This window comes from Phyllostomus hastatus, unplaced genomic scaffold, assembly GCF_019186645.2.
Source record: "Phyllostomus hastatus isolate PE091 unplaced genomic scaffold, TTU_PhHast_1.1 phas_contig_113, whole genome shotgun sequence".
NCBI lineage: Eukaryota > Metazoa > Chordata > Mammalia > Chiroptera > Phyllostomidae > Phyllostomus > Phyllostomus hastatus.
This window is the reverse complement of record NW_025333530.1, coordinates 9,680,122-9,752,210: the sequence shown is the minus strand read 5'-3', so window position 1 is coordinate 9,752,210 and position 72,089 is coordinate 9,680,122. Positions and strand designations below refer to the sequence as shown.

At 38.8% G+C, this 72,089-nt stretch overlaps 2 protein-coding genes and 1 pseudogene across 2 annotated transcripts; 2 read left to right on the top strand and 1 right to left on the bottom strand.

Moving 5' to 3' along the window:
* LOC123820033 overlaps window positions 1–226 on the top strand; it is a 1,055-nt pseudogene extending 829 nt beyond the window's left edge.
* A 28,063-nt stretch (window positions 227–28,289) lies between these two features.
* CLDN25 (claudin 25) lies at window positions 28,290–28,946 on the bottom strand. Its single transcript, XM_045840462.1, has one exon. The coding sequence runs from the start codon at window positions 28,944–28,946 to the stop codon at window positions 28,290–28,292; it is 657 nt and encodes a 218-aa protein (XP_045696418.1).
* Window positions 28,947–33,322: 4,376 nt separating this feature from the next.
* On the top strand, window positions 33,323–67,545 carry ZW10 (zw10 kinetochore protein). The gene is made up of 16 exons (XM_045840469.1): window positions 33,323–33,509; window positions 35,292–35,426; window positions 40,245–40,346; window positions 40,536–40,613; window positions 40,763–40,922; window positions 42,216–42,368; window positions 43,014–43,205; window positions 51,110–51,273; window positions 51,837–52,019; window positions 55,232–55,470; window positions 57,817–57,888; window positions 61,708–61,877; window positions 62,701–62,831; window positions 63,347–63,478; window positions 64,248–64,450; window positions 66,969–67,545. The coding sequence occupies exons 1-16, from the start codon at window positions 33,405–33,407 to the stop codon at window positions 67,087–67,089; spliced, it is 2,340 nt and encodes a 779-aa protein (XP_045696425.1). The 5' UTR covers window positions 33,323–33,404; the 3' UTR covers window positions 67,090–67,545.
* Window positions 67,546–72,089: the final 4,544 nt, after the last annotated feature.

Sequence of the window (72,089 nt, the reverse complement as noted above, 5' to 3'; positions counted from 1 at the left end):
CAGAGAGGAGATGTAGATGAGCTCAAGAAGCTTTGAATAGACAAGGGGGGACAAAGGGATTTTCTTTGTTCCTTATGGAAATGAATATGCTGATCTTCCAGAATATTTCAAGTGACTGACCAGTGAGATTTCCACGAGGGGCAGTAGATCAGCAGGGATGGTGAGAGAATGTCAGCTAAATGGCTTGTGTGCAGCACACTGTGAAATGAGAGACCACAGTACTTGAGAGCACTGCAGAAGTTACTACCATTAGACCAAGCTCTAAGGCCCTACCATGGACAGTGTTTACCAGTCAATTTGTAAGAACCCAACACAACTCTTGGGAAGAACCAAAACTCAGAAGTTGAAGGTTGGAGCTATGCAGAGTTGGGGAATGGGGATGTTCCAACTTAATTTTTCGTGCCAGACAGTTCTTGATCTTACGTGGCTTGTTCCAGTTCAAGAATACCCAAGTGACGACGGGACCCAGATGAAGCTCCTGACCCCCCAGGCTGGACATGCCTGTGTTTCAGCAGCTGAGAAAGCTGCTGCTCTGCATGAAGAACCTGGGATGCAGATGCCATGGAACTACCATGGCCCTTGTTACAATTTTGTACCCTATACTTGGTTTTTCACTTAATTGCTTTTTAAAAACAAGACTTGAAGCTCTAGTTTTCTAGATCTTTTACAGTGGACAGTATTTTACATACATGAGCTGTACTAAAAGCTTGTTTAAAATAAAAAGAATAAACAACGAAGTGCTTTCCCTCAGGAGCAGCTCCCTCAAAGTGTTGTGCAGTGCTCCAGCCTCTCCCCTCAGTGAGCACTGTGTGCAGCTCTGTTCCCATACACATGTGTGCCTGTGGGGCTGGTCATGCATGTTCAAATACATGACTGTGTAAAATCACACAGCTTGATTTGACCATTTTAGTGGGGTTTTTCCCCCTACAATCGCAGATGCAGTCAAGCATCAGGGATATTTGCATGCATTCTGGAATCATTCACTGGCTGAATTTAAAAAAAGTTGTGTTTTGTTTATATAGACACCTTATTTCGGGTTCTGAAATGAGTATGAGGATGTGGTGAAACAAAATGTGGTCACATATGTAACACCACAGCCAGCAGGTCTCTAGGAAAGTGTTATGAATCCAGAGTTAAGAGCACGGTGATCTGGTGGCAGCCAGCATGACCTCATTGGTGCCTGGAATAGGGGTGACCCCATCTCTCCAATAATGCTCTTCTTGCTGTCTCTCTTTATGGAGGGTTTGGAGAGAGTTAGCAATGATACAATCTGTCCTGCTGGGTCAAAGTACTCCAGGTAGGAGCAGTCAAATATACTGACAGTGGTTTTGAAAAAAGTACATCCTGCCAAATACACGGTGTACCCTACAAATTACTCAAATGAAGATACTGTGGAAATTACAGCTTTCAGTTGATTCAGAATTAATAGTTGTAGTTCTTTAATGCTTCTTCACATGTAACAGAAAACTGAAAAGGCAAAGCCATATTCTTTTCATTTACATGTGGAAAATCATGTAGCAATCAGTCTTGTTACAAGCACAGATTGAAAGACTCATTTAAAAGCCAGTGCAAGTGCCCTGACAGGGGTGGCTCCATTGGTTGGGCATCATCCCACAAAGCGAAAAGTTCTCAGGTTAGATTCCTGGTCAGGGCACGTGCCTGAGTTGTGCATTCTGTCCGGTCAGGGCATATACGAGAGGCAACCAATCGATGTTTCTCTTCCTCTCTTTTTCCCTCCCCTCTCTCTCTCTAAAAATAAATAAAATCTTAAAAAACAAAAAAGCCAAGTGCAAGTGCAGCCATTGCCAGGCTCATCAGGTCTCAGTCAAGGCTGAACAGACAGTAGCTGAAATCTTGAGTCAGCCTTGTGTCAGGGCCTTACAGACTTTATATGTTAACCCAGCAAGCACCTGCCCAGCTGGCCGCTTTCCCACTTGGTTGCATTAACTGCTCTTCTAGGGCTGGTAAGTTGAAATAACTGCTGATTCCCGGCAGCTGTCATGTGACAGTTGGTTTGGAATATTCTGGGTTCTAAGACAGTTTGAGAGCCAAACAGACAATTGATCACTGCTCATAAGAAGGGCTCAAGGCCAAAGATCCAACCCTGAATGCGTGTGTGTGAGGAAGCTAGGGATGGGGAGCAGGACTGGGGGTGCCTGAGCGCTTGTTTTTCCCAAGGGACCTCAGGCATTGGTTGGGGAAAATGAGCAGGACGCTGGTCAGCTTTTAGAATCTTTTCCTGACTCCCATTGCCTGCATTTCTTTTCCAAATATTAGGCTGATGGCCTTGATTGCCCCAAGGAAGGCTAAACCAGTGACAAAGACAACAGATTATTGGCTCTTCTGTGGAGAAAGGTCAACTTCATGAGAGTATATGTGAGCATGGTTTTATATACACGGACCAAAGATGCCCAGATTATTGTCCCTGTGTTTTACTGCACTGCAGGCTGGACCACTTGTTCAAAAACTACCTGACCCAACTCCAATTCTCACCCATGCAACAGTTTAAATTAGAGCTGAAGTACATTTTAGCCATTTAAAGTCTGCCTGCATTGTGTAGTGTGATATGTGTACCACCACCTTCTGGCCATGGTGAAGACAGATCCTGGTGGCGGGGTGGGGGTATGAACAAGCTCAACCCACTGTAGCCCTCTGGCTTCTCTGACCCAGAGCCCCCTCACCATGATGCTGAGAAAAGTCACTAGACACTTCAGGTCCCCAACTGTGCCCATTCTCCCCCTAGAGCTACCTGCTCTTTCCCCTTCTGGATCAGGACCCCATCCTGTTATCTCTGGAAGGGCCTCATGCTGGGTGGGACTCCCTCTGCATGCAAACCTGTCAAAGTGCTCCCAAAATAAAGTGTATTGTGTGTTACTGCCTCCTTGTGGTGGACATATGTTTTCGCTTGCTCAGCATGAAATCCCTGAACTGAATACACAGCAGAGTTGGAGCCAACAATCAGGTGCTGCATAGTGTGGAGGGCAGTGATGGGAGGGGTTTCCACCTGCTCCTCATCCACTTAGGCTGAGTGCTGAGTGGTTCCAGGTGAAGAGTGTGTGGCCAAACTTCGTTATCAATGTGCAGTCCAGTGGGTATGATGTCAGGTCTTTCTCCTAGAGCTTCAGAAGAAAGCATGTGGGACAGGTGGGAGGGGCCAACTTCATGGACATGCAAATTGTGCATTTGTACATTAATTTTTATCTTTGAACTTCTGCTTTGCATTGAAATATGGTGGGATATAGATCACGTGAATGAGCAGAGGAGATATCCAGGTAGCTGTCTGTATACCTGTGGGCTCAGGCATGAGGCTCAGTGGGCAGAGAGAGCATCATGCAGCGGAGGGTTTGGTCTGCAGACCTGGACATTTCAGAGACCACAGGTCCCTAGCAAGTGTCTAGGCTTGGGACCCAGAATAAAATTGTTTGTGATAATGCTAGCAGTGGAAGACTGAGTAAGTTATATAATGTCTAACAACTGGGGTGTATAACTGAAACTAGTATAATATTACATGTCAACTATAATTGAAAAATAAACCATGATTTATTTGTTTAAAAACAAATTTTAACTGTATTTTTCCTGTTACCATTTAGTCAGTCTTCTTATACTCCCCTCCCCATACCACAGTCATTACACTGTTGTCCATGTTCATGAGTCCTTTTTCCTTTTTGCTCAATCCCTCCACACACCAAACCCCCTTAGCTGTCATGCTGCTCTCTATGAGTCTGTCTCTGTTTTGCCTATCAGTACAGTTTGTTCATTAGAGTCTGTAGGGGACTGGTTTGCTTTAGTCTGGCAAATGTCTCAGCTCTGTATGGAAAAGCTACAGAAATGAAGTGGTAGGCAGAAGCCAGACCTTCAAACTGATTTTTCCCGTGGGAATCAGGCCTAGGAAATGCATACTCACTGTTATGGCTTGCTCTTGCTAAAACTCCATCACCCTGGTCTAAAACAACAAATGTGTACTGTCTATCTTCAAGGTAATTTTCAAAGCCTGTGTGAATTCTCCCACTGACAGAGCTAATCAGCTCACTGCCTTTACCCTCTGCATGTTAGTTTCATTTCCTTGAATGTACCTAAAATGTAGACAATAATATTCTATGTAATAGATAATAAATCCTTCTTTGATGTAAGACCTGGGAAAAACAATAAAAGCCTGTCTAGGCAAGGGTCAGGTATCTCTCCTCTTGAGGGAGTGACCGAGGTATTCGTAGTCACTTTCCCCTTGAGAGAGTAGCTGCGCCATCCCCATTTTCTCCACAGGACTGCTGTCTCCTGTGCATTTATTTTCTCTTTCAGTCTCAACAGGTGGACTCTACTGGCCAGAGTCTGCCACAAGAGTCCACATATGAGTGAAATTATACAGTGTTTGTCTTTTTCTGACTGGCTTATTTCACTTAGCATAATGTTCTCCTGGTCCATCCACACTGTCAGAAAGGGTAAAATTTTTTTTCTTTTTATGGCAGAGTAGTATTCCATTGTGTAAATGTCCCATAGTTGTTTTATGCATTCATGTACTGATGGATATTTGGTTTGCTCCATACCTTGGCAATTGTAAATAATGCTGCAGTGAACATAGGGGTGTCTATGTTCTTTTGAATTAGTGTCTTGGGTTCCTTTGAATATATTCCCAGAAGTGGGATTGGTGGGTCAAAAGTCAGATCCATCTTTAATTTTTTGAGGTATCTCCACACTGCTTTCCACAGTGGCTGCACAAATCTGCATTCCAACCAACAGAACAAAAGGGTTCTCCTTTCTCTACCATCCTCACTGGCAGTTGTTTGTTGATTTATTGGTGATAGCTATTCTGACAGGCATGAGGTGGTTTTAACTTGCATTTCTCTGATTATTAGTGATGTTGAGGATCTTTAATATGTCTATTGGTCTTCTGTATTTCCTTTTTGGAGAAGTGTCTATTCAGGTCCTTTGCCCATTTTTTAAATTGGATTGTTTTTAAATTTTTTTGATGTTGAGTTTTGCAAATATTTATAAATTTTGGATATTAACCCCTTATTGAATTATCATTGAATATGTTCTTCTGTTTCTGTGGATTGTCTTTTTATTTTGTTGATGTTTTCTTTTGCTGTGCAAAAACATTTTAGCTTGATGTAGTCCCATTTGTTTTTCTTTTGTTTCCCTTGTCTGTGGAGTATATCCAATCAAATATTGCTATGAATGGATCAAAAAACTATGGCACATGTACACGATGGACTTCTATGCAGCAGAAAGAAAGAAGGAGCTCCTACCCTTTGTGACAGCATGGATGGAACTGGAGAGCATTATGCTAAGTGAAATAAGCCAGGTGGTAAAAGACAAATACCATAGATCTCACCTATAAGTGGCACCTAATCAACAAACAAACAAGCAAGCAAAATATAACCAGAGACAGTGAAATTAAGAACAAACATATAGTAACCAGAGGGGAGGTGGGAGGGGATAATGGTGGGGGAAAAGGGGAAGGATTTTCAGGAACATCTATAAAGGACACATGGACAAAACCAAAGAGGGGTAGGATCGAGGGCGGGAGGTGGAGATGGCTGGGGTGGGGGGAGTGGTGGTGGGGAAAATGGAGGCAACTGTACTTAGACAATAAAAAATAAAATTTAAAAAAGTTCCTTCCTGCATTTTTTTATCAAAAAGTTTTTCTGTTGAAACACTCTTTGTTTTTCATTTACTGGATCAAAGGATGAAGGTATAGAAATAATGAACTTAATTTGATTTGAATCATAGTTGTAAATATAAAACTTCAAACTATAATGGTTTTAGGAAAATTATAAAATAACATTTTTTAGTCTAAGAACTGTGGACATTTAGTCACTGGCACCAAGTTCACGCCTGACCAGCATCATGCCAGGGCCAGTAGAGCACAGACAGAGTGGGCCATGACAGGGCAGCAGTCAAGGCCTGGGCCTGCTATTGGCCACAGGGGTGAGGGTGAGAGGGGTTAGCTACAGGCCCTCCAGAGGAGCCAGTGTGGTCACAATCAGGAGCTCATGAGGAGCCAGCATGCCTCACCCTTCCCAGCACCTGGCATCATCAGGTGGTAGGCACAGGGAGCAACCTTGGTCAAGTGCTTATGTCTGCCCAGAGAAGGGCAAGGCCAGTCTGCAGTCAACAGTGGGTGTGTGCATGGCAGCATCACTAGCACATGCTGGGCTCCTGGTGCTCAGCACAAGGAGGGGGTAGGGTGCTGCTGCTGTCTGTCATGCTTTGTTTCAGGCTTGGGACACAGACCACAGTGGAAGGTCCAGCGGGGCCAAGCTGGCATCTATTCTGCTCTCTGGATCTATCACTGCCTTTTCAGACCAGACCCCCTCTTCCCAGGCACCTAACCTGAGTCCACTGGGTGGAGTGAAAAGAGGACAGGCTCCAAGAGGGCCTCGAGCCCAGCAAAGTGCACAGTGACCAAGCGATGATGACAGCCTTGTTTTTCCAACTTAACACAGACTGGATGTGCAGGGTGATGACTTGGGGTGCCAATGGCTCTTGCTAGAAGGGGCTCTGTATCCTGAAGTCCCTTATAAAGGCTTCTGGAGAATGGGAAGAACTCTGGATGCAGCTGGTACCCCTGCCCATGCCCAAGGGGCAGTCTAGAGGGGAATCTCAAGCTGAGAGAGACTCCAAGTGATGACTCCAGTGACGACTCCAAGTGATGACTCCAATGATGACTCCAAGGCTCTGGCATGGGCTGGCTGGTGCCATATATATCTCCATCAGGTGCTGTGTGGAGTCCTAAGGAGGGAGGAGGAAGAAGGAGGGAGAGCGGGCCTAGGGTCTAGTGTGGGCTAGTTGAGAGAGACCCAGGATGCAGGCTGCTATTCAACTTCAGGACTGCTTCAGAAGGCCAGGGCACCTAAGGCTTAGTGCATGAGGCTGTTGGTGGTGTGGTCCATGAACAGGCATTAGACCATGAGCATGACACAGAGTTGCCCATGCCATCATCACCACCACAATCTCCTGTATGCTAGCCAGCTCTGGTGCGGCCAGAGGAAGAAGACAGCAGATCAGTAGTGTGAGCTCCTTGTACAGCAACAGCAGCTGCAGGCACAGGCAGTGGTGAATGCTACCTTCCACATCTTGCAGCAGGTAGTCGTGGCAGGAGGCACTGAGTAGCATGGGAAGTGCGTGTGAGCAGCTATGCACCAAGGATCACATGTGGTGCACCTCATCAGCTACAGGCAAGCAGTGTGCAGCTGGGTGGCTGGCGCCTGAAGCCTTGCAGGGCTGTAGAAGCATAGGCGCCACAGCCTGCCTTCTGCCTGGGGGAACTGAGGCAGCAACTTCGGAACCTTAGTTGGTAGGAACCTTAGGGCATGTAGACCAACACTACCAGCTGGAGGTAGAGGGTGGAGGGCAGTGGAGAGGTGGGTGGGGGGCGGGTGGCCAGCAGCAGCAGCAGCAGCAGCAGCGGCAGCGGAGAGGCCTGTATCTAGTGGCTGGGCCTGGCCAGGCACACAGAGCAAAGGGTCACGTGGGGCACCACCGCAGCCCGGACCCTAAAATAACATCTTGTCCCTGAAATATACAAAGTCTTCTCAGACAGGACACAAAAATTTCTAAATAAAACATAAAAAAATTTAGACTACCTCAAAATTTTAAAACTTGCTTGGCAGAAGAGAGATATCAGCTAGTTAATGGAGTAGTAGGCCCTCCACTCCTGTCACCACTCAGCAACATCAATGTGACAGCAGTCCTCAGACAAAAGTGTGTTTGTGGGAGCTTTGGGGTCCAGGTAGGAGACTGCAAAAGTCCTGTAGAACCTAAGACTGAGGGGGGATGGTTTGAGAAGGCAGGAAAGTGCTCAGGGGTCAGGTTACCAACTGTGGTCCTGACTACAGACCCAAGAACAACCCTGTCCCTGTGAAAATGGCTACAGAGATTTTGGATTTCCTCTTGACACCTGCATCATCTGCCAAGGCACCCAGGTAGAAGACGTGATGAAGCAGTTCTGGCTGTGGACCCTGAAGCAGTGTGTGACCCAATTCTAGTCCCTCTTAGCCACAGTCCAGGAGCAGCACTGCCTGTCCAGGGACCAGATGAGAGGCATGCCCATAAGTATCCTTGGAACCAACTCTAACAACTTCTGTCTGACTGTGGATCTTGAAACAGCCCTGTGCAGAGTGGCTGTGGGCACCTCTGCCTGCCATGGAACCATCTGAAGACATGCCCTCCAACCCAAGAGGCAGAACTTCAGAACTCTGTACTGGCTGTAGAACCTAAAGCAGCCCTCTGTCTCAGTCTGGTCCATCTTCTGTGTGGTCAGGGGCAAATCCTGTCCACCTGAGGAGCTGAACTGTGACCTCCTGGAAACCATACTCCTCTCCACACGTGGTAATAGGCTAGCTCTCTGTAGACCAGACTGTGGGCCCTGAAACAGGCTCTTCTTCCAGAGCTAGCCCTACTGACACAGCTCCTGGAGGCAGCCGTGTCCATGCAGGAAGACATGAAAAACACTCACCTGAGCTCCTGGTTACAGGCCTGCCAGCCAGGGACTCAAAAGAAAAGACCCAAATGCAGTTATATGATGGGACACAGACCCTGCCTGACCATGATCATAGAGGCAATACCATTAGCCTATGGGAGTAGATAGAAGAATGGCGTGCTGAATCCAGCTCATAAAGTCTGTGGAGGTGACTGGCTGCTCCTTCAAAGGCATAAACACCCATGCAAGACCACAAGGATCTTGAAGAATAAACAAATATGGCAGCAGCAAAGAAATCTAATAAAGATTCATTAAGTGACCACAAAAAACCGGAGATCTATGAATGTTCTGACAAACAATTCAAAGTAATCATCTTGAAGATCAAAGTGATACAAAAGAACACAGATAAGTAAACAATATCAGGAGAAGAGAAAATGAGAACTTTAATTTTAAAAACAGGACCCCTGCCGCCCTGAGCCCCCCTAGAGATGAAGAATACAATGACATTTAGGTGCTAAATACAGGGTCTATATGACAGAGTTTATGTTTCCAGATATTTCAGGGTCACCTGATGTTTGAGTCTGCTTACACCAGGTGCCTGGTGTCATGGCCAGTTTGCAGCCTAAAACAAGTAAAGGCCCATAGTCCCCCAGGGAAGACTGTTGCTTCGTTCATACTTGATGAAAAGTCTATGTGACCATCCTTAGATTTTGACTAATTTTGTTGTTGCAAGAGTCTGCTTTTATATTCCATCATCCTTATTGTACAGGGCCTGGAATCTGATGCCTGTATTTGCCATGAGGGCAATACATGAGGATAAAATATTCTGTTTATGTTTTCTACTCTATGTTTTCATTTATCCTTTACATTTAACAAAGAAATTCATGACTTTTTTCTTGTGCCTTCATGGTATACATGTGGTTAACTTTTCTGTAATTAGTCTAATTTTATAATAGTTCTCAGTATGAGGATTGCCTTAAATAAACCATTATTATATGACAGACTTTCCTCTTCTTACAATTTCTTCTTCTATTTCTAAAATAAAGGCACCCCAGGATCTGGTGTCCCACCCATTATTGGTCTGTGATAATGTTTATTTGGAAAATGCCCCACGGTTTGACAGTAAGAAAACACCAGAACTTTCTAGACTTTTTTCTTTATTATTGGGTTTTCTATGATAGTAAGCATTGGGTTCATTGGTTCCATGCTCTAAAGTCCTGAGATACATCAACACATCTTCACCAAAGACTCAGAGGACAATCAAAGAGAGAAAAGAGTGATAACATCTGGGACTAAAGCTTACAGGGCTCATCTTAAGCAATTAAATCTGTAACTACCCTATTTCCAAATAAGGTCACATCCTGAGGTATTGAATGTTTAGGATATCATTACATGAATGACTGGGGACACAATTAAGCCCATAAATATGAATGCCCATGGTTTATTTAGATATCCTGAGTTTTTACATGATGTCCTTTTCTTTCTGTTCTACGATCCCACCCAGGATATTTAATTACATTTATTGGTCACGTCTCTTAGGCTTCTTGTAAGGTGGCAGTGTCTCAGACTCTCCTTGTCTCAGATATCTTTGTCCACACTTAGTAAGTGAGAGTTATGCCTGACATTTTTTAGGGTCACATATTTACACATATGACTTGAAATTCTTCTGCAGGGCAAGGGTGTCTTCTTGATTTCTTGATTTATTTACTTGTTTAATAGTGTGGATCATGAACATTTATTTTATGATTCGAATTATAACCCAATACTATTACGTTTATTTGGTAGTTCAAATCATTCCAGTGCTGTTAGACATACTGTCAGTGTGTGTGTGTGTGTGTGTGTGTGTGAGAGAGAGAGCACAGGCATGTGCACAGATGTTTGTGTTTGTTTAAATGATTCTTTAATTTCTGGGACTGCCAGATGTTCCATGCTCATCTTGTATAATACCTGATGTTAGAATTAAACATTTCTTTGAAGAAGATCATATGATTTTATTTCAGAATAACATAAAAGACAATACCTGGCAAAAGGCAAACTCATCACTATGGGGCACCATCACTTACAATTCCACTCAGACAACAGGACAGTGAAATATATACATGCATAAACTAATGCAGGAATGTAGGAGACTGTTCTGCATGGCATGGGCCCAGCTCCCACTTGGAAATGCATAGGACCCATGCCCATGGATAGGTTCTCCCATGGAGAATCAGGCCTGCAATGTGCCTAGGCTGCTTTGAGACTTGCTTTTGCTAAAACTCCCTCACCCTGAATTGAGACAGCAAGTGCTTACTGTAATTTCCTAAAATCCATGCTAAACCTTCCAAGGAGGAGTTTAACAGGTTCAACTACTTTTCCCTTTTCATTTGCAAATATCCTTCTTCTGTGATATAATTAGTGACTTGGGTTCCTTTGTTTTTTGTAAAAGGTAACCACCTAAAGCAAACCTGTGCTTAGTAAACGAGGACCTTCATGTAATGTGCCCAGAGAAGAAATAAAGGTCTGTCATGGTGGAGGCCTGGCTTTTTGCTCCCCTTGAGAGAAAAGCCATGCTCGCCCTTTTCCTCCACAGACCTCAGCAGTTTGTATGAATGTCTCGTGTCTCATGCACAATGTGGTGGACCCCACGAGCTGGAGTCTGCTGGAGTCTGCATTAAAGGAATATGCACATTTGTAAATGTGTCTATATGCAACATTCTGTCACTCTGAAACTAAACATGGGTTCATAGCACTATCTCCAACTGTAATGTATTACTTCAGGGATCAGTCAAGCTCTCTCCTTTTGGTTAGAAAAGTCAATTTTCATTCCTAAAGTGGGAAATCTGTCTCCCAGCAGTGTCTATCCATTCACTTAGTTGTGAAATTCTAATACGCAGCACAGCCACACCGACATTATTAACCTGTACCCCTGAAACAGGGTGCAGCCAAGAAGGGGGCCCCAAATAGGGATTTGGAATGGGGTCCAGAACTCAAGGTGTCTAGGAAATATTAGGATGCCCTGAGGGGCATCACACACACAGGTGTGAGCTAGGGGAAGGGACAAATGGAGCAGGGCCATTGAGAGCTGTTTTGCATAGTAACAGCTTTGTAGCTAAACTCTGGTATGGTCATTTAACATATCTATAACTTTTAACTGGTTACATAGATATGTTAAATAGCTGTGGCCATGCTCTGAGCCAGGGGAATGGAAGTAACTTCCCCCCAAGACATAACTGGGGGTCAGGTCCCCCGAGTTACAGCCCCTGCGTGGGACCTTGGAGAAGATTGGCTCCATGACATGGGGCCACACCTGCCCAGACTCACAGTGGCAGCCCAGTAAAGCTGGAAGGATATGAGTGCTGGCAGGTGTAACTGATTGTGGGAGGAGTTGGAAATGGGGCTGCAAAGGAAGATTGGCACAGGGATTTAAACCCAGATGCGGCAGCCATTGGGGAGAGAACCATTTGGTCTTTAGCAGAGTGGGGACTCCTGTGGCCCTGTGAGAGAGAATCACCATGCGGCTTTAGCAGAGAACCGCCACTTGGCTTTGGCAGAGTGGCGACCCCCGTCCTTGCAGCCATTGAGTGGGGAGAATCACGAGGCTGTGGACATGTAGGGGAGAACCACACGGTTTTGGCTGAGTGGAGACTCCTGCAGCCATTGTGCAGGGAGGACCACGTGGCTGGGGCAGTGGAGAGAGAACCTCTCAGCTTTGCCAGAGTGGGGACCCCCACAGCTTTAGAAGGGGGAACCACCACTCGGCTCTAGGATAGACCCTGGCAACATAGCTGATGGTGCTGGGAACCAAGGGAGGCCTACCAGCCGAGACGGATTACTGGGAAGAACCAGGGGCTGCCTGAGCCACAGACTTCTATTTCTTTTCCTGAGATATGGTACCTCAGACTGGGCAAGGGGGAAGGAAGCACTGTGTGTGTTTGTGGGTATTTTAAGGGACTTTGGGATTTTGATGAAGACATTAGGTCACTACTTTAAGTCTGTATAGCATTGAGTAAACATTTCCTTTCCTTTTCACAAATCTCTGGCATTGAGAGACCTCTTTCCTCTAGTGGTGGACATAACAAACCTGGGGGGCTTCCTTTCGGGTGATAGTATATTGTCCCAGGCCCCCCTTTTGTTCTGTAACACCCCAAGGGAAACCACTTTATCAACAGAAGCACAGTTCTTACATACAGTTTCTTTTGCTTTCAGTTTTACAGGCTCCATCAAGGGTACTCAGGTCAGTAGCCTTTTCCCCCACCCCATCAATGAGGCAGCTAAGACTTTCATATAGCAGATAGATGGGTTCTTGCCACATTCTGCATTCCATCGTGGGATCCTCTACTTCCTAAATAACATTTAATGTGCATACATTAAGATTTTGTCATTGTGCCATAAAATTTTCAATGAATTTGACAAAACCATAGTGTCATTTAACTGCCATTAGTATAATATAGAAAAATTCCATTACTCCCAAAGAAATAATTTGTATTTACATAATCAGCTATTCTTCTTCTACTAAAAAACTGTGCTCAACAGATGTTCATACTCTAAATAGAGTTTTCCCTCTTCTGAAATGTGAGGTAATTAGAATAATACACTGAATAACACTGCCTTTTAAAAATGGGCCCCTCATTGGAGGACATCACAGGTACTTGCAGTGCGGGGTGCTGACACAGACAGCTGTAACAGATGCCCCCTCACAGACTTTCACTTGCTCTCAGTTTAGGGAGATTATTGATGAAGCTACTATAGACTTTCACATGTAGGTTTTTCTGTGGACAGAAGTTTTGGATTTATATTTATAATTTTATTTTATTTATATAATTTTTATTGAGGTGTAATTGACATACAACATTATATTGGTTTCAAGTGTATAACATAGTGGCTCTATATTGGTATATATTGGAAAATCATCACTAGAATAAGTCCAGTTGACATCTGTTGCTAACATAGTTATAATTTTTACTATTTCTTGTGCTGAGAATGTTTAAGATCTATGGTTTTAGCACGGTGCAAACACACAGTATCACAGCATCCGCTACCACATCACCATCCTGTCCACCCCCAGACCACGTATTTCATAACTGTGAGTCTGTCCCCTCTTACACCCTTGCCCATCTAGGCCACCCCCTGCATCCCCCACCTCTGGTACCACCAATCTGTTATACCTTTATACTTGTAAATTGCCATATTTTGTACTAAAACTCAGAAAACCAAACAAGACTGTCAATGCTGGCTGAAGTGAAGTAAATCATTATATGAGGTGCAAACGGGGCTGACTTATCCTTCAAGCACAGGACAAATAGTGCTGAGGACCCATGATTGGATCAGGGGTCCAAGACAATGTTTTATTTATTTTAACACCACAAGAAAAAAATGAATACAAAACAGGATGTAAGTAAACTGTCCCCAGCTGGTGGGCAGAGGGACTTTCAGTTTGTTTAGGACCCTTAGTCTGGGAAAGTGCTGCTGTGTGTGACTCTGAAGACAGGGAGAGGAGAATCCTTCAGTCCCAGGCAGTGTTACTGGATGAACCGGTGCCCAAAAGACCTGCAAGAGAACAAGCAGAAGTCACAGGTCACAAGCTGAGCCTGAGCAGGCAGCTGTTCACCTACAGTGTTCACCTACCTCACAGATGAGAGAGGGGTTCTGTCTCACTTCCCCACTGGCCTGGAAGACTGTGAGCTCTGGGATTGTCGTCACAGGTCTGGCAGTAATAATCAGTCTCATCCTCAGCCTGGAGCCCACTGATGGTCAGAGAGCCCAAGTTGCCAGACTTGGAGCCAGAGAATTGATTAGGGATCCCTGAGGGTTGATTGGTATTTCTACGGTTGAGGAGTTTGGGAGCTACTCCTGGAAGTTTTTGGTGTCAATGCACATAACTACTCCTAATGTTGGTGCTGCTTCCAGTGCGGGAGATGGTGACTCTCTGGCCCGGAACTGCAAATGCTGAGGGTGGCTGGGTCACCACAGATAAAGCCCAGGATCCTGGGAGAGGGAGAGACACTGAGATGGTGATTCTGGATCTAGAGACAAGAAGAAGAAGCAAGGTCTCACCATCTTCCCAGGGTCCCTTCTCCAGTCCCTGTAACCCAGTCACCTGTGCAGTGAGCAATGATGGTGAGGAGAGGAGAGCAGGCCAGGGCGGAGGTCATCACTGAGTTCTGCCTTCAGTGGCCGCACTCTGAAGCAGAGTTTCCCCGGATCTCTCTTCCTTCCCCTGTTCATGTTCTGAGACAAGGATCAATTCATGCAAATGAGACTCGCCACCCCCGCATCTATTTGATCTCTCCCCGGGCCCTGGTCAGCAATCTCTGCCCGAGGATGGCCATGAGTATTGGCAGGGGTGGGGCTGTGTGGGGCCTAAGTTTGAAGAAGTCACAGCTGTGAGCCCTGCGAAGATGGTCCTAGGCACTGCCAGGTGGCTGGTTCCAGCTGTGGTCACCTCAGAACCTTCAAGAACAAGCCCCAAGCGCCTTCTAGTGTCTGGGCTTAGACACAACACTGTGTGGCCAGAACCCATCAGAGACAACCTCTGCCTTCCCACTGGTCTGTGTACTGCCTGCTGCCTTTGGCGCTGGCCATGTGTTTCCTCTTGTGGCCCCCCCATCACCTCATTTTTGTACTCTACTCAGGACACTTAGGGTGAGTCTGTCCACAGCTCCCTTGACTGTTCAGTGGTCAGGACTGAAGTGGTATTTCTTACACAAATTCTTAGACCTGTGTCAAGTCCAGAGCAGTGCCTGGCCCCATGGAGGCATGTCCCCTTTTGTACAGGACATGAATTCTTTCCTTGTATGTGATCCATCCCTGGTGGTTGGAGGTCTTTCCTGTGAGTCCCCAGCAGAAATGAGGAGAAAGGGGGCCCTTTTCTCTAGGGGAGGGGAGGCTATGGGGAGAAAGTCTTCATGCCCATACCTAGTGGATGATAATGTGTAAATCTTTATTGTATGTAAATATTCCCACCTGCAATAAACCAAAGTTCTCAACATACTGTGAGCAGTGATTCCCTCCAAGGAGTCTATTCTCAAGCCCACATTCAAAAGTTGCCAGAAACCCTTGATAAATGATAATTGTTGTGGCATTTGTCCGAGAGCAAAATGGGCAAACATGCAGAAAGTTCTAGGAAAAAAATGAGTTAAACTTTTAAATAGCTGTGGTAGGATTTTATTAAAAGGGTTTATATGTTAGTCACCACTTATCCAAATTAAAATGTGTGATTATATATAAAAGTCACCTCAATAAGGATTTTAAACTTAAATGATGATGAATATTGATGGAAATTGTGGTTAAAAATATCGATAGAAAAGCATTGGAGATGCCTTCTGTCTTTTGTTTTTAATTCTCACCTGAGGATATATTCATTGATTTTAGAGAGAGGAGAAGGGGTGTGGGAGAGACTGAGAGAGGGAAAGAGAGAGAGAGAGAGATGGAGAGATGGAGACCACTGTGAGAGAGAAACTCTGACTGGTTGTGTCCGGTATGCACCTCAACCAGGGACTGAACCTGCAACCTAGACATGTGCCCTGACTGAGAATTGAACCTGCAACCTTTTGGTGTAGTGGATGACCCTTCAAACAGCCATCCAGCCTGGGCAAATGTTTTCTGTTCTTGATTGAATAGGTGTATATAAATGTTTTTCTAAAATCATTTTATTTTTTAGTCATGAATTTATGAGTTGTATATTATGGTCTGATCCTATAGATCTGAAAGCCTGAGTTGGTGCCCAGTAAAACCCCATGAGGGGGTTTTTTTTTTTTCTGAACTTCAGAGCCATAGACAGAGCTTCCAGGACAGAGTAGTGTTGGTTTCAGACATGTCTGTGGGGCGGGTGCAGCTACAGTCTCTGCCACTTGTGTCCAGCATTTTTAAGACAGAGAAATTGTTCACTCAGCCACCCAATGACAGCCACCCAAGGCCAGTTGGTCCCAGAAGTTTCTGCCTATGATCCATGTCTGAGTCATGAAAAGGTAGGGAGACAAGGGAATTGTGTCCCTTATGTCAGAAACCCTATGGCCCTGGGTCAAGACATAAAACTTTCCAGCAGAAGTTCAGCCTGGCTGGCAGTGTCACAGTGGTGACTGACTGAGTGATAGCCCAGCCCTGAGAGAAGAGGGGAGGTTGTGTTTCATGCTGCCATGTACCGTGAGTACTGTGGGAGCCGCACCAAGGCTGCTGTCCCATAATAAATATAACGATCAGCCAGCCTTCTATCCTGACTGGAGCTCAGAGATGATCAGGAGGGCTGAGCTGCCAGCAGAGAGCAGACTCACCCTGGGATTCTGAGGATCAAACTCATCCCACTGGAGCAGGTGTTCAGGGCATTTCTTGGATGACCTGGTAAAAGAACCCCAATTACGCCCATGCCATTAGTGATTCCTGCTGAGAGAGGTTCTGCCTCTTGGAGATTCTGACACTGAGGAGGGGGAGAGAAGCCTGGAAACTCATTGTTTAGACCAATGCATACTCAGAGAGAGGAGTGAGCTGCGTGTCTGTGTAAATATGTGTTTTTATTAATTTATATGTATGTATATACTTATACATCTAATAACTTTCTTTTAAATATATTTCTCTCAAAGAGAGGAGGAAAGGAGGGAGGGAGGGAGAGAGGTGGGGGGGAGAGAGAGAGAGAGAGAGAGAGAGAGAGAGAAAGAGAGATTGAGAGATTCTGCCACACATGTAAGGTCAGGAAGCCTATCCCTCAGAATCCAAGCATGAGCACCAGTCACCTTCTGTCCCTGCTCTATCCTCTCTGTCCCCTGAGGGTGGCTCTTCATACAAACTGATCCTTAGGGTTTGTTCTCTGTAAGTCCCTCCAGGGTCCTGAAGCCCTCAACTAAATAAGGCCATGTCTGGAAAATCACTCCCCTTGGTCCAGGATGAGTTTTAGACAGGAAGGAAGAATTTGGTCCAGGTGAGGTCGATGATAATTCCACTTAATAAGTCAGGTCTGTGGAGTGAGAGAAATCCGTCCAGGGCCTGAGAATCTAGGGGGGACACCTGAGGGCTGACCACTGCTGCACAGGTGAGGCATTTGGTGCACTTCCTGTTGCAACTGGCAACAGGACTCATCCTGAGCCCAATGTTGATGCTGCTTCCAGTGCAGCAGGTGGTGCCCACCTACCCCACACTCTCAGTGTCTGCACACTACAGGGTCAGTACAACTGGGCCCAGGACCCTGAAGGTCAGGAGAGTTACACAGAGGAAGAGAGAGGGTCAGAGGACAAGGACACACTCAGCACTGGCACCGGTTTCCTGTTTCTGCAGGAAGGTCAGTCTTCACACCAGAGTCCGGTATCTGAGGGCGCTTACAGGGAGAATGTTTGCCCAGAGCAGAAGGTCATACCCAAGGGACCAGGAGGTATGTGCTTCATCAGGACAGGAAGAGGGCCATCAGGCTGGGGCTGGGAGCAGACAGGGAAAAGTACTCATAGCTTTGGGTTCTTAAAGACCTGAGATCAGATTATATGGTTCTCTCTTGGTCAGATTCTGGTAGGTTCTTAACCTCTGAGCTGAGTACCTTGGCATCAACCTCCCACCAACCTTTTCATAGATTATCTAGAATGAATCTGTATCCTCAAGATAAAGTCTCTGCCTATGTAGAAATAACCAGGCTAAGAGCATGCAGTTAGAAATATTTTAGCCATCTTTAAAGCCATGGTCCCTTGGAAAGCGTTCAGATCCTCAGGGGGTGGTAACAAATTTAGCAGGGGGTTTATCCTTGATGTGAATGAAGTTAGGTGTAGGAAGTGACCACAGAGTTGTAGGATCACAGAGAAAGGGGAAGAGGATTGTGTCTTCATTCTTAACAGATCTGAAATGCATTGTTGAGATTACCCTATGTCTGGTTCTAATGATCAGCCTCTTTTTGGGACAGGGTCTCAGAGACCCATGGGAAGCATTCCTTGCCAGACCTGAAACCAGAGGTTCTATCTTGGATGGCTGAGATAGACCACCCAGGTCTACAGTTCTAGGGCTGCTGCTGGATGCTTTTGTTGCCAGGCTATACCGACCATTTCTATGGTGCTGCTCCTTCTGCTGTAGATGACCTTGTTCCCATATTGTGGATGGATGTGTTGGCACAGCTTGGATAGGCATCTAAAAGATAGAAAAATAGAGCTGAGCTTTGGGGGTTCCCTGCTTACTTCTTTCCACAGCTTTATTCATTTGAGGAGTCATAGCACAAGTTTGGGGATTTCCAAAGAGGTTGGGAAGTGTGGCAAGTGAAGGAGGAATTTCAGAACAAGATCATATCACCGAGTGTGAGGGCTCCCATATCTAAATACAAACAAAGAAGAAAGTCCTGACCCTCCTTGTGCAAGAAGGAAGTGGAAGACTGTAAAAAGATGAGCTCAAACTCATTTCTCATGTCTTTGCTTAATAAAATAATACAACATTCTGAAAATAATAATAATTATTATTATTATTAGCCAGGTTGAATATAATAAAATTCAACCTATAATTAGCACTACTGTGGTAGCTCAGGAAGTTAACTCACATTTCCCCTGGGCCTGGTGCTCAAGAAGAGGAAGGGGGCCTTGGGTTGTGCTGCTCCGTGATGCTCAGCTTCATTATCGAGCTGTGATCAGTAGCTTCTGCTATAGGTGACACGAAGATTAAAAAAAAAAAAAAGAACCAACATTCCCAGAGGATATGGTTGTGTCAGTGGGTTCAGAGTTTTGAGAACGTATCAGCAGTGCTGATGTGTAAAATTACGCCCTTCTATCTTCCTGGGACTCTGACCTTCGAGCCCACACTATGGATTTGGGATTTGCCAGTGTCTCCAATCATGTGAAACAATTTCTTAAAATTAATCCCTTGCTAGAGAGATACAACCAGGAATCCTGAAATTACATGTATCTTCTTCTGTTTAGAGCCTCTGGGTTGTAATTCTCACTCAGCAGGTGGCAGATAATATAGTCTTGTTTGGGGTAGCATGAGGATTACAAACATGTCACCCCAGGTGCACACTGTAGGTGACAGTACAGACTCAGCACCCAGCGGCACCCAGCCCAGGCCCTCTGCACCCACACTCTGTCCCTCTATCCCTGCCTCACCTTGATGTGGTTCCTGTAACTTCACATCCACTCCCTTTACCTCTCCTTCCCCAGGTGCAGCAAGTCTTACAGAAGTAGAGAGAATTATTCCAGAGTATTGTTTCATTCACTGTATTTTGCCATGTTTAATGTGCACTTCTTTTGCCCAAATTTTTGAGGGAAAAATAAGGATGTGCATTATACATGGGTATAATGATTACATATCATGGGCATAGTAATAGATACAATAATCCCGTGTATAATGGGCACAAAAGCATGGGTGGGCATTATACACGGTAAAATATGGGTATGTCTTTTCTTAGAGTTTCCATTTCTTTGCTAAAATTTCCTGACTCATCCTTCATTGAAAGTATATTTTTCTGAAGAACTCAGATAATTTTTCTGAGTTAATTTTTCTCTGTTAATTTTTCATTTACTTTGGGAAAAGCTGTTAACCACAATGGGTATTTTGAACCACAAATTGGGATATCTATTTAACTTTAATATTCTTGCAATGGTTTGTACCTTTTACTGTACAAGACTTTATTTTTTCTCAGATTTATCCTTAAGTATTTAATATTGGTGTTGTTTCAAATGGTGTTGTTATTATTTAAAATTGGATAGTTTACTGCTAGTATCAAATTTATTTCTGCAAGTGGTTGGTATCATAAAGTTCAGATTGAAGAGCTCAGACCAGAAGTATATATTAGTTAGTCCTCAACGCTGATAAAATAAAGTCTAAAAAACTATAAAAGATCAATGATAAGTAAAGATAAACAATACTGATAAACCTTTAACCAGACTCACCATAAATAAATAAATTTAAAAAGAGAGGACCCAAAAGAATAAAGTCAGAATTGAAATAGAAGTGACAACTGACACACAGAAATACAAAGGATTGTAAGAAAGTACTATGAACAATTATATGCCAATAAATTGGACAATCTGGCAGAAATAGATGAATTCCTAGAAACATATTGTACAATATTCCAAGACAGAATCAAGAAAAAACAGAAAATCTGAATACACTGATTACTACCAATGAAATCAATGTAGTATTTAAGAAAAATTCTCCCAAACCAAATGTCCTAGACTAGAGGGCTTCAAAGGTGAATTTTGGTAAATATTCAAAGAAGAATGAACACCTATCCTTCTTAAACTATTCCAAAAAATTAAGAGGAAGGAGAGCTCCTAAGCTCATTTTATGAGGCCAGCATTACCCTGATTTCAAAACCAGACAAAGACGTTACCAAAAGAAAATTATAGGCTACTATTCCTGATGAACATACATGTAAAAATCCTCAACAAAATATTAGCAAACTGAATTTGGCAATACATTAAAGAGATCACACACCATAAAAAAGTGGAATTTATCCCTGGAATGCAAGCTTGGTTCAATATCCACAAAACAATTAATATGATACACCACATAAACAAATGAAGAATAAAAATGATATGATCATATCCATAGATATGGAAAGGCACTTGACAAAATCCAGCATCCATTTTTGATAAAAACTCAGCAAAGTGGGAATTGATGGAACATATATCAACATGAAAAAGGCCATATATGACCAATCCACACCTAACATCATGCTCAATGGAGATAAGCTAAAAACCTTTTCCTTAAGATAAGAAACAAGAGAAGAATGTCCATTTTCACAACTTTTTTCAACATAGTACTGGAAGTCCTAGCCATGTCAATCAGACAATAAAGAGAAATAGACATCTAAATTGGAAAGGAAGAAGTAAAACTGTTATTATTTGCAAATGACATGATAGTATATAGGGAGAACTGTAAAGACTCCACCAACAAACTATTAGAACTGATAAATGAATTCAGTCAAGTAGCAGGACACAAAATTAGTATTCAGAAATCAGTTGCATTTTTGTACCAATAACGAAATATTAGAAAGAGAAATTTTTAAAAAGTCCCATTTACAAATGTATCAAAAACATAAAATACCTAGGAATAAATTTAACCAAAGAAGTAATAAAAAGCCTTGTGCACAGAAAATTATAAGACCTCAAAGAAAGAAATTGAGGAATATACAATAAATGGAAGCAGGTACCATGTTCATGAATAGCAAGAATTAACATTATTAAAATGTCCATGCTACCCAAAGCAACATATAGATTTAATGCAATCTTTATCAAAATACCAATGGCATTTTTCACAGAAGTGGGACAAACAATTCTAAAATTTGTATGGAACCATGAAAGACCCTGAGTAGCTACAGCAATCTTGAGAAAGAAGAACAGAGTTGGAGGTATAATGCTACTTGGTATCAAACTATGCTACAATACTATTGTAATAAAAATGACATGGTACCAGCATGAGAACAAACACAAAGATTGATGGAAATGAATAGAGAGCACAGAAATAAACTCATGCTTATATGGTCAATCTATGGCAAAGGAGGCAAATATACAATCAAGTAAAGACAGTCTCTTCAATAAATGGTGTTAGGCAATCTGGACAGATACATGCAAAAAATGATTACCACCTTCTTATACCGTATGCAAGAATAAACTCAAAATGGATTAAAGACTTAAGTGTTTGACCTAAAACCATAAAGCTCCTAGAAAAAAATAGGCAGTAAACTCTCTGACATTGCCCTTAGTAATATTTTTTCTGATAGGTCTACTCAAGCAAAGGAAATGAAAGAAAGAATAAACAAATTGAACATCAAAGTAAAACCATCAACAAAATGAAAAGACAACCTACCAATTGCTAATGATACATCTGATAAATAGTAAATAGCCAAAATATTTTAAGAACTCCTACAACTTAATACCCCCCAAAATGAACAACCCAATTAAAAATGGGCAGAAGACCTGAATAAATAGTTCTCTCAAGAGAACATACAGATGGTCAATAGACATATAAAAAGATGCTCAATGTCACTAATCACCAGAGAAATGCAAATTAAAACCACAAAGAGATATCACCTCATACCCATCAGAATGGCTATTATCAATAAATCAGCAAACAAATGTTGGCAAGGATGTGGAGAAAAGGGAACCCTCATGCATTGCTGAAGGTGAGCAGTGTTCCCCTGCTAATTGGTGCAGCCACTATGGAAAACAGTATGGAGATTCCTTAAAAAAATTAAAAATAAAACTGCCTTATAACCCAGAGATTCTGCCTTTACGTGTTTATCTGAAGAAATTCAAAACACTAATTTGAAAAGATAAAGACACTCCTATGTTCATTGCAGACTTATTTATAACACCCAAGATTTGGAAGCAATATAATTGATAGACAATTAGATAAAGAAGAAGTAGTACATATATTCAATGGAAAATATTACTCAAACATAAAATAGAATGAAATCTTACCATTTGTGATGGTATGGATGGACCTAGAGGGTATTATGCTAAGTGAAATAAGTCAGACAGAAAAAGACAAATACCATATGATTTCACTTACATGTGGAATCCAAAGAACAAAATAAATGAACAGAACAGAAACAGACATATGGATTCAGAGAACAGACTGATGGTTGTTACATGGGAGGGGGGTTGGGAGGCTAGCTGAAAAATGTAAAGGGATGAATTAGTGTAAATTGTGAGTTCCCAAAATAGTCATTGGGGTATAAAGTACGGCACAGGGAATATAGTCAATAATATTGTAATATTTGTGTATGGTGCCAGGTGGGTACTAGACTTATCACTTGGTAAATTATATATTCAATAAATGTCTAACCACTATGCTGTACACCTGAAATTAAAATAATATTGAATGCCAACTGTAATTGAATGAATGAATGAATAAATAAATTAAGATACAAACAAACTAAAAAATTTATTCTCATTTGTTTTCATGCTTCTCCCCTCACCTTGGTCAGGCCTCAGCCTGAGGTTCAGGGACCAGCATAAGGAGGGAGCCACTGGGTATTCTTGCCCTCTCCCTGCTTCACTCTCCTGATCACCCACACCTTCTGGCTGCCCTAAAGCTCGGGGGAGGAGGGTTTACAGGAGAAGAAGGCAAATGACTTCCTTTACTTTTTTAAGAGTTTTGTTTGTAATACAGCAAACCCCTGAATAAAGTCATTTTGTTATAATGTTGATGAGATGCTGTAGGAACTCAACTCTCATTTGTATCAGTTTACCTATGGTAAAATTGGTTTCATTGTACATTGCTTCTCTGCAGGTCCAAGAACCTATAGACAACTTAAGTAAGGACTTACTATACACTCTCTTGGCTCTCAAATATCCTTTGTTATGGCAAGAATCCAACTGCTAGCTCTTGTGTAGGGCATTTTATGGGTTCTTCAGAGAACCCTGTAGAAAATCTCTACAGTGTCCCTGATGTGGCATTTGGATTTTTTGGTTGACCTCTTAGAGTCCTTCTCAGCCCCTGCCCAGTCATTCACATCTTGGAGCAGCGTCCTGGAGCAATGTCACCCAGACTGCCTTCCTCAGCATCCATTTAGGCAATGGAAAGCTCACCACCCTTGTCCAGGAAAAGGCAAAAGTGCAGGTGTTGCGACCATGCCCTACTCCAGCCCTCCCACCACTGCAGGCTACTGAAGTGGTGGTCAGGGACTCACCTCTTATGTTTTTCAAGAACTTTCTTGGGTACTGTCCTGGTGGCAGCAGGACTGGCCAGGAGTTTCTGCAGCTCAGCAGGGGCAGGGTGTTGTGTTTCAGATGGTGGTCTTCTCTTTTGGGAAAAACTCCAATTTTTGAGTGGTTGTCTTGAGGTCTATATCCACCCCATTCCAACTGTTATGAATTCCCTTTCAGGAATCCTCCCTAATGAATCTCTGTGCTTCTCTCATGCATGCTGTTGGGTGTGAAGGCTGACCAGTTTGGCTACTTCTTAGCAGCATCATGGGGCATATATCACCCATGAGACTTGGCTTAGAGGCTGTATTCAAAATTCTGGGCAGTAGAATAGTCCACTCCACATTCTATAAATGTGAATGAGGTGGTAAAAAGAACAACTGGCTTAAAAAGTAACCCATCAGCTAGTAGAGTAGAAAGTGAACTCGGTTCCTTTCAGTTCCTCTCAGTTCCATGTCAGAGTTCAGTGACTGCAAATATTCTCCGGGCTCTTCATTTCCTACTGTCCTCACCCTGGCTGCCAAAACACATATGCTATCCAGAAGCCCATTAAACCATCTCTGACTTCCTTCCCATCCCAGAATGTGTCTAGCCCACACCGGGGCCTTTTCCCCAAGAGCCTGCATCAGAGGCTCAGAAGGGTAACAGATCAGTATTTTATTAAGAACCTTCTGGAATGCCTTATCTGCCAATGGTGACGTTTTCAGATTCAAAGGGGAGTCTGTTGGAGAAGATAACACAGAACATTCCAAATTCTAACTGCATCAAATTTGATGAACCCCTAAGTTATTTTCTTACAGTGCCTTGCACACAAGAAAAGCTTTTGTCTTGAAATTTTGATTGATGTTCTTCTCTATTTCTAATACATATGACAACAGACCTCTCCATGTGTAACCACAATAAAGAAATGTTTTTAATGTTAAAGTAATTTGCCACAAATAGATGAGAAAAGGCTGAGTTGAAGGTAAGATTTAATTATTTCTATTTTTATGTCTCATTATTTCCCCTACAAAGCTGGTAGATAAAAACAGTGGTCATTTTAGACGAAAGGCATTTTTTTTTTTCTTCAGAGTCTCTCTAAAATTGGCTTCTGGCCAGAATTCAAATTGCATTCCCCTCTGGAGAATGGCATACTGTTGGCCACTTGGGAATCAATCAACAGTTCCTGCTCAACCCCCATTTAAAAAAATGCCTTTTTGTCTTTTATAAGGAGAGTTAGGTAAACAGACTATTTTCTTAAATCTTTGGTTTGTGTTTTTTTCCCCCAGAGGAAGGCATAATCACATGCTGATGAAAAATATCAGCACCTGCAAACCTGGGATTAGGATGGGGGCTGTAAGCCACCAGCAGGCACAGGTGAACCACCTGGCAACAAAGGCCCTGTTTAAACCTCAACAAAGGAAAAAAGGGCAAGATTTTTCTTTCTGGATCTTTGGTGTTTCCTTCTGCTTTGGTGCTAGTTTTTACCAGGATCTAGTGGATTGTCTTGACCATGCATCCCCATGAAGCCACAGGATGGGGTGGCAAAAGACTGCCACGGCCTCAAAACCTGTGTTCAAGGTCAGACTGGCTAATTACTCGCCACGGGCATGTTGCCTAAATTCTCTGAATATCTATTTCTTTGTTAGAAGAAAAATCTGTTCTCCCAACCTCAAAAAAGCTCACAATGTGTTAAATAAATCTATGTAAATAAAAATATGTAAAAGTTCTGTGTAGACTCTTAAACCCTACCCAACTGTGTGACAGGGAAACTGCAAAAGGACAAGGTGTTTGGAAAGGGGGAGCAGGTTACTGCTGCAGCCACCTGGGGGCTGAGTTCCTGTTGCTGGTCACATGCTTGACTTCCTGTAGTTCTGACAATAGAAACAACCTCCTCACTCTGACCTACAGGCCCTGCAAGATCTGGCTCCTTCCTAACTCACCAGCTTTGCCTTATACATTTTTTTCTTTTTAAAATTGCTATCCATCCCTTAGCTTTTAGCAGATTATCACAACCTTAGGTACCCATTCATGACTCCCTGACAAGGTTAAATTTTTCCTATTGTATGTTCTTATAGAACTATGTTCCTTTCCAAATTTGTAAAGTTTGTTACAATTACAATTTATATTTAAGTGATTTCATATTATTATTTGTCTCCCCTATTTGCCTATTTGAGGAGCAGAGATAAATTTTGTCTAACTCTCTATCCCTGGTTTCTAGCACAATGCCTGGCATATTAAGTGCTAAAAGGATATTTGTTAAATGTGTGACTAAATGTCAGATGAATGAATGATGAACTTGGTCCTTCTAGGATCTGAGAATAACATGGATATATGAGCCCTACCCCAGATTGAAACTTGTCCCAAAGAGCTTTGAAACTTTATTGAGAAGGGGTAGATGATAAAATAAGCGTTGGAACCAGAGAAAGCCAGAATACAAATTTGATGCAAATAACCCTTTACACTCAGAAATTTATTTACCCAAGAGTCATGCGGATCTGTGTATGGCAAGTGGATGTACACAAAAGATCAAATTTAAAAGGGAAAGGAGCTCTCTGGAAAAACCGCTACTCCTACTCCAGGCAAAAAGGTAAAAGTTGCTGAAGATGAAGTTGTATCTGGCAGAGTTGTTTTCTCAGAGAAAAAAAGAAAGGTCAATTTTCTTTTTTTTTTAAGATTTTATTTATTTATTTTTAGAAAGGGAAGGGAGGGAGATAGAGAGAGAGAGAGAAACATCAATGTGCGCTTCCTGGGGGTCATGGCCTACAACCCAGACATGTACCCTGACTGGGAATCCAACCTGTGACACTTTGGTTTGCAGCCCACGCTCAATCCACTGAGCTACGCCAGCCAGGGCGAAAGGTCAATTTTCTAAGGAGGGACTTGGCCTGGAGTATGCTGGCAAACTTGTTTATTCTTGTTGTGTGTGTGTGTGTGCACGCGCGCACATGTGCACGCGCATGTGAGTATTTTTGCTTGAGCCCCAGCTATCTTGCCAGGGCTCTGTCAGAGCTGTTTTATAGGGAAGCTAGACACATCTAAGCACAAGCAATGGGGGACTCTGACCTGAGCTGACAAGGGGCAGCACCCAAGAAGGGAGGGAGGAGTCCCAGTTCTGCAAGCGATCCAGCAGGCATCTGAACTGGGAGAAGGGGACATTGGGGAGCCATCACCCTTAGTTTTTCTCTCCCTTTGTTTGTGGGATTGCCAACAGGGTAGATGGCAACTCTTTTCCATCCAATTAAGGGATAGGGGACAGAAGGTAGTGACAGAGCAGGGTGGATAGTGCAGGGTGGTCTCTGCTGACAGACAGATTCATGTGTAAGCACAAGGAGGGAAACCTGGGGTGGGGTAGTCAAGGCGCCAGGCCTGATGGTGCAGGCACAGGTGTGACAAGCAAAGGTACTCAGGTCATTGTTGGGAAAGAAACCTAATGTATAGCCACAGTCTGATTAGGTCTGCTGACATTTGAGTTGAAAGTTAAGGATTTATAACATGATTTTGTTATGGTAAAAGACATTTATGGAGGCAGTTTTGGGGCACAGCCACTGTGGGATAGCCCATTGGTCTTGGTTTACCCAGGACTTTCCTAGTTTTCACACAAAAAGTGCCAAGTTCTGGGCAAACCAGGATGGCTAATCACCCAACCACACCCACACACTCTCTTTCCTACCTTCATACTGGGCAGGCAGAGCAGACCACTCATAGTCTCATAACAAAGCAAAAATAAGAGTCTGTCTTTGGGATGATAAGGATTTACAAAGCACCAAAGGTTTATTGTGAAACTCCCTATTAAATTGTTCTCCTAATGCTGAAAATGGACACAAGGAAGGCTCCTATCCTAATGTGCTATTTTAGGCCAATAATTCATTTTCATTTGCCAAGGCATATTCTTCTACTTTTCTAGTTATATATACAATGACTATTTACACTAGATTTTTCTATGAGGGGTGCAATTTTATCATATATTTTCCTTAGTAACAAAGAATCAAGTATATAACTAACGTTATGAGTTTAAAAGCATTTTATATAAATTAGTCCTAATCAGAGAAACATGTTTGTTAGAAATTGTGACTTGACTTTTCATTCTGAAATGAAGGACACTGTATCACAAAGATAACCAAACCTTTAACAAACAAGGCAGTTACCACCACCATGCCCAAAATGAGGCAAGCAAATCCAGAGTGAAGAAGGGTAAGGAAGGGAAAGGATTCTGCTGATATTCCTTTACTCCAGAGGTTCCTTGGCAGACATTAGTCCTAGATGAACAGAGTCCTAGATGAACAGGTTCCTAGATCTTGGTATTAGATAGAAGGAGTCATCAGACTCCTCTGCTGGAGCACGATATGGTGGGCTGTAGGACCAGCCACCTGGGGAAAGGGCACATCTTTTCCCAGGCAGGTAGAGCAGATGAGGAGTAACCCACCAAGAGCCAGGAAAATACCAGCAGCCCATCCCAAGTACAGGGCATCTCCAAACTCCCACCGAGGTACAATCTCAGGGATACTGTCATCCCAGAAGTCTTGGATTGTGGTGTAGGCCACCCAGGAGACTGGAAAGAGGGTGGTGGCTGAAGCTGATGCCTCCAAAGTCCCTCCTAGGATGCAAAGCCGCCTCTTAAATACCCATCTGATATTGTAAAACTGGCAGCATTCCAGCCCAAAGCCAGAGAGCAGAAGCCCCAATAATCCCAGCCCATGGGAGGCCACCATGAGGATGCGGGATACCTGGAGTTCCTGGGGCAGAGATAAGAAGGACTCAAAGGACTGGCACACAGTGGCAACTTCCTCCTGATTTACGCAGACCTCCCAAAGGCCCATGATCCAGGTCTCCATTTCATTCAGATCCAGGCTGAAAGTCTTCCACTGAGGCAGGGCAGTGGTGACACAGGAACAGACCCAGCCCAGGAGAGAGAGGAGCAGTCCCCCAAGCTGAGCTTTCCCAAGGACACTCCAGGCCATGGTTGCTCCCACCGCAGAGGCAGAAAGAAAAGGAGGCTAGGTGTCTCAGTGACTGGTTAGCGGGGGAGGACTTTTGGGAGGGATGAGTGGGAGGTCATTCACATCTGGAGAGGGCTTCTATTTCAGTTCCCCAGGCAGCAGCTGAAGCAGGTGCCAGGAGCTCCACAGTGTTTGAGTTTAGGGGCAGTGCCCAAGATCGGATGTGGGTGTGGATTCTGGGGGAGGGTCCCAAGAGAGGCTAAAAAGCCAGACATTGAGATATCAATATATATTTAAAGAGAAAATTCATAAACTTCTGGTTAAAATTACTCCCCAGTTTTGAGATGACAAGTATGAAGTTCTACGAATATGCATTAATGTACACTCTCTGGAGGGCAACATAACTTCATGGTTCATACTGTCAAATACACACATACTTTGACCTGTATGCTACCTCCAGGACTTACCCTAATTTACTGTGAAAATATACAAATATTTATGAAATGTCCACCAAAATATTTTTAATAATTGTACATTTTGTTTAATTCTGGGCAGCAATTTTAAAGTGATATAGAAGCAATTTTAATGACATAAAAAATGTTTTTGATATATTGGTAACTGAGAAAAGCAGGTGACCAAACAGTATATAGAATATAATTTCACTTTCATAAAAAGTGCATTTATTATATGCAAATTTGTGTAGATGTCTACATTTCTGTATATCATATACCACAAATGTGAATATCTATATTTATATCTCTATTTATCATATATCACAAAATGTTAACCCTGGTTACTTTAGTGAAAGAATTATGGATAGTTTTTATTTCCTTATTTGTGTTTGTCTATTTTATAAATTTATCATTTAGCATTTCTATAAGGAGAAAAAATTTAAAAATTCCCCAATCCAAGGAACCCACCCAGACCCAGAAGGTACTGGAAGGGAAGTGCTCCCTCCCTCGTCCCCTGCTGCTGCTGGGACAACACCTGCAAATAGGTGGCAGTCACACCAGCCTCCATACTTACCTGTTGCTGCTGCTAAGAGGCAGGTTCTGACAGGAAAAGAAATAATTGGCATTTACTGTGTGTGGCTAAATGCCAGACTTTGGTTAGATATTTTATCCTTATTTAATTTTCACACCATTATTGTAAGATCCATGTTAGGTAAGTTGACAGGGTTCCCCAACAGATAAGTAACAGACCCAACTCCTGAGCCAGGTGGCTGGGACTGTGACATGTCACATGGTCTTCAGGCTGTAACAGTGATTCCTCCTGCACTGCACCTGCAAGCTGCTGACATAGCATGCTGGTGAGGGTTAATCTTTATGGCAAAACACAGAAGAAAATTGGGATTTATTATATTAAAGATATAAATGTTGATCAATGTATTCCCTTAGTCATATTTCACTTACTGATTACCCTGTGCTACACTAGGAAGTGAAAACAGGAGTGGGACAGTTAGCAAGGAGAAAGCAGCATTCTGATTTATTTGCATGATGTCTCAACACCTAAGCAGTCTGATGAGATTATCAGTGGTGGGAGAATGGAGGGAGGCAAGGAAAATTACCTGGAATGCTCATTTTTCTTTCGTTTTATTACAGGAAAATTTCAAACATATACAAAAGCAGAGCAAATGAAATGGAGAAATATCATGTCCTATCACCCACTTCAGAAATTTTCCACTCATACCAATCTGTTTTTATCCATACTTGCACCCATTCTCTGTCCGTTCCTTCATACTCTTTTGAAGCAAATTGGATGTTCTTCAAATCATTGGGTCCTTCTAATGCTCTTATAACAACAACAGGTTCTAATTAACACAATGGCAACATGCACATCCTTGGAACCACTGTCAGCTGGTGCTATACACCCATCCAGATTTGTGTTTGATACTTTCTCCCAAAAGCAGCCATGCTTCATGTGTGGGAGTCATAATAAGTCAGCAGAAATCCTTTCAGATGTTGCTCTTTATTTCCTTGACTTTTTTTTAAGAGCCCTTTCTTGATGATTTGTGAAGATCTCTGAGTTGGGAGACACATAAACTCAGGTTAGTGAGGAAAAACAGAACCTATTTGCCTATTAATTTTTTAATTTATTCACATATCCATTCATACCTGCATGCATTGAGTGTGTGTAGCAATCTCACTTCATTCCACATGCCCTTCCTTCCCTTGCCTTAGCCTAACTCTGGCTCTTCCCTGCCTTCTCCTGGAACCCTGAGGAATGGTCCTTAGTTTATCCAGTGGCCCAGGGAGAGGAGGAGCTTCTGTAGTTGTGCTTGTGGTTACCAGTGGATCTGTTTCCTAGAGGAAGATCCCAGAACCTCAACCTCATAGTGACACCTTCTTCCACGCTCAGTTCAGATTCCTTCCTACTGTGAAACCTGCATGATTTAATCAGAGACTGGAGCTCCTCCTCTGCCCTTTGTACCTTACTCAGTGGTGGATTAAGTTTCAAGGCCTGTTAGTTGTCCTGGTTCAGGTACCTTCCAAGCACTGCACCTAATTTTGTACAATATTTGTTTTTTATATTCTCTTCCTTAAAGACTCATCCTCCTTCCAGCAACTGTATGAGATTTAGGTCCCACAAAATATGGATCCATCTCTCATTTACCTCCAAAATAGTAATGATCATATTTTCTTGGGATTATTTATTTATGTATTTTGGATTCCCAGTCTAGCACAATGTCTGCCATATAGTAGTTGCTCAACAAATATGTAATACATATTTTCAGGAACTTTGTCTTCAGGTCCTTTTTTCTCACTGTGAGAAAGGAAAGTAAGAAGCTAGGAAAATTCCTGGGCAAGTGAAATAGGGAAACTGAGACATGAAAATCAAACAGTATGAGCAATTTACAGCCAACTGGTGAATGGAAAGACCTTATGTCCCCTAACCAAGGACACTTGAAAGCAAATGGTTTATACCTCTCCTCCCTAACCAGAGAATACATAGTTTCATAAGCCATAAACCACAGGTGCCAGGAAAGAGAGGAATGCTACTGCAAACAGAGAAATAACATGGGAACAAAGTGATCCACTGAGCTTGGGAAAAAGAAGCTGCAGGACTCCTTTTTAGCTGCCCCTCCCCTTAATCCCAAGAGAAAGGGCAGGTCTTTGCTCCCCCTAGGATTTTCCCTTCCAGATTCCAACGTTTCCCCTATATAGACTTGCTTCTGAAAGTTCAATGGGAAGGTGGATGTTAGAGTTTTTACTTGCCACCTTCTTAGATTGCTGGCCTCTGATATTAATAAAAGCACAATTATAATCCAATACTTGTCTTTGTTTTTTGACTGAGCAGTGACAGGCAGTCTGAGCCCCAGACTTGGTTTCAACTGGGCATTTATTATTAGTAGTATTTAGAATTCAAAGTGAGACTGTCATGTCTGCCAAATAGAAGTCGATTTGGTTTTCTATGGAGAGGAGATTCCTAGGATGTTATGCCTGTCCTTTGTGCTTCCTGTCTCAACCTCCATTTTATTTCCTTTGCTCATGTCACAGGAAGCTGCCTGTGCCTCATTAGAATAAGCAGATTGTCCCACAGACACTCAAAATTGACAAGGACCTTAGGATCAGCATCTACTTGGGGTCAACCCTCAAAGACAAATTCAAAAAATTAAAGATAACATTTTAATTAAAGCAGTACATAGTTTTTTTGAAGAAAAACAGAAAATTAGAATAACTTGGTATACATCTTTTACTTCTATATGTGTATTTATATTTGCTTTTAAAAAAAGGGAATCATACTGTACATATGTTGTGATCATTTCAGTGTGTGACATTTAAATAATGAGACAATTTTTAAAAGCTTATTATAAAATTGATTTATATTGATCAAAAGTGTTGAGTATCTTGTTCTAGTCCACGCAATGCTGTTATTGGTACCTAGATAATACAAACATACATGAGTTATGTAGATGTAATATATGTATAGTTAGTTATATGTACAAGAATGTAGTATACATGTATATACGTATATACGTAGATGTAATATAACTATGCACTATAAACAGCAAGTATAGGCAGACACTTATAAGGAGGTGACGCCATTTCTTTGAACAACTCTAGAGGGCCCTATTCATTTAGATTTTCATGGTCAATGCAGCCCATTTGAGTAAATATTTAATGAAAAAAGTTCAAGATAGGCGTGTCAGGTCTTCTTGGCTACATACATTTCATAAATAAGCGTTTTGAAATTTAGAAAAGTTCAGTTAGGACTGGTGGGGAAAAAATATTGTCAACCTCTGCTGAAGAAAACGCCTTTGCCAAGTTTGCCAACTATGAGATGCCGTGGAGGTTCCACGCCAGTAGAGTGGCGGTGCCTGCTGGGAGTTGTAGTGCAGCTGTCGCTCTCCGCGTGGCGGTCTGGAGCCCGCGAGACTTCGTTTCCCAGCAGGCCGCGTTCGGAGGCTGCTGGCGGGACTGGAGCTGCCGCGCTGGCTCCCGGAGAGTAAACCTCTGTTCTTTGGTTCCTGTTGTGGCCATGGCTTCGTTCGTGACGGAAATTCTGGCACACTCGGGGAGTCTGGAGAAGGAGGACCTGGGAACTCGGATCAGCCATCTGACTCGGCGGGTGGAGGAGATCAAGGTGCAGGCGGGGCAGCGGTTGGCTGACTAAAATGAGATGCGGGATCCCTGGGGGATCGGACGGGGCGGAGAGGACGCCAGAGCAGAGCAGAGTCAGGTGTGGGCTGGGGAGGAAGAATAAGGGGCGGGAAGCCTGGAAGTCTGTGGTTTGAGGAGGGAGCTCGGAGGGGAGCTTAGATCAGGTCTGGGGACCGAGGAGGCGTGGGACGGTGGAAAGGAAGGGGTGGTGGCTGGGGATTGTTGGGGAGACCTGGCGTAGGGGAAGAGGAGAGAGACTGAGGAGACGCGCAGAGCTGGGAGCTGGGATTGGAAGGTGTCCAGGAAGGGAGTACTTATGAGAGACTGAAATGAGGACAGGGCTCCTCCCCATCCGTGAGGGCTTGTTTCCTGCGCTCATTCCCGTTGTACAATTTGTGGATGAATGTAATAGCTTGGGAGGAATGTGCCATCCTCCTCCCCGAAACTTCTCTTGTTAAAACCCATCATATGTTTGTTAAACTCTCTTCTGCATTTCCCGGGACACTGAGGCAGTGCTGAGTGTTGAAAACACGTGAATGGCATTTATATGGACCCTGTTTTGAGACTGATGTAGAAACAAAAGGCACATAGCCACACACAGTTCCTTGTGTACTGCTGTTATTACCTTGCCAGTATTTGCCCACATCTTTGTTCCCTTTCATTTAAAATTAGGTGTACCGCATACGTCTAGATTTAAGGAAGCAGGTTTGACATTGTACCATAAAGGCACAAAGTGGTTTTATTTTACAAAAATAGCTTCCGAATTTTAAGTAGTCATGTCATTGGCATCTCTTCTTTAACATGGCTTTAGAATTTTTCACCACTTTTATATGATGGAGTGAGGACCGATTATTAATCTACTTTATCGTGGCTCCTTTCTGTTTGGGACCTGACTTACCCTTTCTCATGGATTTCTTTTCCTAGTTTGAATCAGCCAATTGATAATTACTTTCTGTACTGCAAGCAGGCCCGCTTTTTTTTTCTTTTGTCTGGTTCTCAGATTTTGCATATGTTGGCATTTCTTCATATATTACCTGTAGTATTTTACCAATTTTTCAGGTTCCATCTTAAATGTTTCCTGCATGAGAAATATCCCCATTTTCCCTCAGAAGTGATGTCTTTCTCGGTTCTCCTGGAGGACATTAACTCTGTTGTTTCATTACATTTATGAATTCTGGTTACTTAAGTGTATACTATCTTCCCTACCTAAGAGGAACTTATTTCTGGGCAAGCATAGTTTATTCTTGTATCTTCCAAAGCATTGACTAATTGAGTGAAAAGTATTCCATAACTTGTTTATTAAATTATTTTGAATTAAAGGAGATGAAACTCATCAATTTAGGATTATAAAATTAGGCCTTCAGTTTTATAAGCAAGAAGATAGTAATTCATAAGTTGAATGAGGCATACAGATTATGAATTTAATTTATCTGTGTGTTTTTTTTTCAATTAGCTATATGCTTAAATTTGGTGGCTGTAATCTGAGCTGATAATAGTTCAACATGAGAACATCTGGCTTTGCCTCTCTCTTTTCCAGCATTTGTGTAACTCTTGGGCACTGTTGGGATTTGTTGATCATTGACTTTTTGCACCCTAATCATGTTATGGGACCTTTAACAGTAGGAGAAATGTGTTTTTCAAAGAAACCCATTGTCTTGGAGGGAAAGTGGAAGGATGTGGTGACTGGCAAGAAGGCTCCAACATGGAAGATGTGTATTTTTACTGAGCTCCCAACATATCTCTTTGATATTTTTCTGTCTTATAGGGTGAGGTGTGCAGCATGATCAGCAAGAAGTACAGTGAATTCCTGCCAAGCATGCAAAGTGCACAGGACCTGGTTGCCCAAGTGGATAAGCTATCTGATGATATTGATCTGTTGAAATCCAGAATAGAGAGTGAGGTAAGAATAGTTTGTTATACTGAGTAGGTTTGTAGGGAGGCAGTAAAGCTTCCTGATTCCTAAGATAATTCATTTCTGTACAACTTTTCAAGGCCTCATTTTTTTATTGGCAAATGGAAGTTGAATTAGATGATTTTAGGGTGACTTTCAACTTTAGGAATCTTTTTAAAAAATACAATTAAAAATTTTTCTTTTTATGGTAACATTTCATTTTTAGCTATAATAATAATGTCTTGCATTTGACTAGGACTTTATACATTTAAAAAAGTCTCAGGATTGTTTTGTCTTCGTAATAAAATAAAAACAGATGAAGCTTAGACTGGATCATTTGGCCTCTTGTCTTATCCCTTCTTAGTTTAAAATATTTGAATCTGATAATGGCCAGCATTCTCTTCTATCTGCAGCTGGCCTTAACAAATTCACACTTTGGTGCAGTCTTTGTCTTTTGGCCCTATTCTGGAAAATTGGCTTGGTTTGCCAATGACAGACACCCTCTTTCCTGTATAAAGCCACTTTTTCTGGACACATACAGAATCCTTGCCCATTTTGTACTGTGTTACTTTGGAACTAGTGCTTGCTAAAGTTCTTTCAAAAAGTCTGGCAGGTTTTAAGAATGTTTAGTGTTTGCCAGAGTTCTGACATCACAATAAGAAGTAAGCCAGTCTGAAAACAAATGTCTGCTTTATAGTTTTAAAAAACATTTTTCACTTCTATTACCTCACCAAGATTTTTCCCTGCAGTTTCCTTTTAAGAAAAACAGGCAGTTGAAAGAAACCAAACCGATACCAGAGGTTTAAACACAGTCTAATCTTAGGTACCTTCTACATCTATTTCTAAGTTATCACTCAGGGCCCATTGACCTCCAAAATCAGGATGCTGAGGTAACCTAAAAGGTCCTTAAGAAAAGACACCAACTCTTTTCTCTTTGATAGTCACCAAAGAAGGAAAGTGAATAGATGTGTTTTCAAAAGTTTTTTATAGAACTTGAATCATGAGTGGGGAAACCACTAGTTTACCTAGAAAAATCTATTTAATAGCCAGTTTACTACTCATTCTGATTAGAGGTTTTAATAAAAATAAATGTTATTCTACAATTTTGACACAGTTCAAGTAATATTTTCAGTATGTGTTTGTTTGATCAATAAGTCAATAGTGCAGTCTTAGACTATACTTTTAGAAATGAAGTGTCTGCAACAAGAGATTAATGGGCTCTGTACTTTTTGCTGGCCAGATTATGGCTAGTGAAATTTACTCAGTTCTGTTTGTTGTATTTTGAAAACCAGCCGATGTAGATGAGAAGATCCAGGCCTGAACTCCACATTATCTGAAAAACAGTGAAAGAAGCTAAGGGTGTTTAGCCTTAGTAAGAAACACTTTCAAGATTTGAAGCCCTATTGCATGGGAGAGGTGTTCAAATTTATGGCTAGAGAAGAAGAATTAGATTCAGTAGGTGGATATTGGGTTTATTCAGTATTTGGTATATTTATTGAACACGTACAAGGTGCCAGACACTGTGGTAGTTGCAGAACTAGACAGTTTTTTTATTTTCAAATGTGAATCTAATGCCTGGTATAGATAAGTAAAATAGTGTGATGCATACTAAATAGGAATAATCCAGTTACAGAGAGGGGATGTAGCTAAGGATGGTTTTCTCTAGGAAATAGTGTTCAAACCAAAACCTGAAGTGATAGATAATTAGGCAAAACAGGAAGGTAGAGTGTTTTAGTTAGGCAGAGGGGACAGCAATGCAGAGGTATGGAGGTAGTGGAGAGCTGTCACTTTTGGAGAGCTTCAAGTATTCCATCTGACTATGCTTGGAGAGTTCGGTGGGAAGGAACATGAGATGAGATTAAAAAGGTGTAAGCAAGGATTTTAAGCAAGGAGCGATATCAGGTTTGAATTTAAGGAATCCCATTTTGCTTACAGTTTAAAGAAAGGACGTGAGGAAAATGAGAGTGGGAAATGAGGAAACAGTTAAAGTAATCAGGCAAGACTGGATGGTGACCTGCTCTAAAGTCAGGGCAATGGGGATGGAAAAGAGTAGACAAACGTGGCAGACTTTGGCCAGCAGAATCTGCGTGTTATGACTGAAGACGAAAACAAATGCAGACGACTATAGTAGTCCTGTGGAGAAAAAGGGAAGGTATGGTACTTTCTTAAGACAGAGTCCTGTGGCCACTTCTCTCAAGGGGAGAGCGCCTTGGCCACTCTCTCAAAAGGAGAGCTACCCGACCCTTGCCTGGACAAGCTTTTATTGTTTTTCTCAGGTGTTACATCAAAGAAGGATTTATTATCTATTACATAGAATATTGTTGTCTACATTTTAGGTACAATCAAGGAAATGAAAATAACAAATACAGAAGGGAAAGGCAGCGAGCTGATTAGTTCCATCCTTGGGAAAATTCACACAGGCTTTGGAAATAACCTTCAAGATAGACAATAAACATCTACTGTTTCAGACCAGGGTGAGGGAGTTTTAGCAAGAGCAAGCTATAACAGTCTGTATGCATTTTCTAGGCCTGATTCCCACAGGAAAACCCAGTTTGAGGGTCTGGCTTCTGCCCACCACATCACTCCTGTAGGTTTAACATACAGGGCTGAGTCACATTTGCCAGATTTAAAACAAACGGATCCTATCCCAAAAGAGATAGGATCTTTGGGACTTTTGATGTGGGGAGTGAAAGATGGGGAATCAAGGATAAGGGGAACTTGGTCATTGATGTGCCATTCAATGAAATAGAGAATCTAGAGAAGGAGTAGGTGTTTGTAGGGGAAATGAGTTTAAATATGGGTTACTTAAGGGATGTGCAAATAAAGCTGCACAGTTGGGTTGTGTTAAGATGGAGGGTAGACTGTTGGAAAGACAGAGAATGTGAGGGAGCAGGAGTAAACAAACTTGCAATGCAATGGCTCAAACAAGAAATAATTTTTTAAAAAGATTTTTAGAGAGGGGAAGGGAGGGAAAAAGAGAGAGAAAATACCCATATGAGAAAGACACATTGATCTATTACGTGCCCCCTACCAGAGACGTGGCCCACAACCCAGGCATCTATCCTGCCCTGACTGGGAATCAAACCGGTGATTTCGGTTCCTGGTAGGGTGCTCAAACCACTGAGCAACATCAGTCAGGGCATATAAATTTTTTTTTTTAATTGTAGTAGTATAAACTAGCAGGCTGATTCTAAAACCTAGGGCCTAGCTACTCTAGTAGTGTGTGTCAAGAACTGTGAAGGGGATCTGAGGTTTTAACCTACTTGCAAGTGAACAGGTTGGCTTCATGGATACAGTTAGAAGCCATGAGACTCCTTGGGTGTGTGATGAAGGACAGTTTATTATTCAGAATAGAAATTGAAGCCATAGGAATGGGTGAGGTTGCCCAGAGAGAATGTATGGAGCAGGGTTTCTCAACCTAGGCACTATTGATATTTGGGGCTGGGTAATTCTTTGTTGTGGGATCTATCCTGTACATTGTAAGATGTTTAGCAGTATCCCTGTTCTCTACTCACTAGATGCCAGAACTCCTTCAGTTTTGACAAGCCAAAATGTCTCCAACATTGCCAAATGTCCTTGGATAGAGAGAGAGCAAAAAAAAAGTTTATTTTTTGGGAACCACTGGCTCAGAGTAAGAAGGCCAGGGAGAAAGTAATATCAATGTGTATGAAGTAGCCAGAGGGGAAATGAAGCTCGCCAAAGAAAGTGAGAAGGAATGGCTAAAGGAAAGGAGGCAAATCAGTAGAGAATGGTGCCATAGAACTAAGGAAAGGAAAATAACAGTGTACTGATAAATAGTTAAAATTGATGATACATGTTTTGGATTAGCAACAAGGAGTTGATTGGCACCAACTGTTTTAGAATAGTTTTGGTGTAATGGTGGGAATAGAAGCCAGATTACTGTGGGTTATAGAGTGAATGAGAGGTGAGAAAATCGAAACAGTGAATATGGATCACTCTTACAAGAAACCTGCTCGTGACAAGGAGGAATGAAATAAGGTAGCTACTAAGCAATAGGTAGGTTGCTAAGGTGGAGGAAATTTTTTCTTAAAGATGGGGGAAATTTTAACATTCTTAAATCTGATGGGAGGAGCCATGCTTTAGTAGGTATTCAGTAGGTAATCAATATATATATATATTTCATGAATGAAGGATGAAACAGGGAAAGGTAAAGATATACAGAGGAAAGGAAATAATCGATACAGCAAAATTCCTGAAATGGTGAGACAGAATGGAAGGTAGATTCTGACTCATCATAAGGAAATCTTAATAGAGAGATATGCTAACTGTGGAATGAGTTGGCACTGGGGATACCCTTCTGGTAATCTAGGTGGATGGGCTCTCTGATGATTGATAATGGTTTAAACTAAGAATAGATGGTGACACAAGGATATTATGTTGATGGGGTTGGGCATTTCTGCATAGGATAAGGGTTTGGACTAAGTGGACCGCTTAAGGTCTCTTCCAACTACGTCCCAATCTTAACCAACATTTAAATTTCAACATGAGTTATATTCATCTAATAAAGCTTATTGATTAGCTATGATTGTTTCATTTCTTTAAAAAATTTTTTTTCAATTTTTAGAGAGAGAAAGGGAGGGAGAAAGAGAGGGAGAGGAACATCAGTGTGTAGTTGCCTCTCACACGCCCCCTACTGGGGACTTGGCCCACAACCCAGGCATGTGCTTTGACTGGGAATTGAATCAGTGACTCTTTGGTTCGTAGCCCAGCACTTAATCCACTGAGCCACACCAGGCAGGACTAAATGTTTTATTTCTTACATATAGTATAGCTTAAATGTATACTTGTCTTTGATGTGTGAATTAGGTCCGCCGAGATCTTCATGTATCAACTGCTGAATTTACAGACCTGAAGCAACAGTTGGAAAGAGACTCAGTAGTCCTAAGTCTGCTTAAACAGCTACAAGAGGTTAGTAACTTCAAGTGAAACCTCAATGTTTTGGTGGTGAGAAAGGTTCTTTTTTCCCCTACTGGTCTCATTATTAAATGTATATCCCTTGACTACATGGTATTTTTCATAATTTTAAAAAAAGCAGATAGACTTGAAATAACAGGATATATAAAATAAAATACCCAATAACTATACTTACCTTTTCAGTTTTCTACAGCTATTGAAGAATATAATTGTGCATTAGCAGAGAAGAAGTATGTCACTGCTGCTCAACATCTAGAAGAGGTATTAAATGTTTTCTCCAAGGCATGAACAATTAGTACTATTCTTGTTTTTAGTAAATTTTGTGTTCCATATATTATCAGTATATAAATGTATTTTAATTGCCCTGAGTCCAGAAGAAATGTTTAACAATGATTCCATTTCACTACCAGGCACAGAAATACTTGAAGTTATTAAAAACCAGAAAATGCTTTGATTTAAAAATCTTGAAATCTCTTAGTATGGAGCTCACGATACAGAAACAGAACATACTTTATCACCTTGGCGAAGAGTGGCAGAAGCTGATTGTATGGAAGTTCCCACCATCAAAAGGTGCTGCTGACCTCAGGTGGACTGCTTTGCTTAATCTGCCTGAACCAATTTGGCCTCTGAATATATTCTAAACATTTTGTATTAAGGTTTCATTTATTAACCTTGCAAGTCTATATTGAGTTCTCATATTAGGCAAAATGCTTGTTAGGACTGATTCATCTGGGTCTCTAAAGTGTCCTCACTTTACTTCCCTTGCATCTATCTTTCTGTTCCTTTTAGTAGGAAGGAGCAGAGAAGAGTGAAGATGATTGAGTGGGTGGGGTCGTGTGGTGAAGGGTATGATAAAAGAGGTGGTAGCAATTTAAGACCATACAAAGTTTCCATTGGATAGTAGGATGATCTGTTCCCAAGAGCCCTAATCCCAACAGTTTATCTTGGGTAGAAAGCTTAAAGCTTAAAGAATCTGTTTAAGTATTCTCTCTCTTGCTGAGGAAAGAAAACAGGGGATCAAAAAGACTGGTTTGGCTCAATTTTTCTTAGTCCTTGATGGTGACAATCAAGAGATGGGGGTGCTTTGCAAGATAAAGAAATAGGGTAACTCTAGCCCTGGCATTTATTTATACTACTTAGCTCTCCGTCTGCTTGCCACCCATGCCTGAGCCCTCTTTGATGTCTTACTTATGCAAAATGAAACTCATGAGAATATATGTAAAGGACATGCAATTAAACCTGTTATATATAATTTCCAACACTGAATCCGGAAATTTAGTCTTTTTCAGGGGAAACCTCACAGTCTCTCCTTGTTCCCTTTTCAATGTCCACTTTAGTCTCCTAATACATTATATATGTATGTGTATACACACAAACACACATGTGCATTTTAGATATTTGAAAGGAAATAATCTGGAAAATTTTAAATTCTACTTCCAAGCAAACTGTAAAATTATGAGAAAATGGCAGATATATTCTTTGTTATAACACACCCTTCCTGTTAAGCTTGTTTGGCAGGCTGTTCTCTTTACTCAGTAAAAAAGAACAAAAAAGAGGAGGTCTTAAGTGAAACTAGGGTGTTTCATTTCTTGCCTTCATTCAGTGTTTCAGTACATATACATAACATTTAATAAACATTTATTGTAGGCATGTCATCTTGCTTTTGCACTTAGTTTGAACATGCTAAAAAAGTAATTTCTTGTTTTAATGTGATGCCAAGGACATAGTTAATATTTGATTGCGTTGGAAGTGTATTGTAATAAAACATATTTAGGAATATCCATGGAGAATGGGCTGTGAGGAATAGAAGTGGAAATATCTTATTTTGCTGAGACAGCTGATATATTTTTTCCTCTTTCTTAGATACCAGCAACTTGGAATCTTGCCTGCAAACAGAACTTCATTTATGTACTGGACAATCTCACAGTGAAGAGAAGACTCCTGTGCCACCAACCGGTTCTGTCCTCTTGGCATTTTCTATTCTTGGAGAGCTGCATACTAAACTTAAATTATTTGGTAAGGCACACTACTTTGTTTCATTTACATGTGTTAAAGGAGTGACCGTAAAAAATTATAGAATATTCTCTGGATAACACTGATGATGGATCATAAGGTTTAGCCTCATCATTCATCAAATGGAATTGCCATAAATATTAGTCTTTTTACTATGGGCTTACTTTTTTTTTAAACTAGCTACTGCTGTTTATCTGACTTTTTGAATAATTAAAAAATTTGTAGATAATCTGGGAAACTTCCGTGGGAAAACCTGCAATACATAGTGTGTGGTGTGTAATGTCATGATAGTATGTATTTTTTAAATTAATTTTAGAGAAAGAGGAAGGGGGAGAAAGAGAAACATCAGTTTGTTGTTCCACTTATTTATGCATTCTTTGCTTGATTCTTGAGTGTGCGCTGACCAGGGATTGAACCCACAAACCTTGGTGTATCAGGATGATGCTCCAACCAACGTAGCTATCTGGCCAAGACATTTTATTTATTTATATATATATAAATTTATTTATATAAATAATGCGCGTATATATATATATGCGCGTGTGTGTGTATCTTTTTTTGTTAGATTTAAAGATCTTTGTTTTTGATAGGCTTTTATATAAAAGTTTCTTCTAGTGATTTTTGATGAGTGTTTGTGTAATTTTTCAGGTCAGATGTTGCTGAAGTATATCCTTAGGCCTCTGGCATCTTGCCCTTCCCTTTTTGCTGTGGTAGAAAGCCAGCCTAATATTATTATCATTCGTTTTGAATCTATGATGACTGACTTGGAACACCCGTCACCATCTGAAGTTTTTGCAAAGGTCAAGCTGGTTCTGGAAGTGCTCCAGAAGCATCTCCTAGGTGTGTATCTCCAAGGCAGTGCTTTTATATTTTGGAAAAGTCATTATGGTTTTTGAAAGTAAATATTATTTCAAAGTAGATAAAAATCCCACGACCTGAATATACAGAGGATCAAAGGTGAGTAGGCTATGTCATGGGAACAAAGTAAGTTACTTTCTTATTTCTTGGTCTAGTTGGTATTCCTTCTCTGCCCTATATTGACGAGTAGGGTTAATAGTGATACTCTAGATTCTGTATTTGTAATGTTTAGTTGAATTCTAGGATGCCCTTCTCTCACTTAATTTCTAGTAAACATCACATTTTGGGACTCGTGCTTTTATTATAGGAGAAAAAGAAAGAACTAAGTGCTATTTTACATATTTCAGTGGGTAAATACCTTAATTTGACATAAACTAGATTTAACATAGGAAATGAATTACATCCAACTCAAACCATTGTTTAGATCTTTATATATTCACACTTGAAATAGCCAGTTTCTTTGTTGCTTAAATCATTTTTTTGGTTGTTATACTATTAAAAATAAAGTTTCCTGTGTTTTATTTCAGTGTTGGGTTTTTCTTTGTTTGTTTGACTTCTTTTTGCTTTTCTTAGTTGTATATTTAATAGTTAAATCAAGTGTTCTTGTGTGGAGAAAATAAAAAAGAAATTCTACTATTGTTCATATGCTTTCCTGGCAGTCATGTAGTTTATTTAGGGAATAAATGTGCAAGGAATGCTTTCTAATTTTGATAGGAGCAGAGAAGAAAAAAATCTTAAGGCTTGTATAAATTACCAAAGTCCAAGGTTGTTTTTTTGTTGCTTCACTTAGGGAGATAATCAGTTTTATTTTTATTAGATATAAGCACAGTTGTAAACAAAATATCTAGATTAGAAGGAACCAGAGAAGTGATTTAATCCAAATATTCCTGTGCTTAAATCTCCTCTGTAATGCTCCCATCAATTGTCCATATGACCAAGCTGAGTACCTTAGTGAGAGAATCACTTCCTATAAAGGCATTTTATCCTACCTCTGGGCATCTCTGAGTGCTATGAAGTTTTTAAATCATGTCTTCTGTCTATATTAAATACTACTACCAAAATCCCCATTTTACAAAATTAAATCTTTAGGGTAGTTTTTTTAAAAAGTTATTGAAATATATTGTCCTGTAATGTTTGCTTTATTAAAGCTATTTCTTCTGTACAGAGCTATATAGAACAAGTCTAATTCCTATTACACATGACAGACTTTAAAATTCTTTACAGTAGCTGCTATTTCCTCTATATCTTATCACCAATATAAACATCCTTAGTTTTTTTTTTCAGTGATAGTTTTAAGTTCTCCTTATCTTCATTGATGTTGTGTGAATATATTCCATGTTTTTCTGTGATCCTCTTATTAAAGTGTAGTGTTCGAAACAAGTATTCTAGGTCTAGTCTGAGCCAAATCATAATACTGTGGGAGCATTTATGCTCTCATTCTCAGTTCTGTGGTTCTTATAGTAGAGCCAAAGGCTGTTACTTCACAGTTAACTCATTGAGCTTAATGTAATGTAAATCCTGTGCCATACACAGTGCAAATTGCTGCTTTTTCATCTACCACTTGTACTGATGTTTTTGGAGTTAGCATTAATCTTTGCTAAATTTTACTTGATACAATTTTGCAATGTATTTACTGTTCTTCATTTAAGTGTATAAATGATAACCATGTTTTCTTTTTTTAAGATTTTATTTATTTTTAGAGAGAGGGGAAGGGAAGAGAAAGGGAGAGAGAGAGAGAGAGAAAGATCAGTGTGTAGTTGCCTCTTTCATGCCCCCAACTGGGAACCTGGCCCACAACCCAGGCGTGCCCCCTGATCAGGAATCGAACTGGTGACCTTTCAGTTTGCAGGCCTGCACTCAATCCCCTGAGCCACACCATTCAGGGCGATAACCATATTTTCTTAAGTTCAGTCTAAGTCAGTGATGATACTGTTGTATAGAATAGGGCCAGAGGGGACAGGTGTTTTGGGGAATGCCAGTAGAAAATGCTTTACAGTTTAATACCAGTTCATTAAATTAATTAGTACTCAATCTCTTATTTTACTTGTAAGTTTTCTTAGTACCTAGGGTATTCAGAAGAGAAGTGTTGCTAGGCGCTCTTCTAATACATCTTTATGTATTTTATTTTAGGCTTTAGTTTCCCCTTCTGGCTCAGAGAACATTGCCTTTGGCAAAGAAGAAGATGGCCAGGCAGGAGTTTAGGAATTCTGTGGTCTCTTTGATATTCATCAAGCATCATTCCCTTCATCTTGCTCTAAATGTAACCTGAAGATACTTAGACTCCTTAGTTCTTGTTGGAATACTCTACTTTCTTTGGATTTTAGCTATTCTGAAATTTCATAAAGGCTTTTACCCATCCTTTTACATTTGAATATGTACTTTTTCTCTTTCATATTTTCTTTATTATTAAAGTTCATTATACCAACAATAAAATAGGCTTTAAAAGAAGAGAATGAAAAATCTTTTGGGAAGAATTTGGCAAGTGTATAAAAAGCTGTAAAATGTTTGTATCTTTTAAACCAGGATTTCAGCTTCTAGGATTTGGCCCTAGAAGTCTGAAATACGCAAAACCATTTATGTATAAAGATGTTCATTACAATGTTACTTATAATACTGAAATACTGGAAAGTCATGAAATCTTAAATAGGGAAATGATTAAGTAAATTATTTAGTTATATAGTAGGCCACTTTGCATAGCTATGTTGCACTTTATTGCTTTTTTTAAAGGTAAAGGTGAATTTTAAAATTAATTGCTTTTAAAAAGCCAGCAATAAGCATTGCCTTAAGGGATTAACTATTTCCAATAAAATCAGTTATGTCAGTAATGTACACTATTGTAAATATGCTTTAACTTTGTTTTAGGTGTCATGGCTAGTGCAAAGAAGAGAAAATAAAATGAGTATGATATTAAAGAGAAGATATTATTTTACTTGTAAATGATATATACCTAGAAAATCAAGACTCTTCTAAAACTTTTATAATTAAGAAATTTACTAAGTTGTCTAGATACAGTATAAGTATATAAAAATTGATAACCTTTCTCTAAACTAGTTGTAATCAGCTGTAAAGTATAAAGATATTTATGATGACAACAAAATCTATAAAATTTTTAAAACTAAAAAAGAGTATATATGAAAGGAAAACCATAAAACTTACTTGAGGTTGTAAAGTAAGACCTGAATAAAGGGGAAGCTGTCTTGGAGTAGAAGAAACAGTTTCATAAAATTGTCAATTCATTCCAAAATAACATACAAATTGAATACATTTCCAGTCAGATTCTGTTGCATATTTTTCAAATTGGAAAAATGATTCTAAAGCTTACATCAAAAGTATATTTGTGAGTATTGCTAATATTTGAAAAACATTAGTGGGAGGATTTTATCATTGAAACTACTGTAATTTTAGGACTATAAGATGCACTTAAGTTTTAGAGGAGGAAAATAGGAAAAAAATTTTGAAGCAAAAAATGTAAAATACTTAATAACCTGTGACCCCTCTCCACCACTGCACCCTACCCCCTACCAGGAGCCAGGTAAGCTACATTTGAAATATAAGACATACCCTCTTTCCTCTCAAATTTGGTGGGGGAAAGTGCGTCTTAATGGACTGAAAAATACGGTATGTTTTTGGCACAAGAAGATCAGTGGAATGAAATCAAGTCCAAAGTAGAGCTAAGAATAAAAGAGAACTTAATGTTTGATCAAAGTCACATTTCAGTTTAGGGGGCAGATATTTTCTTTAATAATGGTACTAGAAAATTGGTTTATCTATATGGAATAAAACAAAGTAGATTCCTGCTTCATACTTCATACAGAAATAAATTCCAGATGAATTAAAGCTCTATATGCAAAAAATAAAACAATGAAAATGTTAGAAGAAAATTTGGAAGTCTTTAGTAGCCTTAGGAAGCTCAGAATGCATAAAGGAAAGAACTGACAAATTTGCCTGTATGTAAGTGTGAAAATCTATTAGGCAAAGAGTACCATAAACAAAGTTAAATGACAGTAGTGTACTGGTAGAAAATATTTGCAATACATTGGACAGACAAGGAGTTAATATATAGATTTTTTAAAAATAAAAAACCATAATAGAAAAATGGGCAAAAATATAAATAGGCAATTCATGGAAGAAAAGGTACAATTTGTTAATAAAAATGTGTTGCTTAGCTTTGTTAGTAGGGCAGTGGAAATCATACTATCAAAGTAGAACTTTTCACCCTTAGAGTTGACAGAATTAAAAGACCTATGTAAGACACTTCTGATGAAAAATTTGTAGAAAGGTAGTCTGCTTTTTGTGACTTTGTTAGAACGCAACCTGAAGCTATATAATAAAATTTAAAACATACATTCCTTTTACCCAGGTATCCCACTTTTTTATTTGTTACAGAAGTGATATCAACAGTATAAATGTTTATATGTGTGAGTAGTGTATACACTTGCACACTGGAATGTGCATTGTTCGAGGAAATGGGTGTGTAATGTATGGTTGAGCCGTTCTGTGGGATATTATGCAGCTATTAAAAAGAAAGTAGAGCTAGACAAAACCTATTTTTCGGACTATAAGACACACCGCCCATTGGGGAGCCCCCCCATTTGGGAGGAATAATGGTTGTTAATGCTGCTGTTGAGTTCTGTTTACATTTATACTGGTGAAAAATTATTTAGGTTATTAAATATTTTACCACATTTTTTGCTTCAAATTTTTTTTTTCCTATTTTCCTCTAAAACCTAGGTGTGTCTTATGGTCCAAAAATATGGTATTAACCTAACAGAGGTCCGTGATCTGTTTTTAAGTGATAAAAGTTAAGTATAAAATCTGTGACATGAGGCCATTTTTATTGAAAAGAAAGCAGCTCCTTTTATGAGTAATATATTAGTTCATTAGAGAAGCCGTAACAAAATACCACAGGCTGGGTGGGTTAAACAACAGAAATTTATTTTTTCATAGTTTTGGAAACTGGAAGTTCAAGATTAAAGTGTTTGCAAGTTTGGTTTCTCCTGAGCTCTCTCCCCTTGCCTTGCAGAAAGTCTTGCTGTGCACATGGTCTTTCCTCTGCTTCATATTGCTGGTGTCTTTTCCTTTTCTTATGAGGACACTAGTCATATTGGATTAGGGTCCCACCCTTATGATCTTATTTAATCTTAATTACTTCTTTAAAGGCTAGGCCCTGTCTCCAAATGCAGTCATATTGGGGGTTAGGGCTTCAATATATGAATGGGGGTGGGACACAATTCAGTCCGTATTAAATGTCTGTGTGTGCATGTACATGCATTTCGCAAGTTTGTTTATTTTTGGTATGAATCTGAGAGAGGAGAAGTACCAACCAAACTTAATATTGATCACTTGGTCAAGTAGAGAAGAAGAGGGTAAATTTGTTTTTTTTTTTTTTTCTTTATAAATCTTAGTGGTGTTGGTTGGTCTTGTCACAGCAAGGATGTGTTGCTTTTCCCATGATTTTCTAGAAAGTATAAATTACTAAAATTTATCAAGAAGCAGAAACTCTGAACATGCAAATAATTGTAGAAGAAATTTGAAAGGCTTTGAAGACTTGGCACTAAAAAGGTTACCATCAGGCACCGAAGATTTATCAACTAATTCTATGTGTTCTTCAAATTCCAGATAATCCCTTTTTTAATCAAGCCATTTGCTCAATAGAAAAAGATGAGAAGTACCCTAATGAAAGTTTTAAAAACTAGCATAAACTTAATACAAAATATGATGGTAGCTTACTCACAGATAGAACACTGTAGAATGATTTTATTTGTGACTTATAAATGCAAACATAAAAAATGTAAATTAAATCCAATAGTACCTTTAAAAAGGACACATTGAGACTAAGGGTTTATTTTAGGAATGCAAAAAATGGTTCAGCATAAGAAAGCTATCAAACAGTTCATTATGAGCCCTGGCTGGTGTAGCTCAGTGGATTGAGCGCAGACTGCGAACCAAAGCATCGCAGGTTCAATTCCCAGTCAGTACATGCCTGGGTTGCAGGCCATGGCCCCCAGCAACCGCACATTGGTGTTTCTCTCTCTCTCTCCTTCTTCCTCCCTTCCCTCTCTAAAAATGAATAAATAAAATCTTTTTAAAACCCCCCAAAAGAGTTCATTATGCTAGCATATTGTTACGCCATTTGTTATGGAAAATCATACCAAAATGTAGTGCTCTTTACTAATAAAAAAACTGAGCAAAATAGGATATAATACTTTTTAATAGTTTGATGAACTTTTACGATATGATCTTAAGGGGGAAACGGTACAAAATGGTTTATATAGGGTGTTCACACTTATATGTTATACAAACTGCTTCTTCTTTGGTTTGTGTGCATATATCCATTCAGCAGATCTTTATAGAACAAGGCAGTGTCCCAGCTGCTTGTACCACTTGACAAAGATGGTAGCTGCATTTAGGGTCTATGGTGTAGATCAGCATTGTCCAATAGAAATAAAATGCAAGGTATATAATGTAATTTAAAATTTCTAGTGACCACATTAAAAATGTTAAGCAGGAGCTTATAATTTAAAAATATATTTTAGTTAGCCCAATATATCCAAAATATTTCAATATATAATCAATATAAAAATTATTAATGAGCTATTTTACATTTTTTATAAGCTTTTCCAAATTTGATATTTTATACTTATAAGTACATCTCAAATGAGATGTACAATTTCCCTATAAATAACTGATCTGTACTTAGATGTTATAAAATTTATAGTTGAAAAGTAGGTTCTATATTTAAGTTGTTCCAAAAATACTGAAAAATTTCCAATAGCTGTATTGAGTACCAAAAAATTTTCCTTTCGTATTCTCACCTACATCAACAAACTTAGCTTGTCTTTTTTGAATGAATTAATTTAACTTGGAAGCAAAAGCATATCAGTTTCAAAACTATGACTGAGTTAAGTAAATTCACTAACCTAGGTATCAAATCACTACTATTAATATAGAATTCAAATGGTTTTGCATACCTTTTTAAAAACCTAAATTTATCAAAACATCTTTAAATTCATTTTTTTAATCAAGTAAAACTTATTTCTTCAAGTTCTTTTGGTATTTTTGGCAGCCAATCTACAATTAAAATCTTATGTATTTTGAATTTTGTTAGGAAAAAGGATCTTTTAATTGATTTATATTATGAAAAGGTTTAATTTCAATATCAGTTCTTGTATCTGTGTAGTGAGGTCACAAATACGCTTATCGTTCTGTGGAACTTCACATGTAATATGATCTCAGAAAACACTGCCATTTCTGATTAGTGAATATTTGGTCAGCATTACTTTTGTTCCAAGAAAATCTTGAAGTATTACATTTCTTAATATAATAGAATATTCTTAATATAATTCTGTCAAAATGTGTTGGGGGAAAAAACTACCATGTAAGGTATACTATAGAAGAGGTATTGAAGTGTTCTGTTTGCTAGACTAGATATGCTATAATGTAAGGTGTTTGTTGGTATTTTACATAGGATTACACTCAGTTCCTATGCAGAGATGAAAAAAGTACATTTCTTCATTATTAAAGAACTGAGATATTATTCTAAAGTAGTTTCAACTTCATTTGCGGAACTTCTGAGTGCTTGTCATATAATCAGATCAGTAGAGCAACAGTAAATGATTATAATGTAGATGGTTAGTACTTCATTGTTACAGAGTACAGGCAGTAATACAGTGCAGACAGATGATTCATTTGAGCAGTGAAAGTAAAATCATAATTGTATGTCATGCTTTGTTCTCCGCGCAGTCAGTTAAGATAGCTGTAGAATTATCTATGCTGTTTTCTTCCCCATCATCTTACAATTAAAGAATTCTAGAAAACTAGGGAACTTGAGAATAATCCAGACTGTGAAAAGTTTCTTATTGAAAAACTTTTTCTTTTGAATTCAGATTCACCTCTTGATACTGATCTAGAAAATGAAAAAACATCTAAGATCATACTGGCTGAGATGCTTGGTGACATGATCTGGGAGGACTTGTCTGAGTGCCTCATTAAAAACTGTTTGGTTTATTCTATCCCAACAAATAGCAGCAAGTTACAGCAATATGAGGAGGTAAGAGAAGAGATATCACAGAAGGTTTTAAGAGACTGTAGGTTCTTATTGGTATCTTTTTTTCTGAGACCTTTTGTTCTTTATAGCATTTTTAAGAGAATTATTAATAAGGAGTAGAAGGAAATTCCCCATAACTTTTTTCTTTTGGCTTCCTACCATTTGATTGGGAAGTATCATATTTTTACTAAGTGTATTTTGTTTAGTAAGAAAGTTTTGAAAAACAGTTATCCTTTTATTTATTTATACTTGTATCAGTGATAATAGTTACTATGTAACACTTTTTTGTTTCTTTAGTGTTTCCTTGAACACTAAAATAAGTATATTTATTTTTAAAGGTCTTTGTACCTTTATCAAGTACAGTCAGAGATTTCTGTTAAAGATCCTCTTTCTAATGAATTTAAGGCAGGAAAAATATATAATAGTTTTGTACTTTGTAACTGCTGGTTTGTTCTAAGACTTAAATGACCTGTTGGCCCTTGTTCTTTTCTGTACACTGGATTTGACATTTTAATGTTAAAATGGATGATATGTATATCGTTGTTCTTTTTTCTTGTTTTTCTCAGATCATACAGTCCACTGAAGAATTTGAAAATGCCTTAAAGGAGATGAGGTTTTTGAAAGGAGATACCACTGATTTGCTGAAATATGCTCGTAATATCAATTCTCATTTTGCTAACAAGAAGTGTCAGGATGTGATTGTGGCGGCTAGAAACCTCATGACCTCTGAAATTCACAACACTGTGAAGGTATTGGAGTCATAGTATGTTACATTATGTTAAGGAAGCAACTCATTTTTGAGACGAATATGGTAGACTGGAAGAGAGCATGACGATTGCTGAGCTCCCTGAGGGAGTTATTAATCTTCTGCATATTAGTTTTCTCATCGTTAGAGTGGTCCTAACATTTACCTTTTTCATAAGGTGTTATGAGGTCCAGATTAGATAATGCACATGAAAGCATTGTATAAATTGAAAAAGTCTACATAAATGTAATGGATTACTATTGTTCAAATTAGATAATATGTCAACCTATAGGTTATTCTCAGCTTTTTAACTTGAATTTTTAGTACACAATTTTTTGACAGGTATAATTAGGTATTCTTTATGTCCAGAGATTATATCCTATTGTGAAAATGTTGATTTCATCTTTTAGGCTAATAGAGGGACTAGTTTTGAAGTTAAAAGGATAAAACAAAAAAAAATATGTGATCTTTTTAGAGTGTAAACAAATTATCTGCAAAGTTAATGGGCTGATTAATTTGCATTGAGGCGAATTTACTCCTTTGATCTTAGATAATTCTGTGTATTTTCTTCTCTTTTGTCTTTTCATCTCTACATATGTAAAATTTTTGGTAAATGTAAGATATTATTAGATTAAAGCAACATGTAGACTAAGGTAGCCTCTTATTAGAAAATTGCTGTTTCTCTCTGTCACTGCTGGTCCTAGGTTCTTTGCCCCTCTATCCCTTCTTTGCCTTCCTCCCATTTTTCTTGAGGTACCCTGGTGCTGTGTCCACTTCAGCACAATATGTAATTGGTCATTTGAGGGCATATATATTAACACCTTTTGAGGTAATTTTGGATTAAGGAGTTGAAATCTACTTATTACCAGGAATTGTGCTGTGTGTTTTTTTTTTTAAACATAAATATCAGTTGCTTATGTCACTCTTCTGCACAAAATCCAGTGGCCTCCTATCTTAGAGAAAGACCCAGTGGCCTTATAGTAGCTTCTAAGGCCTTACTTGGTCAGCCCCCTTGTTGCCTCTCTAACTCTGTGTTCTGCTATATTCTTCTCTCATCGCTCTTCCCCGAATTTGCTGGGGCCACTTGGTTCAGAGCCTTTGAACCTGTTATTCCCTGTACTTGGAACATTTTTACTGTGAACCATACAACATTTGCTCCCTTTCCTGACCAGTCTTTTTAATAAAAATTGGGACCTCTCCCTATTTCCTGTACTCTTTCCTTGCTTTATCATATCGCTTATCAATGAACATTCTCTATGAATTGTTTATTGTTTCTTTCTCTCTAGAAAATAAACTTCAGAAGGGCAGGGTTTGAGTTTTTTCTTTACTGTGTATCTCTAGCACCAGGAAAATCCCTGGTGCATACTACTATGTACTTAGTGTTCAGTCAGTATTTGGTAAATTAATTAATGTGTATCTCACTGGCTTGCTTTCATAAGTCCTTGATATAAGGAGAATTGTTACTGTATTGCTCTGTGACTCTGAGCTAAATATTTTAACATTGTTGGACCTCAGTTTCCTTTTCAGTAACATGACAGAATTGAATTAGACAATTTTTGAGTTCTCTATTCAACTAATTCTGACTTTCTATAAAACTACATTTTTTTTTGAGTACCCAGATTCTAATAGTTATCTTCTTGTAGATCAGGGTTTCTCAACATGGCACTGTTGATATTTGGGGATAGATAATTCTTTGCTGTGGGGAGATTGGTCTGTAGGAATTTTAGCAGCACCTGTAACCCCTTCTCATAGATGCCAGTAGCACCTCTCCCAGTTGTGAAAACCAGAAATGTCTCCAGACACTGTCAAGTGTTTCCTTGAGGGCAAAATTTGTTCTCAGTAGAGAACCTTTGCTCTAGATTCTAACCTGGTTCTTTCTCTTGGCATTTATGCCCTGGAATTAAACCTTTGAAACTGCCAACTTTGAAAAGCTCATCTTCCTTTTTTTCTTAAATCATTTTAATTTCATTTACCTTTTATAGTCATCTAAATTTTCTCTGAGACGATTCCCTGTGTGTACCCACTATTTTCACAAAAGATCTAAAGTTGTGTTTTATTGTTTTTTGTTTTGTTTTTACATTTTAATCTGACAGGTATCATATTAGACCTTACATTCTTGCGTCTTGGGCTTCTCTCACCCTCCTTGTGAAGTCATTGTTTTGAGTCATGTCTATTCTGGGTCCACTAGTTTTCAGACAAACATTCGCACTTTTCTAATCATCTCTATAGTTATATTTTTTTCTTCTGCAGTCTAATCTTAACCATAATTTTGACTGCTAGGTCCCTGACATTTATACTTCTACTTAAACTTGATAACATTTCTATGAAGTAGATAGTATGCCATTTTACAGATTAGGAAGGCAAGTCTGATGACTTAAACATTTCTGTTAGACAACTGTTTCTATCATAAATGTTTTACAGAGGTCCAGTACGTGCGGAGCAGAACCATACATCTTGTAGTGGGGTTAGGGAACCTGCTGCTTCTACCTGTTTAATTTCTCCCTTTTTTTGGCCCCTAAGGCATCTTTAAGGAGCAAGGTTTGAAAACCATTATTGCAATACAATTTCTCTTCCTTGCATGGTGAGAAAATTGAGGTTCAGAGAGGTTAAATGACTTTGTCAAAAGTTAGGGTAAAAAAATATCACTGATGTTTTCAGACAGGCAGCCAAGTATTCCTTTAACCTTGACTAAGTCTGGAAAGTTTCATTGTGTGTAAATGTTAGTGAGGCCTCTTTTGTTTTGACTTGGGATTTTTAAGGGAAGGATATGCTAGCCTGAATGAATTATTTCTTTGCCTTGTACTAACACATTTCTGGTGGGAAATAATTTGTTTAATGTTAAGAATTCAAGATCATACTGGTTTGCAGTAATTTAATAGTTTAGACTGAGAAAGGTGATTTTGGAAGGCTCTTTCATTTACCTGAAATTTTGGGCCTATATCACAGCTTTGCTGTTTTCAATAATATTAGCAGCACACAGAATTGGAGAATGGTAGTAAATAGTAAAGGGGATAGCTTATTTCTTGTGACACGCTCTCAACCCAAGATTGAGCAGTCATTAAAATACTGCCATATATACTCAAATCTTTTAAATACTCTGTAGAGCCACAGCTTTATCATTATGGAAACAACCAGTACCTTATTTCTCACTGTATGCTTGAATTTGAGTTACTCTGAGGATAGTTTGTTTTCTACGTTTCTATGTTTGAATCTTAGATTACTCCTGATTCTAAGATTAGTGTGCCTGACTTACCCACTCCTGATGAGGATGACAAGCTACAAGTACAGAAAATGTCCACAACTCAGTACAATGAAGTGGTGAATTTACAGCCTGAAAATACATTGGACCAACATTCCTTTTCTTTGCCCACATGCCGTATCAGTGAATCTGTGAAGAAATTAATGGAACTTGCCTATCAGACTTTACTAGAGGCCACAACCAGCAGTGATCAATGGTAAGAGTTCTGAGCAGTGTGACAACGGCAGTGACTTGGTTAAACAGATATCTGAACTGCCATTTATTAAGAAAACCAGTTGGAATCTTTTGGGTTTTCTTATCCCCTTGGTTAATATTTTTTTTTCCTAAGACAACACCAGAGCACACATATATATTGGTAATTAACTTTTCTTTACAGTAATATACATCTTACAGCAAGGTATAAGAAATAGAAGCATGTATGTGGATGGACTAAGGGGTTTCTTTGATGTTAAAAATTGTTATTTTTTTAACAAAAAGCTCTTTAATTTTTGTTTATTGTTTGTATTGAATGATATTACATGAGAAAGCATGTGCAAGGAACTTAGAATGCTATTTGGAAAATGATTAATACATGTTTTTTATTGTTGTGGTAGTGGTAATAGTAGTTGTTTCATCTACTCCAGCTTACTGTAGCCCTTTAGCTTAACATTTTTTTTTTACCTTTTGAAATCTAGGCCCTAAATAGTTAATGTTTTTAAAAATTGATTTTAGAGAGAGAGGAACGGGGAGAGAAGAAAAAAACATCGATTTGTTGTTTTACTTACTTGTGCATTCATTGGTTGATTCTTATAGTGTCCCGACTGGGGATTGAACACGCATCCTTGGTGTGTCAGGGTGATGCTCTAACCAGCTGAGCTATGGAGCCAGGGCCTTAATTAATTTACATTTTAAGTGTTTATTTTCTGAAGTAGTAATAGTTTGTTAGGCAACCAAAATTAGAAAGTAGAGAATGGAATGTACAAAAGATCACCCCAAACTCTGTTCCACAGAATCTCTTCTTGTAAACTCCTTCCTATTCCTAGACTAAATTGAAGAGAAAATGGCAGGCTATAGCCCAAGTTGATTGCAGAACAGATTTACAAAAGCTTCTTTAGTTTGTATTTATATGTAGTAGTTTTTTACTTCACATTGTGAGAGTAGGAAACACTTTGAGCTAGGGCTGGACTTAATCAAATTGCATCTTAAGATGGGCTTTCAGAGTTTTAGTTTTTACCTTGACATGTAAACAAACCTCTTTATTTTATTCTGCTCTAGAAAGAACATGTTTACCAAGATACTTCTGTGACTTTAATGAGTCATTATATTCACAAGTTTACCCAGTTTTAATATAAGAGGAAGAAAAATACATGTAAAGGAAGTATATACTGCTTTGGCAAAATATATATAAGAGTGACCATTTCTTCACATGGCATTCACCTGAAATATACCAGATAAGTTAGGGATGCAAGACAATATTTTCTAAATTATTTGAGAATACAGAATACCCAACAATATTTTTGTATACTGAATATCTATGGGCATCTTTTCACTAAAAGAAAGTTTTTAACAGGACAAACAAAAACACAACTATACTGCAGTAACCCACTTCTCTATTATTAAACCTCAAAGAACAACATATACAGCAAAAATACAATGAAATAAACAGGTATTACAGTAATCAAGCAGTAACTGTGTTGGGGTATAGTAACCGTAACTTACTTTCCTAAATGTGAAATTCCTGTACATAGTTTAAGATACTCTTATGTAGAAGTAAGTACACAAACCTTATATTTGCTCTTTCTAAGTGCATTTTAATAATAATCTTTAGGTATTTTAAGGCCAGATATAAAGGGCAAAAAACTTGAGGTTAAATTCTGTTCTAGAAATGTTGACTCCTGTCCTTGCATTGAGGTAAGAAGGAGAAAAGGTGAAAGCTGAAAGTCAGGCTGATTCTAAAAGGACCAAGTCAATGCCTTTATTGATATCTTGCCCTTTGCAGAGTGCGTCAGTGAGTAGGTAACATTTACTTGAGGCTTAGCTCCATTTGTTACTGAAGGGATACTCTGGGTACTGGCAGAAAACAAGGCTTTAGGTGGAATGCTGCTATTAAAATTATTAAGGAATCTAGGTTTCTAGGACTGCAGTCTAGTTAGTAAATACTGGTTGAGAATATATAGGGTCTGGCAGAAGTAATGCTTGCTTGAGTGTGGTTAGTAAGGTATTAATTATGGGTGTAATAATTTATAGTTTTCATTTGAACATTTCACCTAAAATGTCATACGGTATGCTTGAATTTGGTGACTATGATGATATTGTTGTGTTACAGAATTACATAGTAATGATTTTGTAATAAAAGATTTTGTAGTACAAAAAGGAGGTGTTATTTGTGCCGGATCCTGTATTTCCATCTACATTAATGGTGTTTTCAGCAGTGACCAAGGCAGGTATTCTCCCAAATTCTAGTTTTGGCTGATGCCTCTCACTTATGGTGCACTTGGTTTTAATTTTTTTCTCATTTCCAGTATATTCTTATGCATATCTATTGAAATTGTTTTCTTTTTAGTGCTGTTCAACTTTTCTACTCAGTAAGGAATATCTTCCATTTGTTCCATGATGTTGTACCAACATATCATAAGTAAGTGCCACTATATATTATTTCTGTATAATGTTGTATGTCTAAAAAATGTTTGTAAGTCACGTTAAAACCAGTAATCTTTATACTCCCACCAAAGATATTTTGGTTACTAAAATTTTTACAATGAAATGCAGTAAGCCATTTAAAATACATGTTTGAAAGACACAGCTCATTTACTAATAAGTTAATAAAGGTACTCTAATGTTACAATATAATGGGTGATAGAAATTTAAAAACTCAAAAGAACTTGACCCTTTTTTTTTTCTTAGATTTTATTTATTTATTTGTTTTAGAGAGGGAAGGGAGGGAGATAGAGAGAGAGAGGAACATCAGTGTGTGGTTGCTGGGGGTTATGGCCTGAAACCCAGGCATGTACCCTGGCTGGGAATCGAACCTGCGATACTTTGGTTCGCAGTCCGCGCTCAATCCACTGAGCTACGCCAGCCAGGGCTTGACCCTATTTTTGATGGTAGATGTTTTCAGATCTGTCTCACTTTACTTGGCTACAAAACAAAAAGGCCATCATTTCATATTGCTATCTAGTAAGCATATTCGATTTTCTCTTGGCTTTGCTGACTTTCTACCACAAGGGTTTGCCTTTGAACAGTCAGATATGATCAGCCACTCTTCCTAGTTATCCTAGGCTGTATATATACTTAATGTCTTGGATTTTTAAAAGTTTCTTTTAATATGAATCTGAAAAGTTTCTCATAGCTTTAAGCCTCTAAGAACTCTCTCTGTTAAACACATTAAGTGTTTTAAGTGTCTTTTATAAATGTTCTAAATATTATGTCAGCAAAGCTATTCTTAGTGGAGGGTTCTGGTTTTAAAGAAAAAAGTTAGTTGATTATTTGTGGTATTTTTAGTTCAGATTTTCAACATTTGAGATGTTTTTAAGCAAGCACATCAGTTTTTTTTAATAAAAGAAAGCTTATTGATTGTGAACCTTATTTTTATTTATATTTTCTTTGCTGTGGTTTAAAATTTTTATTTCACTTTCTACTTAGTCAAGTAAAGAAAAAGGGAAAACATCATTTGGTCAGCTAATAGCCATATCCTTAGAGACACGTTGGCTTAGAAGTTCCATGATTAGAAAGGTTTTTCACACTGGTATGAATTTAGATTTACTTTTTATATGATCTTGGAACTTTGTGCTGGACCAGTGGTTTACAAACTTGAATATGCATCATAATTACCAGGAAGCACTGTTAAAATACAGATCGCTAGATCCTGTGCCCAAGATTTCTTGAATACAATAGGACCGGAATTATTCAGTCTGGAATTTTAAACAAATTTCCAGGTGATGCTGATGTTACTTGTCAGGGGACCACACTGTGAAAACCACTGGTTTAGACTAGAGTTCTCAGCTTTGCCAATATTTTAGAATCGCTTATGAAGCTTTAAGAAGATATATGTTTGCCTAGGTCCTACCCCTAGTGATTTTGATTTATAGGTCTGGTTTAAGACCCACAGCTCTGTGGTTTTTTTAAAACCTTATAAATTATTCTGATGTGTTACTCAAAATGAGGACAACTGTCTGAGATTGTTAGCTTCTGACATTGTATATTTAGCCTAACACTAATTAAATCAGCAAACTAGGAAGTATTAGTTGAAGGGCTGCTTAGAAGATATAGAGCAGAAAATCTCTTCCCTAGTTGATTAGGGAGACTAAAATGTGTAGAAGATTTAGAGGAGTGATTTTTGATACCTCATGGAAAATAAAATTACCTGGGAAGATTTAAAATATAAATGCCCTGGCTTCATGCAGAAGTTGTGATTTACTTTGTATGGGGTGAAGTCTAAACGTGTATCTATTTCTTTAAGTATATTTTATTGAATATGCTATAACAGTTTTCCTAGTTTTTTTCCTCCCCTCTATCCCCTCTCCGCCCTGCACTCCTCCCCCCACCCTCCAGCATTCCCCTCCTTAGTTCATGGGCTGTACATATAAGTTCTTTGACATCTCTGTTTTCTATACTATTGTTAACCTCCCCCTGTCTATTTTATGCCTACCAATTATGCTTCTTAGTCCCTGTACCTTCCCCTGCCATTTTTCCCCTCCCCCTCCCCACAGAAAACACTCCATGTGATCTCCATTTCTCTGGCTCTGTTCCTGTTCTAGTTGTTTGCTTAGTTTTTGTTTTTTAGGTTCAGTTGTTGATAGTTGTGAGTTTGTCATTTTATTGTTCATAGCTTTTGATTTTCTATTTCTTAGATAAGCCCCTTTATGATTTCATATAATAAGGGCTTGGTGATGATGAGTTCCTTTAACTTGACCTTATCTGGGAAGCACTTGATCTGCCCTTGCATTCTAAATGACAACTTTGTTGGATAGAGTAATCTTGGATGTAGATCCTTGCCTTTCATGACTTCAAATAGTTCCCGGACTTCTTGAAGTTTATTTCCTTCTCCAGATTGGGGAAGTTTTCCTTCATTATTTGTTCAAATAAGTTTTCAATTTCTTCCTGTTTTTTTTCTGGTACCCCTATGATTTGGAGGTTGGAACACTTAAAGTTGTCCCAGAGGTTCCCAAGCCTCTCCTCATTTTCTTGAATGCTTGTTTCTTCATTCTGCTCCAGTTGGATGTTTAATTCTTCCTTTTGTTCCAAATTGTTGATTTGAGTCTGGGTTTCCTTCCTTTCACTGTTGGTTCCCTATATATTTTGCTTTATTTCATTTTGGGTAGCCATCATTTTTTCCTTCATTTTGCGACCATACTCAACCATTTCCGTGAGCATCCCGATTACCAGTGTTTTGAACTCTGCATTAGATAGGTTGTCTATCTCCTTTTTGCTTAGCTCTTTTTGTGGAGTTTTGATCTGTTCTATCATTTTGGCCGTATTTCTCTGTCTCTGCACACCTATTAAGTTGTTAGGGGGTGGAGCCTTAGACATTCCCCAAGGCATAGCAAAGCTCTTTTCTGTGTTGTGCCACTGTCTGTGGGGAAGGGGTCAGAGAGGGAACAGTGCCGCTCTCTTATTTCGTTCTAGCCCCACTTTCCAGCAAACTCAGACTCTCCAGTGAGATGAGGAGTTATTGCTGCCGTGCAGCATCCCTGCAGTATTTTACAGCTAGTTTTGAGTCTTTAGTTTCCCATTCAGCCAACCCCGCCTCCTTGCCTGCATGGTCCACCGCCTTGTCCTCTCCATCCAGCTGCCTGTCTTCCGTCTCCACCTCTCCTACTGGTGTGAGTGAATGTTTGACTCCTTGATTGTCAGAATTCCATGCAGTTTCATTTTCTGGCAGTTCTGGTTGTTTATTGTTTTTAAATTGGTTGTTATTCTTTTGGTTGTGTGGGGAAGTGAAGTGTTTCTACCTATGCCCCCATCTTGGCTGGAACTCTAAACATATATCTATTTAAAAATTTCCAGTATACTCTAATCTGTAGCCAGCTTTGAAAACTAATGGATTGGAAAATAGTTAAATGCTTTATTATATAAATGAAATAGGAATTTGGAGAATGAGAAAGTAAATCTGTGTTTCTACAGACTGATCAGAGATAAATTTCAAGGGATTTATTATGTGTAGCTATGCTAGGTTTCCAATACAAAGAGTTGATACAGGTAAACATCTTAATTCCTTTAGTCTTTCTTGTTTGTCGCTCACTGGGATAGTTTTATAGGATAAGGTCACATTCAGGCAGAACGTCTTTCTGATTGAATGTGAGTGGGAGTGATTGAGAGTATATCTTGTTATGTCCAGCATTTATACAGTAGATAATAATTAAAGCCTAGAAATAATTATGAGTAGTAGCTTCATCAACTGTAACCTCAGTAACATATGATTTATTTTTTCTTTCTACCCCTTTTCCTGTACTAGGGAGAACCTTCAAAAACTACCCCAGTTGGCTGCCATTCACCACAACAACTGTATGTATATTGCTCATCACTTGCTGACCCTCGGGCATCAGTTCAGATTACGCCTTGCCCCCATTCTTTGTGATGGCACTACTACTTTTGTGGATCTTGTACCTGGCTTCAGGAGACTTGGTAACTGATACCTTAAATTTAGTAAAGCATATTGATTATGCAGCTTCTCAGCCTGGTATCTTTGTAATTTATGAATGAGGCATTTAGAAATTAGATGGTGGTCCTGAGCTATATTGGAAAGTAGGAGGGCATTTAATTTGCAAGTGTCCCAGTTTTTTAATTTTATAAAGTGAATGCAGTCTTTGTGGAAGCATTACTTTTTCATGACATGATTTCATGGTACATTAGAGTTTTAAACTGCGTAGCCGGTGTTCAGTGAATTCACCAAATCAGAATTATGTCAGTAGAATGACAAATGATAAGATTTCTGTTTGCATTGTAAGAGCTCACTAATGTCAGTGCTTGTTATTTTGTAAAACCTTATGACAGTCCCATCCTCTTCTACCTCCCTTAGCTTTATTGGAATTGAAAATCAGAAGAAATGAATGTGGAGTAAATCAGTATGTTTACTATAATGATAGCCTAAGAAAAGCAGAGAGTCTATATAACTCACTTAGCTTTTCACCTGATTTTTCTTAGGTAATATAGATCTTTCAGAAAAATAAGTAGCTGCTTTTTCTGCATAAGTAATTTTTTCATTTCTGAGTCTAGACAAACTATTTGAAAAGACTTACTGTCCTGAGGGTAGGTTTGGAGGAGGTAGGTAATGTGTTAGAAGTGATTGCTTTTAGTAACTTTAGGGTAGCTTTATGATGTTATGTAGCAAACAAGTATTTTTAAGCAGAACGGATACATGGTACATGTTTCTGTCCTCTTCCACCTTAGTTTTGCAGTGTGTAATTGAACAACTTTTAGAACTTTTTATTCTCATTTTTCATCATAGGAACAGAGTGTTTTTTGGCCCAAATGCGGGCACAGAAAGGAGAACTTCTGGAAAGATTATCAAGTGCTAGGAACTTTTCAAACATGGATGATGAAGAGAACTATTCTGCGGCAAGTAAAGCAGTCCGGCAGGTGGGATTCTTTTGTTAGCTCTGGAATTTGTACTTTATCTTTACCTATACCTCCTTGTTTTTTAAACAGCAAAGAATCTGTAACAGGTAACTCAATTGATTCCACACACCTCCCATGGGAAAATCTGGATACTTGTTAGAGTCATATTTAACCACCTTTCCCTTCCTTTGCTCTACCAAGCCAATAGGAAGCTACCTTTCCATCACCTCACTAATGTGACAGGTCATTGAGTTTATCAAAGCAAATATTTAACCTGTGAACTTGGGTTTGGGAAATTTGAAATATTAGCTTTCATCTTATAGCTTCTCCTTCCTGCATGATATATTTTTTAGTGTAGTTTTCATGTAGTAGGCATATCACTAAGGTTTAGTATTCAAGAAGCACATTTTCTATATTGTTTTACATCACCTTTATATAATCATTCTTCTCTTATAAACACACAAATGATGAATATAAATCCGGAAAGAGGTTGCAACAATTTCTCTTCTATGTAAATAGCTGTGTTCTTCTGACAGGTACTGCATCAGCTGAAGAGACTTGGACTTGTGTGGCAGGATGTCCTGCCAGTGAATATATATTGCAAGGCTGTGGGGACTTTACTCAATACAGCAATTTCTGAGATTATTGTCAGAATCACTGCCCTAGAGGTAAGAGTCATTAGATGCCTCACCAGACTTGATATGCAATTCTTGTCCTAGATTGTCACTTTACTAAGAAAGTGTTGTTGAAGTCTGTTTTACTCAGTAGTGATGGTAAGAGAAATTGTTCATGTTTTATGTCTAACTCATTATACTGTCGGTTTTTCAGTTTTGTCTTAATTCTGTCTTGCTCTAGAGACTTGGTAATTTTTATCTTTTATACCTATGTAAGAAAGTATGATTATACTGTTTCTCCAACTAGCATTATGAATGAGGAGTTTGGAAGCTGGGTAGTCCTGAGATGGATTGTAAAGTATGGAGTCATATATTTATTTAATTTGCAAGTGAATTAAATAATTTAATTTAGTAAAGTGAAATGCAGCCTTGTGCAGGCACCACTTTTCTAACATACTCCTGCAGTTGTGATTACTTGTGTGATCCATCTCATGCCTCTGAAGGATAGATTGGTTAAACCCTTATTTGTAATAACATTCCTTGCTTTGCAGCAAGCTTTGCTGCATTTTACTGGAGAAATGGGCTCTTTCATGTAGGCAAACTAAATTACTAACAATTTGTTGAACATATTTTGTATCATTCTAGCTTCAGGAGTATTATCAGAGAGTTGATGAAATCTAGTGTCTGATAAGATGTGCTAAATTGATTGGAAAACATCTTGCTGTAGTTGACTGCCTGGACAACATGCACCGAAGATCTGCCCTCTCCTTCCTACTAAAATGACCCAATTCTATTCTCTTGTGTTCCATTTGTGCAAAACCAGGACATCTCTACGGAAGATGGTGACAGATTATATTCCTTATGCAAAACAGTGATGGATGAAGGACCCCAAGTATTTGCACCTCTGTCTGAAGAAAGCAAGAATAGGAAGTATCAAGAAGAAGTTCCAGTTTATGTGCCAAAATGGATGCCATTCAAAGAACTGATGATGATGTTACAGGCCAGCCTGCAGGAAATTGGGGATAGGTGGGTAGAGGCGTATATCTTTTCACAGATACAAAGAGTATTAGTGTCATTAATAGCAATGCTTTGCTCCTTCTTTCTTTCTCTCTCTCCCTCCCCCCTTCTTCCTCCTCTCTCTCTCCCTCTCTTTTTTCCCTCTCCCCCTCCCTCTCCTCCCTCCCTCTCTATCGCTCTCTGTCCCTCCCTCTGTTTCTCTCCCTCCCCCTTCTCCTTTCCTTTCCTTTCTTTCCCTTTCCCTTTCCTTTTCCTTCCTTCCTTATTTGCCTGGGAAGATTATTTTTATTTAAGATTTTTATTTTTCAAATACAGTTGACATACAGTATTATATTAGTTTTGGGTGTACAACATAGTGATTACACATTTGTACAATTTACAAAGTGATCTTCCTGATGAAGTCTACTATCCATCTGATACCATGTATAGTTACTATAATATTTTGTCTATTTCTTAATGTTACCCAGGAAAGAGTTTCATATTGAGTAACAGTAGTTGGGGGCCTTTGTAAGTTGTCTAGCATTGTGTGTACAGATAATCATGAAATAAGACTTCTTGTTTCATATGATTGTGGTCTTGAACATGTTGCTTTGGGATCTTGGATTTGTAAGAAGTACACCTTCTGACACCTAGATGGAAATTGATGCCTATTGTAACCAACTGTGAATGCATTTTAACATGGGCTTTGGCATGTTAACAGAGAAGTGACTTTTGTTTGTATTACATAACCTCAAACCACTGTTTGAGTGAACAGCAGTTTTTCTGCAGGGCATAGACTAGGTTTAGAGATTAAGCACCATGCACATAGTAGATGTTTTTTCTGACCACGGTCAGTTAATATTGCTGTTTTGGTAATTGTATGCTGCCTGTATCATACCATACTGAGTGTGTGGAAGTCATCTCTACTATACAAAGCAGTATAGATGTGGGTTAGTTACACACTCATGGATGCTTTTACTGTCTTGGTAGATTATTAACAAGTATATACCTTGCATAGGGAGCTCCCTGAATAGGCTTTAAGGTGAGTCTCCATCCCTATAGCTTCTTGTTTATCTGCTGTAGTTTGGTTTATTAACAGATCCTCAATTATATTAGACCTAGATAGGTCTGAATTTTTCTCAGCAAATACTGTCTTTTCTAGAATAATGTAAATGAGATTTCTACTTGAAAAAATCATAACAAAATACTTCTAACTTATATTTAGTAAAAAATTTGTTTTATTTATTTGTTATTCACAAGTTCTTAGTGTGCAGTAAGAGACATCTTTAGGTAAGACACCAGAGATCAGCAGATAATTTTTCTTTTGCTGTTAAAGGGGTCTCTTATAGCCTAAGATTGATCATTAATTTCTTGTCACGAGAAAAATTACAATACTGATATATCTTAGCTTCTTTTTCTTTTCTGTCTAGAATGATTTTTGCTTCCAGAGATCAGAAAATATAAGGATAATCACTAGTAAATATTTTTACCAAAGAAACTACCTCTAGTTTTGTACTTTAAATATTTTAAAATTATAAAATGTGCATATCAAAAAGTACAGTATATATAACATGCACTCACAGTGTAAAGAAAAAGAGTAAAATAAATGTTCATATACCTATTATCCAACTGAAGAAAAATATTACCTGTACCTTTGATGACTCTTGTGTACTTTCCAAAATTCTCCTGATCAGAGATAATTACTATCTTGAATTTCTTGTCATTTTCTTGCCTTTCTTTATAGTTTTACCACATTTGCACATATTCCTAAACAATACAAAGTTTAGACTTGCCTATTTTTCAGCTTGCTATAAGTGGAATCTCCTATAACTTGCTTCTTTTGTTTAGTATTATGTTTTGAAATTCATTCACAATGGTGTATGTAGCTGTAGTTCATTTTCACTGCTGTATCATGCTCCATTAAAAGATACTTCATAATTTATCCCTGCTGCTTCAAATTTATACCAGTACTTGGTATTAATCAGACTTTAAATTTTTGCTAATTGGTGTGACTTTTGCTTATTGTCATTGTAATTTACATTTCTCTAAATTCTAGTGATGTTGAGCATTTATTGATCATTCATTTTTCTTCTGTTGTAAAATGCCTGTTCCTAGTTTTTGCCCTTTAATGGGTTGTTTGTGATTTCATTATTTATTTATGGGAGTTCTCTGTATTTTTTATTCCAATTCTTTGTCAGTTGAAATTTGTTGTCTGTGGTTCACTTTTTGAAGTAGTTACAGATCCCAATACTCCATGTAATATATGAAGATGTGGTCATAATTATCGAGTTCAAACAGGGCTCAGTAGGTATAATAGTCTTATCTTCCTAACTTGCTCTCTTCATCTGTCTGTGTTGATACCAGGATGGAGCCAAGAAGCAGAAGAGGTCAAAGAGATTGAGTGATAGATCCATAAAGAAGGGGAAGGATGTCAGGATTTGTTTTATTGCTACTTATACAAGCATTTGGGGTTAAATAAGCAATTTTTAAATCTTGCTTATACTTCAGAGACATAATAGGAAATAGAATTTTATCTTTTATTTTTCAGGTGGGCAGATGGAAAAGGACCTTTGGCAGCTGCATTCTCTTCCAGTGAAGTAAAAGCTTTAATTCGTGCCTTGTTCCAGAATACAGAAAGAAGAGCAGCTGCCCTTGCCAAGATTAAATAGCTCTATATTCCTAAGAAAGGCATGTCTAGACCATGTGGATTCCTCTCGTGGCATAATTACTTCTTTAAAGACTTCTTGAAATTGCCCATTGGTCTTGGTGAACCATTCTATAATGGAAGTTCAGTTTCACCTAGGAACGCCTTACCTTGTGGCCTATATGAGGCTTTGTTAAAGAATTAGATGTTAGATAAGACAGGACATCAAGTTGAAGTACCTTAATTTGATGACTTTCTAGCTACCCTCCCTGATAAGAAACTGTGGGGCTGCATTGTTTCCTGTTGCTTCCCCTCTGGGAACTGTATTAATTGTAAATGTAGACCCTTGCCTTCAGTCAGGGAATCCAGGAGATTTGTGAGCAAAGGGGAAATATATTTTGGGGGGTAGGGGAACCATATTTTGCCTTGTAGGAATTAATAAGAATTCCTAAAATTTCTTTCCAATAAATAATACTTTGAAGGGTGAGTGTCTTTAATAACATGGGGGCTTTGACAAAAGAGACCAATTTTTCTTACATTTGATGCCGCTCTTTTATTGACAGTTAGGATCCTCACAAAGGGCTCACCAGCCTTTTATCCTCTCCATAACGCTGTCTGATAATTTCTTAAAATGCCTAGGACTCCTAGGACTTTTAGTATAAATTTTTGACATTTTCACTATTTCAACTAAATTCTATTTTTAAAATATTTTTTATTTTATAATTACAGTTAACATACAGTATTATTAGTTTTAGTTGTACAATACAGTGATTAGACATTTGTAGATCTTACAGAGTGCTCTCCCCCCATAAGTTTAGTACCCAATACCATACATAGTTATTACAGTATTATTGACTATATTCCATGTGATGTACTTTGGGTCCCCTTGACTGATTTTATGACTGGCACTTTCTTTTTAATCCATTCACTTTTTTAACCCACCTCCCCAACCCCCCTGCCATCTGGCAATCATTAATAAGTTCTCTGTATCTATGACTTCGTTCTGTTTTGTTTGTTCATTTATTGTGTGTTTTAGATTCCACACATACTGTATGATACTTGTCTTTCTCTGACTGAGTTGTGTCATTAGCATAATTCTCTCTAGGGCTGAGATATATACATCTCACATCTTTATTCTTCTCTGGATGGATACTTAAGGTGCTTCCATATCTTGGCAATTGTAAATAATGCTGCAGTGAACATAGGGGGTGCATATGTCTTTTCAAGTGAATTAGTGTTTTGGGCTTTTTTGGATAAATATCCAGAAGAGAAATTTCTGGGTTATATGGTCATTCTGTTTTTAAGTTTTTTGAGGAATTTTTGTACTGTTTCATAAAGGCTGCACCAATTTACAGTCCCACCAGCAGTGCCCAAGGGTTTCCTTTTCTCCTCATCTGGGTCAACATTTATTTGTTGATTTACTGAACATAGCCATTCTGACGTATCAAGAGATATCTCATTGTGTGTTTAATTTGTACTTCCTTGATGATAAGGGTGTTGAGCATCTTTTCACATGTCTATTGGACATCTGTATGTCCTCTTTGGAGAAATGTCTATTCAGATCTACAGTCCATTTTTTTAATTGGATTGTGTGTATTTATTTTTTGTGTTAAATTGTATGGATTCCTTATATATTTTGGATATTAACCTTTATTGGATGTATCATTGGCAAATATCTTTTGCAGTTCAGTAGGTTATCTTTAATTTTGTTAATGATTTCTTTTGCTATGTAAAAACTTTTTAGTTTGATATAGTCATTTGTTTTTTTTCTTTTTTAAAAAATTTTATTGATTATGCTATTACAGTTGTCCTGATTTTTCCCACTTAGTCCCCTTCCACCCAGTGCCCTCTATTCCCTCAGGCAATCCCCCCACCATTGTTCATGTCCATGGGTCATGCATATAAGTTCTTTGGAACATGCATATAAATAAACTCTATTTCCTATACTGTACTTTACACCCCCATGGCTATTCTGAATTACCTCTGTGTACTTCTTCACCTCTTCACCCATTCTCCCACACCCCTCCCATCCAGCATCCATCTGATAACTAACTTCTTTTCTCTTGCTGCTTTTGAGAGTCTTTCTTTACCTTTTAACCTTTGTCCTGTTAATTATGATGTGTCTTGGACTGGGCCTCTTTGCATTCATCATGATTGGGACTGCTTCCTGGACTTGCATGTCTATTTCTTTCACCATATTAGAGAAGTTTTCTTTCACTGTTTTTTCAAATGGATTTCCAATTTCTTGTTCTTTCTCTTTTCCTAGTACCCCTATGATGCCAATGTTGGACCAGTTGAAGTTGTCCCAGAGGCTGTTTATACTATCCTCTTTTTTTTTTTTTTTTGGATTCTTTTTTCTTGTTATTCTGCATGGTGGTTTTTTGCTTCCTTATGTTCCAAATCATTGATTTGATTCTTGGCTTCATCCACTCTACTGTTGTTTTCCTGTAAATCGTTCTTTATTTCAGTTAGTATATCCTTGGGTCATATGGACATTTTAATGGTGTTAATTCTTCCGTGAGCATGGTATGCCTTTTTATTTATTTGTATATTCTTCATTTTCCTTCTTCAATATCTTACAATTCCCCAAGTACAGGTCTTTTACCACCTTGGTTAAATTTATTCGTAAGGTATTTTATTATTATTTTGATGCAGTTGTAAGTGGAATTGTTTTATTTTTTCTTTGTAATAATATTACTGGTATATAAAATACAATCAATTTCTGAATATTAATTTTGTATCCTGCTTTTTTACTGAGTTCATTTTTCAGTCTAATTCTTTTTAGTGGGGTCTTTTGGGTTCTCTGTACAAAATATGTTATTTGCAAATTATCACAGTATTACTTCTTCCTTTCCAATTTGAATGTCTTTTAGTTTCTCTTTCTTGTCTGATTGCTGTGGTTGGAACTTCCACATATGTTGAATAAAAGTGGTGAAAATGGACAACCTTGTCTTGTTCTTGAGCTTAAGGAAAACACTTTTAGCTTATCCCTGTTGAGTATGAAGTTATCTGTGGGTTGGTCATATATGGCCTTTATTATGTTAGGGTATGTTTTCTTTATTCCCTTTTTGCTGAGATTTTTATTGTAAATGAATGCTGGATTTTGTCAGATGCTTTTCTGCAATTATTGATATGATCATACATTTTTATTCTTCATTTTGTTGATGTTTGATTTGCAGATATTAAACCAACCTTGATTCCAGGAATAAATCTTACTTGGTCATGGTATGTAATCTTTTTAATGTATTGCTGAATTCAGTTTGCTAATAATTTTTTGCGGATTTTTGCACCTGTTTATCAGGGATATTGGCATATAATTTTCATTTTTTGTAATGTCTAATTTTGGAATCAGGGTAACATTAGCTTCATAAAATGAGTTCTGGAGCCTTCCCTCCTCTTGAATTTTTGGGAATAGTTTGAGAAGGATGGGTTTTAATTCTTTTTTGAATGTTTGGTAAAATTCACCTGTGAAACTATCTGGTCCAGGACCTTTACTTTTGGGAGTGTTTTGGTTACTTGACTTGATTTTGTTAGTAGTAATTGGTCAGTTTAGATTTTCTTCTTCTTGATTCAGTCTTGGAAGAGCGTATGTTTATTGGAATTTATTTGTTTCTTCAAGATTTTCACTTTGTTGGCATATAATTATTTGTAGTATTTTCTAATAAGCTTTTGTATTTCTGTGTGTAAGTTGTCACTTTCAGTTCTGATTTTATTTATTTGGGTCCTCTTTTTTTCCTTGATGAGTCTACTTAAAGATTTATCAGTTTTGTTTATCTTTTCAAAGACCAGCTCTTGCTTTCATTAATCTTTTGTATTTTTTAGACTCTTTCATTTATTTTCACTCTGATCATTATTATTTCCCTCCTTCTGCTCACTTTGAGCTTTGTTTGTTGTTCTTTTGCTAGTTTTGTGTGTGTGTGTGTGTGTAAGTTTAGGTTGTTTATTTGAGATTTTTCTTGCTTTTTGAGGTAGGCCTGTATTGCTGTGAATTTTCCTCTTAGGACTGCTCTTGTGTCCCATTGATTTTTGGGTTGTTGTTTCATTTTCGTTTGTCTCAAGGTATCTTTTGATTTCTTCCTTGATCTCCATACCGTTGTTACGGAAGATATTTGATATGATTTCAAACTTTTGAATGTATTAAGACTTCTTTTGTGTTCTAACATGTGGTCTATCCTAGAGAATGTCCTATGTGCACTTGATAAGAGTGTATGTTCTCCTGTTTGGGGGTAAAATTCTCTGAAAATACTAATTAAATCTATCTTATCTAGTGTGCCAGTTAAGGCTGCTGTTTCCTTGTTGATACTCTGTCTGGAAGGTCTGTCCAGTGCTGTCAGTGGGTTGGTAAAACCCTCTACTGTGACTGCGTTGTTGTCAGGTTCTCCGTTAATGTCCACAAAGATTTTCTTTACATTTTTAGGTGCTCCAGTGTTGGATGCATAAGTGTTTACAAGGGTTGCATCTTCTTATTTGATTGCTCCCTTTATCATTATGAAATGTCTTTTTCTCTCATTAAAACCTTTGTTTTAAAGTTTATTTCATCAGGTATATATTGCTACTTCAGTTTTGTTACGTTGTTTCCATTTGCATGCTTTCATCCTTTCACTTTTGGTTTGTGTGTTTCTTTTTATCTGGTATGTGTCTCTTTTTTAGACAATATATGTATGGGTCTTTTGTCATATTTTCAACTACCCTTTGAATTGAAGCATACATTTCATTTACATTTAAACTGCTAATTAATAGGTATGTTATTGTTATTTTATTATTTATATTTATGTTCCTTTTCCCCTTTCTTAAAGAAGTCCCTTTAACATTTCTTGTAGTACTGCTTTGATGGTATTGAACTCCCATAGCTTGTTCTTTTTCCTGAGAAGCTCTTTATCTCTTTGATTCTAAATAACAGCCCTGTTGGGTAGAGTAATCTTGCTCTACATCACCTTCAATATTTTGTGCCAGTTCCTTCTGGCCAGCTGCAAAGTTTCTCTTGAGAAGTCGACTGACTTTTATGGGAACTTCGTTGTAGGTAAC

Excerpts from the sequence above, each read along its gene's own strand:
- CLDN25 (XM_045840462.1), bottom strand. The coding sequence starts at position 28,946 with ATGGCCTGGAGTGTCCTTGGGAAAGCTCAGCTTGGGGGACTGCTCCTC.
- ZW10 (XM_045840469.1), top strand. The coding sequence starts at position 33,405 with ATGGCTTCGTTCGTGACGGAAATTCTGGCACACTCGGGGAGTCTGGAG. Across the intron at positions 52,020-55,231 it reads AAATTCACAACACTGTGAAG|ATTACTCCTGATTCTAAGAT; the intron begins GTATTGGAGTCA and ends TTTGAATCTTAG. Across the intron at positions 62,832-63,346 it reads CAAGTAAAGCAGTCCGGCAG|GTACTGCATCAGCTGAAGAG; the intron begins GTGGGATTCTTT and ends TTCTTCTGACAG.